The 72089-nt window shown below is 41.3% G+C and overlaps 1 non-coding gene and 1 pseudogene across 1 annotated transcript; both read left to right on the top strand.

Annotated features, from left to right (window-relative positions):
• Positions 1 to 12720: 12720 nt before the first annotated feature.
• Positions 12721 to 39803, top strand: LOC103720583 (cationic amino acid transporter 1 pseudogene; annotated as a pseudogene).
• A 24715-nt stretch (positions 39804 to 64518) lies between these two features.
• LOC149751337 (small nucleolar RNA R71) lies at positions 64519 to 64627 on the top strand. Its single transcript, XR_016398411.1, has one exon. It is a non-coding gene; the product is annotated as a small nucleolar RNA R71 (small nucleolar RNA).
• Positions 64628 to 72089: the final 7462 nt, after the last annotated feature.

Genomic DNA, 72089 nt, shown 5'->3' with positions numbered 1-72089 from the left:
CTTTCATTTAGAATTATATAAGCCTTCAAATCATACAATCAATTGTTTGGCTTATATGTCTTTAATGAATTTGCTTTCTTAGAATTTCAGATTCTCCCCCTCAACATGTGCATTCAATTTTGTTTGAACTTTGTTCAAGTTTTCTTAATTTTCTTTTAATATTGTAAACTTGAACTTAAGTTCTTAATTATAGAAGGAAAAATCTGACGATTTGTTCTTGAATATGATTTAACTAATCTCCGAATATTTCTTGAATAGATTCTGGAGATTACTCCTTGAGGAGCTCCAACGGAGGAATAATGAACCTCGAGGTATCGAATCCACCAAGAACAAATCACATTTTGCTTAAAAATTTTATTGTTTAGTGACTCCCTTTACTTGCAATTTATATCATATGTTCTCCCCTTTTTTGTCATCGTAGCAAAAAGGCGAAGTATCAAAGAGTCAAAAACATACAAGAGGCATAGTTAATGAGACAAAAAGATATGCTTTTCATTCATTGTAAGCTTGAATACATAAAAGATGTTCAGAAAGTACATATTACTCAAAGCACAAAAGGCACAAAATACACAATTTCTTAGAAAAGACTTTTCAATTCATTGCAAGTATTACACAATTGAGTACAATGATTGAAAGTCCAAAAGGACTTCATATGATTTTTAAGAAAATACAAGTCTAGGAAGGTGGACGTCTAGAGGAAGATGAAGCTCCCAAATTTTGTCGCTAACACTCCAGAAGCAAACGGACTCCATCGGAGATATTTTCCAGTTGCGCAATAATCTCTGAAGTAGTCCTATTGTGGGTTTGGGTCAGCTGGTTTACACTTTCAATATTTGCGTCAAGCTTATTGATGACAGCGTTTGCTACCCTTTCAGCTCCTTGATTTAGGCTCAGCAGCTCAGATCTTACTGACTCTTGCATCTGTTTCGTTTCTTCCTTAATTTTTGAGAATCTCATATATTGACCCTGAATAAGACTTCTCAGACTGGATAGTTCCTCCTTGACTTCAGCAATCATCACTGACACTGCTACAGTGGAGGGGATCAGATTAGTGGAGGGTGTACTAGTGGTACTCCTAAGTTCTCTCAAAATGTCATCCCTTAGAGCTCTAAGTTGCTCACCACTAAGCCTAACCTCAAGGGGCTACTGAGATGGTGGCACAGTGGATGAGGGTCCAACAGTGGATGAAGGGCCAACAGTGGATGGGAAGGTGGAGGGATCTACGGAGGTATTCGGTTCAGGTTCAGAAGTGGAAGAGTGAGGAGCAGTGGGGTCAGATGGTATGGAGAAAAAAGTTTTTCTAACCCAGCTACCCTCCACCTTATGGAATCACATTCAGTGGAGAGTCCCCTCGCCCATATGGTTAGTGTAGCGAAGTGAACGAGAGGGTTCCCCTTCAAGGATAGGGACCTCAAACTCTCTAAAGATCAAGGTAAAGATCATACCATAGGGAAGACTCAGTCTAGGTTTGTCCAAGGGTTCACAAATATAACTGTAAATGAGTTTGGAAAAGTTGAGAGGGACGTCATGTAGGATATTGAACATGATAGCTAGGTCTCTCTCAGAAATAAAGTCAAACCTACCCGTTTTAGGAAAGAAGGTGCGAGAGATAATACTCAGTAGGAGGCGCATCTCAACAGAGAGCTGATTTGCAAAGACCTCCTCAATGGGGGACTGGGGTGCTCTCCCTAGAATGGTCGTAAGGGCCTCAGATCTATTAGAGAGGTGAGTGGGAGCTATACCCTCGCGAGAAAGGTGGAGGACTCGTGCAATGAGGTCCTCCGAGATATAGATAGGGACATTGGCTACACTCCCTTGCATACCGCCGCCATCCCATGTGACGGTGCCATAGAATTTCTGGACCAACCCTGGGTATGTGGGAAGATCAAGGGAACAAAAGTACTCTAGACCTTGAGCCCTAAGATGATGCCCTAAGGTGAACCCTTCTCGGGAGAGGAAGTCAAAATCGACTTTTCTTCCGGTAGAGACAACTCTCCCAGCGCACGAGCACGAGGGAACCGACCGAGGTGGGGAGGAAATCGATGGTGGTGATCTCACGGGTTCATTCCTCGCCTTGGACCATCTCTCGGCGCCGCTCGCAACAAGAGGCCTCTTCCGTTGAGGTACAGTGGCTTTCCTAGGCATCCTAACCTACTAAAAGAAGGAGAGACGTGAATTGGGAGAGAAATCGAAGGAAAAATGAAGGGAGGAGGCGGAGACGACCGGAGGAGACGACTCGAGGGTTTTGGAACAGTGGCGGCCAAAAAGAAAGATTTGGAAAAAGTCATTTCGTTTAGGGTTAAAAGACGGATTTTCGACCTCGAGTCGACTCCTGAAAATTCGCGAGTCGACTCTTAGAATCATCCGAGTTGACTCGAACTCTGGCACATAACCAAAATCTCAGTTATTACCGTGCCAAAAGAGAGAGATATGGTAATCTTTAGAGCTTAAGGAATGATTTGATGATCATAGACGTGGAATACTATATCAAATGTAAATTAATGATCAAAATCAATGAATGAGAGAAAAGAATCAAAGAAATGGATCAATCACTCCTAACCTTCTTCTAAGAGTACAAAATCGATCTTCACTCAAGGGTTTTGTGAAGATATCAGCAAGTTGATCATCAGTACAAACAAATTCAAGCATCACATCACCATTTAACACATGATCTCTTATGAAGTGATGTCTTATCTCAATGTGTTTAGTTCTTGAGTGTTGAATTAAATTTTTAGTTAGATTTATGGCACTTGTATTATCACAGTTTATGGAAATCTTATCTTGCTTAATGCCATAATCTTCAAGTTGTTGCTTGATCCACAAAATTTGAGCACAACAACTTCCGGCAGCAACATATTCGGCCTCCGCCGTAGATAGTGCAACCGAGTTTTGTTTCTTACTAAACCATGAGATTAAGTTTTCTCCTAAGAACTGACATGACCCGCTGGTACTTTTTCTATCAAGTTTACAACCAGCAAAGTCAGAGTCAGTGTACCCTATTAAGTTTATGCTTGATTCTTTAGAGTACCATAACCCTATATCTTTTGTTCCTATTAAATACTTAAAAATTCTTTTAACTGCAATTAGGTGTGATTCCTTAGGATTAGATTGATATATAGCACACATGCATACACTAAACATGATATCAGGTCTACTTGTTGTAAGATATAATAATGATCCAATCATACCTCTATACAGCTTTTGATCTACTGACTTACTTGGTTCATCTTTGTCTAGTTTGCATGATGAGCTCATGGGGGTGCCAATTGACTTGTTTCCATCCATATCAAATTTCTTTAGCATTTTCTTGATGTACTTAGCTTGATTGATGAAAATCCCTTCCGTAGATTGTTTGATTTGAAGTCCGAGGAAGTAGTTCAACTCTTCCATCATGCTCATCTCAAATTCACTCTGCATTAATTTAGCAAACTCTTCGCAAAGATGATTGTTAGTAACACCGAAAATAATATCATCTACATAAATCTGTACTATTAACATATCTTTATTTTTCTTTTTCAAAAACAAGGTTGTATCAACATTTTCTCTAGAAAATTTATGATCTAATAGAAATTTGCTAAGTCTTTCATATTATGCTCTAGAAGCTTGTTTTAGATCGTAAAGTGCTTTATTTAATTTGTAAACATGGTTAGGGTATTGATGATTTTCAAAATCAGGAGGTTGTTATACATAAATCTCCTCATTAATATACTCATTTAAGAAAGCACTCTTTACATCCATTTGAAATAATTTGAAATCTTTAAAACATGCAAATGCTAGTAACAGTCTAATTGCTTCGAGTCTAGCTACAGGAGCAAAGGTCTCATCAAAATCTATACCTTCTTCTTGATTATAGCCCGTTGCTACTAGTCTAGCCTTGTTCCTAACCACAACTCCATTCTCATCAAGCTTATTTTTGTACAACCATTTAGTTCCAATTATTGAGTATTCAGAGGGTCTTTCAACTAAGTTCCATACATTGTTTCTTGTAAATTGGTTAAGTTCCCCTTGCATAGAGTTTATCCAACTTACATCATTTTCAGCTTCTTCAATATTTTTAGGTTCTAAATGTGATACAAATGCAAGATGATTATTTAAGTTCCTAAGAGAGGCTCTAGTTCTAACAGGTTGAGATTGATCATCTAAGATTAACTCTTTAGGATGACCGTGAGCATACCTCCAAGCCTTTGTAAGCCCATGTTCAGCAATTACCTCTTGGCTTGTTGAAGTCTCTTCAATTTGCTTCGGTTCATCCTCTTGCAAGGTCATGTCATTCATCTTTGCTTCAAGTATCCCTGCATCATCATCAAAAGCTACTCCCTTGCTAGAGAAAGCACCATTAGTCTCATCAAAAATAACATTAATAGATTCTTCAATAACAAGTGTTCTTTTGTTGAAGACTCTATATACCCTACTTGATGTAGAGTATACCAAAAAGATACCTTAATCAGATTTGGAATCAAATTTGTCTAAGTTATCTTTATCATTATTATGAATGAAACACCTACAACCAAAAATATGAAAGTAGTTTACTTTGGATTTTTTATCTCTCCAAAGTTCTGGTGTTTTCTTTATGATTGGTCTCAACAAAACTCTATTTAGAATATAACATGATATGTTAATAGCTTCAACCCAAAAGTACTTTGGGAGATCAGTTTCACACAACATGGTTCTAGCCATTTCTTCTAAGGTTCTATTCTTTCTTTCTACCACTCCATTTTGTTGTGGAGTCCTAGATGCAGAAAAATTATGAGTTATTCCTTTTTTACTACAAAACTTTTCAAAGAGATGGTTTTCAAATTCTGTTCCATGATCACTCTTAACAGTTATAACTGAAGTATCTTTTACATTAGTTACTTCTTTATAGAATTTCTTAAACACTGAGAATGCTTCATCTTTATGAGCTAAAAACATGACCCACGTGTATCTAGAAAAATCATCTACTATGACGAGACCATACTTCTTTCCACCAAGGCTTGTGGTCCTAGTTGGTCCAAAGAGGTCCATGTGAAGTAGCTCGAGAGGTCTAGTAGTAGAAACATAGTTTATAGACTTAAAAGAACTTCTAGATTGTTTGCCAAATTGACATGCTCTACAAATTTTATTTTTCTCAAATTTTAGCTTTGGCAAACCAATCACAGAATCTCTTTTAATTAATTTAGACAGCGTATCCAGCTTGCGTGACCTAATTTACGATGCCTTAACCAACTTGCCTCATTAAGCTTAGTATCATTAACTATTAAGCAGCGGCTGTTTTTAGCAAGATCATCAAGATCTACTACATAAACATTGCCACATCTTAGTCCTTTGAAAACTAAGCTATTGTCATTTGAATTGGTTATGATGCATAAAGATGACTTAAACAAAACATCAAAACCTCTATCACATAATTGACTAACACTAAGTAAATTATGCTTGAGACCATCTACAAATCGAACATTATCAATAAGGGTTGAAGGTGTGATTTGTATTTTACCGATACCAATGATGTGACCTTAGTTATTGTCTCCAAAAGTCACTGCACCTCCTTTCTTAGGTTCTAGGGTGCAGAATTGCTCCTTGTCACCCGTCATGTATCTTGAGCAGCCACTATCCAAGTACCAACAGTGTTTATTGAGCTTGGCTGCAAGACACTCCTACACAAGAAAATCATACAGTCTTAGGTACCCAAGTTTTCTTGGATCCTTCAAGGTTAACTATGTTAGTTCCTTTTGGAACCCAAATCTTTTTAATCTTTCTTTTAGCTTCTGTTACATCTTTAGAACCCAAGGTTAGCTTCTGTTCCTTTTGGAACCTAAGAAAATCATACATTAGCTTTATGTCCTATTCTATCACAACAAAAACAGGTTACATCTTTAGCTTTACTTTCACCGACTTTTACAAAGAAGTTTTTAAGAAATTCTATTTGTTCTTAGGCTTATACCCTAACCCGGCTTTATTAGACACAGCTCTTTGACTATTAAGAATCATTTCTAGTTTTTCAGAGCTATAAGTAAACTTCTCAACAATAGGTTTATATTTTTCAAGTTCTTTTATTAAGTTCAGTTTTTCTATTTTTAGTAAGTTTAAATCTTTTGTAAAGTTATCTTTTAGAATTTGATTGGTATTTTTTAAAACAAAGATTTCCTTTGTTAATCCTTCCTTTTCTTTAATTAAGGTTTCTATTTTTAGTTTCAGTATTTTATTGTTAGTTTCAAGCTCTAGGTTTTTCTTAGTTCGATTTTCTTTGTTCTTAGCTAGCTTTAATTCTTTGTTTCTAATGGTTAGTGCTCTATATTCATCCATTAACTCATTAAAAGTATCATATAATTCTTCAAAAGTAAAATCTAAAGGGTTTTTAGTGCTTACCTCGTCCTCGTTGGCCATGAGGCAGAAATTGGCCTTCTCCTCTTGTTCCTCTTCCGATGATGATGATGACTCATCAGAGTCAGTCCAAGTGGTGACAAGAGCTTTCTTCTTCTTGTGCTTGTTGACCTTCTTCAGCAAGGGATAGTCGGCTCTGAAATGACCGAGCTTTTTGCATTCATAGCATCTGATTTCCTCACTTTCCTTTTTCTTACCTTTATCCTTATTGAAAGAACTCGAAGGAAATCTCTTCTTATGGAAGGGCTTCTTCCTATTGATGAATCTTCTGAATTTTCACACAAGGAGAGCCTCTTCTTTATCTTCCTCATTGTCTTCTTCTTCACTACTGCTACTGCAAGAATGATCTTTGTTAGAAGAGGTAGACTTGAGGGCAATTACCTTTTTCTTATGAGAGGATTCTTCTTCGCTGTATTGTTTCATTGTGAGCTCATGCGTCATTAGAGATCCAAAAAGCTCCTCGAGTGGCAGCATGTTCAAGTCTTTTGCTTCTTGGATTGCCGTGACCTTGGCTTCCCATGACCTTGGTAAAGAGCGAAGAATCTTCCTGACAAGATCACTGTTAGTATAACTTTTGCCAAGGCTTTTTAAACCGTTGACAATATCAGTAAATCTGGTGAACAAGCAAGTAATGGTTTCATTAGATTCCACTTTAAATAACTCATATTTATGAACCAGCAAGTTGATTTTGGATTCTTTGACTTGATTTGTACCCTCGTGGGTAACCTCAAGCCTATCCCATATTTCTTTGGCAGAATTACAGGTGAAGATCCTATTGAATTCATTAGAGTTCAAGGCACAGTAAAGAACATTCATTGCTTTGGCATTTAGTTGTGCCTTCCTTCTATTGTTATCATCCCAATCTTTTTCAAGCTTGCGTATAGCAATGTTATCAACATAGATAGAAGAAATATATAGTCCATTAACTATGATGCTCCAAACATCATAATCTTGGGCTTGAATAAATATTTTCATTCTAGCCTTTCAATAGGTATAGTTAGCTCCATTGAACAATGGAGGCCTATTGGTGGATTGCCCCTCGCTAAGAAAAGATCCAAAAGAGATTGTTATCTTAATCTTTTACTCTTTTTAAAGATTGAAATACCAATCGATATGAGAGCACCTGCTCTGATACCACTTGTTGCCCAAGAAGACAACCCAAGAGGGGGGGTGAATTGGGTTTTAATTAATTATTGACCAATTAAAAATAAGGTGAGTGATTAACTAAGTCTACTGCAAGTGAATTAGTTAGATCACTAGATGCAATGAGTGAAGAGAGAAAAAGAAACACGGTCCAATACAAACACAGAAAGTTTTATAGTGGTTCGGAGTCAACCCTTGCTCCTACGTCCACTCTCCAAGCCGCACTTGGGAGTTCACTATAATCCCTAGGATTACAGCCGGTTGTTTTGCAAGCTCACAACCTAACTTGTTGTTTTCACGAGGTCACAACGAACTCGGTCGGTTTTGATAGGCTCACCGACTAGAACCACTCAATTATTTTTTCGGATTCACAATCAAACCTAGTTGATTTTTTTCGGTTCACCAACCACAACCTTACACCATTGGTTTTATCTTTGGCTCACCAACAAACCTATCAACCCTTGATTCAATCTCCTGATTGAATCAAGTATACAAAATAAGAGTTTAAAGTTCACAAGAAGAAGCTTCTAAAAAGCAAATATGAAACAATATAAACGAGATTGAGTTAGAAGCCCTCAAACAGATTTGAGATGAGAAAGTAGGGGCTTCTCGATTTCTGAGTCTCCTCTTGAATGAACCGAAGGATGGAGAACAGTAGGTAGAGCCTTGAATGCGAAGGAAGACTGTTAGGTTTGAGTTGAATGCTCTTCTTCCTTCTTTTACTTGGATTCACACTTTGAAAGCTCTTGGTGGTTGAAAACCTTTAATACTCAAATTGAATAACTCTCTTATTGTCTACTACTGCTCACTCTAGCTATTTAAGTGATTTCTATTGAAAAATAGCCGTTAGAGAGTGATTTGGAGCCGTTCTGACCCGTCTGCACAATCTGACAATATATCCGTTGGGATCGGAGTCGACTCATGCGATCTGTAGTCGACTCGTCTGTTATTGAAGTCGACTCGTGCTTTACTGGAGATGACTCTCCCACTATTCCAGATTTGAATTAAAGTGCATGCCTCGTTCTGGGGTCGACTCGGACCAAACTGAAGTCGACTCGCCAACAGCTGGAGACGACTCGGGCACTTAAAGGTCGGCTCGTTCTCAGGATTCTAGAAATCCAACTTTCTGTTTATCTTTCTCGAATCGACTCGAGTTTACTTGGAGTCGACTCGGCTGACTTGAGAGGTGACTCGAGATCTTCGGAAGACGTCTCATTCTCAGAGACCGAAAAATTGATTCTCTGTCTTTTGAACTGATCTGCCTCGGAGTCGACTCGGGCCTTGTTGGAGTCGACTCGGCTAACTTGGGGGTCGACTCTGAAACACTTAAAGTCGACTCGTTCAAAGGATCTCCGAAACTGAGTTTCTGCCTTTCATACTGCTTTCCTTTGGGAGTCGACTCGGCTGATGTGGGAGACGACTCGAAGTCTTCGCGAGTCGGCTCGCTGACAGAGTCTCAAAAACTAACATTCTATCTTTTTGTCAGCTTTGCCATGGAGTCGACTCGGGACCATCTGGAGTCGACTCGTCAAGCATCAGAGTCGACTCGCAACCTTGTGGAGTCGACTCGTTAATAGGGTCCAAAATTCATCGTTCTGTCTTTCTATTTGTTCTCAGTCGGAGTCGACTCGAAGAGTTCCGGAGTCGACTCGAGCTTGTGCCAGAAACTCCAAGTGTGCAGGAGTCGACTCACAAGGTTCAGAAGTTGACTCGTGATGCAGACTTTGGTTCAATTATAGTTCAATACTTAACTAAAATACTCTGAACCAAAACTCAAGGCACTTAGATAGAATTTAATAAAGATTTTTCTGAAACACTAGATTGAATTCATTAGAACAACATAAGATATACTCAAATGCTTTGAGCTCATCAAAATTAATTATGGATTTACTCAATCACTCCACACTTAAGAGGTCTATATATACCTACTAATCTCTTGCTTTGATTAGGGCTCAAAAAACCTTGACCCGGTTCATAAGACAGCCTCGCGTGAAAATCGTGCTCGAGTTGACTCCCGTAATTTTGCGAGTCGACTTGCCAACAGTCCACAAAAAATGCTTCTCTGTCTGCCTGTGGGAGTCAACTCCTGCAGGTCTCGAGTCAACTCCAACACTGTGGGAGTCGACTTCTGCAGATTTGGAGTCGACTCCAAAAACTGTGCCAAATCTGCCTGTGTGCCAAAGTCGACTCCAAGTATGCTGGAGTCGACTCCTGACCCTGCTAAAGATTTTTTCTTCCTAATTCAACTCTTTCCGGCTTGTCTTTTCTTGATCCTCCACCACCATAGTGCACATGGGGGTCTTGAAAAGGGGAATGGATTGGGCTCCACAACCCAACACTAGACATATAGGCCCTCAATGGGCAATGTTTCAAGGGACCTAGTCTTTCCTCTAAGGGTGGCTACATGGCATTGCCTAGCTACTACCTGGTCACATCTAACTTCTTTGACTCTGTTTTCGGTCGGAAACCACATCAAGAGGTAGTAAGTCGACTCTACAACTTGCATTGTATTCAAGCCGGGTTGACCAAGAATGGCATTATACACCGATGAGACCTTCACAACTAGAAAATCAAGCATAACGGTCACTTGTCGAGGTTCCTGACCAGTAGTGATCGGGAGGATAATTACTCCCTTGACAAGTACGAGATCCCCTAAAAAATCAATCAAAGGGAAGTTGATTCTTCTTAGCCGATTTGACGGCAAGTTCATTCTTTAGAAAGCATCGTAAAATAAAATGTCTTCCAAACTTCCATCATCAATTAGAATTTTTCTTACATCATAATCATCTACTATTAGTGAGATTACAATTGCATCATCATGGGAGGTCTACACTCCCTCCAGATCAGCATTCTAGAAGTACCTCCCCAGTCCTTAGCTTCTTGGAGCTGTATGTCTTACTTGGGCAGCTTGAGCATAAGTTCTTCGAGCTGATAGCCCTATCCTCCAGCCGTGGGTCCACGGGAGATGGTGTTGATCACTGCAATTGTTGGTCTGTTTTTTTCTCGTCTCTCCAAGGCGTGCCTATCCTGACTAGCATCTTCTCCTTAATGCCAGTTCTCCACATATCAACTAAGGTTCCCTTGTCGGATGAGAGCTTTTATTTCATCTCTTAGCTATATACATTCCTCGGTATCATATTAATTGTCCTTGTAGAACCGATACTGCTTCCTTGGGTTCCTACTTGAGCAGAAACCTCAGGACTTCTAGATTGTCGGTGGAGGAGGACTTGTCGTTGATGGCCTAGAGGGGAAAGTAGATGGTGACTCCTAGGAAGAGAGCCATGATAAACTCTAAAGGAGGGTTCTCCTTCGTGCGCCTCTCCAAACTGAGAATCTAATCCCCTAGAGTTACCGATTAGGGCCGACCCAGTTGGGACTAGGATCAAGCTCGAGCCTGGGTTGGCTAGGTTTGGATCGAGCTCAAGCCTATAGTTTGAAAAAAAGTTTGGGTCTAAGCTTAGTCCGAAGTCCGAAAAAAAAAATTGGCCCATGCTCGGGTAGGGGTGTGGCCTAGCCCAGCTCAGTCTAGTTCCTTCTTAGATAGGATTGTGGAGGTGAACATTATGATGCCTTGCAATTATAATAGGATTACATAACTGTTGCTAAGGAATATATTAGGGTTTACCATATAATGCAATTTTTTTTTTTTTTGATAGAGAATGTAGGGATGGCAACAAGTTGATTATGTGTCAGGTAGGCTATTATCCGTATCCATCCTATACTCGCTTTGGGGAGGGTAAAGTTGGACGAAATGGGTAGAGTTAGAAGGGACGAGTTGGATGGAAGGGTCGGATAAAGCTGTAAAAACTGTTTTTAAATAAAAAAGAATATTAAAATAAAACTTGGTGCTTCAGATAATATTAAACCAAATAAGAGTTGAAGACATGGAACATAAGATACCAAATTTTCAACAATAATAGAAATATGACCAACAAAAATATTATTCTTTAATAAGTTAAATGTCCCTTAAACTAAAAAAAGTAATTAAACTAGAAAAATGAACAACAAAACATGGCAAGTTACCTTTTGTATGTTCAATCTTTCCCATGTTTATGATACCAAGTTAAAAAGGTAAGAAGGGGGATTTTGAAGTGTATATAAATCTAAGTCGGGCTCGGAGTAGATTTTATCATTACCCATATCTACTTTGGATCTACTGCATGTCTGGTCAAACTTATTCTATTAAATTTGGGTCAAGTTGGATACCCGATGAGGTGGAGTAAGTGCCACTCCTAAAGAAAAGAGACCATGATATACTACAAGCTCAGATTTTGCAATAGTAAAATACAGCTTGTCTCAGGATATGGTTTGCAGGGCTAGCTTTTTATTGCAAATGGGTTTTTTTTTTCCTTTGATAAATATTGGGGATTCGGATTCGTGCATTTGGATCGTAGCATGATTACGTTCCGTGCATATGGGCAAAACTAGGGTTATAAAACCCACCCAAAGCCATTGGATAATAGTGCCATCACATCATCGCATCATGCCCACTAAATAATGGAAGTAGTGGCCACTCTTTGGGGGGTTATCCTTTACTACAGAATGCATCTGTTCTCGTGCCAGCAGATGTTTGTCCCATGGTCATCTTTTATTCTCCCATACTTGCATACCATATGTGATCATTCAAAGCAGTCTTAGTTAATATATTTGTCAATGCAGTCATTCCTATAATAGGCATCGAAATAGCTTTTCATGTTTCTCTGACAGGGAAAACTCATCGAAACAGGCACTTCCCTCTATATGGGAGTTATTGGCCCGCTACACCTCTTTATAAATGCCCCTCACCTCTCTCGCTTCCAATATCACTCCCCCTTATAAGCGCCTCCTTTCGACAGCCAGAGATTCTACAGGCAAACTAGCATTTATTTTGCAGCCAAATTTGATTTCTGCTTAGATTTTGTCACATTTAATTCCTCTTAGGAAGGCTAAAATAAGATTAGAACGTGTAATTTCTTAATTTTTATTTTCTGATCTCTTTTGTTCACTGATAATAGAAATGGAGAGTGGAGGCGAGGGTGGCAAAGGAGGGGTGGTGAAGAAGCCCAGAGGCTGCTACTCATGCAGCAAAACAGACTTCCTCCCAGAGGAGTCCTTTCAGAGTTGGGCCAACTATGGCCGGGCTCTCCGAGAGACCAGAAAGCGGCTCGGGGACCGGATCACCGCCCGGTCGCTGGACCGGACGGAGCTCAACGAGGTGAGTTGAGGAGCGGGCACGAGATGAGGAGGAACCTCTCCTGGTGGGACCTCATGTGGTTCGGCGTCAGTTGTGTCGTCGGTGCCGGCATCTTTGTCCTCACCGGCCAGGAGGCCCATGATGCCGCCGGGCCACCTGTGGTGCTCTCCTATGTTGTCTCTGGTGTTGCTGCCATGCTGTCGGTTCTATGTTACACCGAGTTTGCTGTGGAAATCCCAGTAGCAGGTTTGCTTCTGAAAAACTTGGGCCAGTTTGGCGTAAATATATATTGTCCTTTTTGTGTTGAATACCACATGGAGATATATGTTGAATTAACGTTTGTGCAGAACTTATGCTTTTCCTTGCTTTTCTTTTTAATCTATTTTGAAACGAGTTCTTCTTTGCAACCAAAAGATTTCATAATTAAGCAATTTGAAAACAAAAGGCTGTTTATACTAGTTCCATTTTTCGTCTTTGATTATTGAAAACGAAAGCAGAAAACAAAGCAATACCAAGCCGGCTCTTTAAAAAGGTTTAGGAAATCTTAGAGAAGATAAGCTCTTGAAGATGGCAATATTCTTTGCCTGTTATTGACAATTACGGCTAATTCATGTTTCCATTAACTTTTGGTAACACTCGTCGCTTGTGTTTTGTCTGTCTTTCTTCATAGTTAAGCTTCGTTTTGCACACAATTTAAGAATTTAATATGGACTTATCATCAAGATGAGGGGGCTGAGAATAAAGCTTTCGGTCAACATGTCCTTGACACTAGCATAGGTCGTCAACTGAGGGACTGTGAGCTAATTTGGCTAGGTTAGATTTAGAGGTTTGATTTCATTCCTACTCCAAACAATAATAAAAATATAAAATATTATAATTATTAGTATAAATTAATTCTTCATAATATAACATAATATTAAATTATTTAACATATATTATGATACAGTGTAATATAATATTATATTTATAGTATAATACAATAATAAAGGGATATCCTGCAGATTTTCATTACTATAAAGGGATATTTTATTACAGGTATTTTTAGTCCAAAAAGAAAAAAATATTATAACTCAAAACAACTTTCCGACGGGGCTTTAAAGTGCTTTTCCATAAAAACTTCAAAATGGAGCTTCTTCCGAAAAGTCATTTTTACCTCTTTCTGGCAAACCAAAATAGCTTTTCGAAATTTTTAACAAACACTCCCATTTTATCTAAAAGTGTTTTTGGATAGCGAAAAAGTACATTTTGGCCTTCCAAAAACTTCAAGAAACGAGCTTAGTAGCTAAATATTTGTCAGAAAGCCACTCACATTACAGGATAATATAGTATTCTCGACGTTTTTTGGAGCCTATCCCGACGCTAAAAAGCATTGCTAAAATATCTTCTGACGCTTCTAAAAGCGTCGTAAAAGCGTCATCTATTCAAGAGTGGGAAAAACTTTTGCCGACGCTTTTCCAAAGCATCGCTAGAGGGGGATCTGCCGAAGTTTTCCAAAGCGTCGCTGGAAGAGAGGATCTACCGACGCTTTAAAGCACGTCACTACTGCTTTTTTAGCCAAAAAAAATATCATTTGCGGTCTGCATATTCTCTTCTGTGGAGTGATTGATTAAACCTCTATTTGATTTTGATGAGCTCAAAGCATTTGAGTATATCTTATGTTATACTAATGAATTCAATCTAGTATTTCAGGCATATATTTGTATATTTTCAATTAAGTGCCTCAAGCTTTGGTTCAAAATAAGTTGGACAAGTATTGAACCCTATTTGAACCAAAGGCTGATTCTCGAGTGGACTCCGGAAGATTACGAGTCGACTCCAAATGGTTCAGAGTTTCTGGCACGAGCTCGAGTCGACTCCGATACTCTACGAGTCGACTCCGACTGAGAACAGAAAGAAAGACAGAAAGATGGTTTTCAGACCCTGTCAGCGAGCCGACTCCAAAAGACTTCGAGTCGACTCCGATGCTTGACGAGTCGACTCCCGACGGTTCCGAGTCGACTCCAAAGGGTAACAGACAGAAAAACAGAACGATGGTTTTTAGACCTTATTACCGAGTCGACTCCAGAAGGTTACGAGTTGACTCCGATATTTGGCGAGTTGACTCCCAGTTATGTCCGAGTCGACTCCCAGAGGAAAGCAAGTCCAAAAGGCAGAGAACCATTTTCGGAGACCCTGTGAAAGAGTGGACTCCAAGTGTTCCAGAGTCGACTCCCAAGTCAGCCGAGTCGACCCCAACAAAGTGCGAGTCGACTCCGAGGCAGCTCAGATCAACAGACAGAGGATCGGTTTTTCGGGCTCTGAGAACCGAGTCGACTCCAAGAGGATCCGAGTCGACTCGATAGAGAAATGCAAAAAAATAGATCTCTGAAATCCTGAGAACGAGCCGTCTCCAAAATGCCGAGTCATCTCCAGATCTTGGCGAGTCGACTCCAGGCTTGGACCGAGTCGACTCCAGGTTGGGACGGCACTTTAATTAAAATTCTGAACAGTGGACGAATCATCTCCAGTAAAGCATGAGTCGACTCCAGCAACAGCCGAGTCGACTCCAAATCGAGCGAGTCGACTCCAACCCCAACGGATACATTGTCAGGAGGTGCAGACTGTGCAGAACGGCTACAAATCAGTGTCTAACGGCTATTTTTCAAAAGGGACTGTTTAAATAGCCAGAGTAAACAGTAGTAGACAACAAAAAAAGTTACTCCATCTGTGCATTAAGGCATTTCCAACTATCAAGAGTCCATTGAAAGAAAAGACAAGCAAAAGAAGGAAGAAACGTATTCAATTCATTCCTAGAAGTTTTTCCTTCGCATTCAAGGCTCTTCTTCTGACATCAAATCTTCAGTGCACTCAAAGAGAAGACTCAGAGTTCGAGAAGCCCTTTCTTCCTCTTTCGAAATCTGTTTGAGGGCTTCTAACTTTACTCTATTCATATTGTTTCATATTTGCTTTTTAAGAAGCTTTCCTTGTATCTTTTCCTAAACTATTTTTCTTACTTGGTTCAATCAGGGGATTGAATCAAGGGTTGTAAGGTTTGTTGGTAAGCCAAAAGGAAAACCAACAGTGTAAGGTTGTGGTTGGTGAACCGGGAAAACCAACTGGATTTGATTGTAATCTCGGAAAAATAATCGGATAGTTCTAGTCGGTGAGCCTATGAAAACCGACCGAGTTTGTTGTGATCTCGCAAAAACAACAAGTTGGGTTGTGAACTTGTAAAACAACCGGCTGTAATCCTAGGAATTATAGTGAACTCCCAAGTGCGGCTTGGGAAGTGGACGTAGGAGCAAGAGTTGGCTCCGAACCACTATAAAGTCTCTTGAGTTTGTATTGATTAATTGTCTCTTCCCCTCTCTCCATTCACTACATTTAGTAATCTATTTAACCTGCTTGCAATAGATTTAATTAATTACTATTAAGTTTTTAATTTGTCAATAATTAATTAAAACCCAATTCACCCCCCCCTCTTGGGTTGTCTCCTTGGGCAACAAGTGGTATCAGAGCAGGTGCTCTTATATCGATTGATGTTCCAATCCCCAAAAGAGGAAAAGATTAAAATGACAACCCCTTTTGGATCTTCCCTTAGTGAGGGGCAATCCACTAATAGGCCTCCATTGTTCAATGGAACTAACTACACCTATTGGAAGGCTAGGATGAGGATATTTATCCAAGCCCAAGACTATGATGTTTGGAGCATCATAGTTAATGGACCATATACTCTTTCTATCTTGTAGATAACATCGCCATACCCAAACTAGAAAAAAATTGGGATGATAACGATAGAAGGAAGGCGCAACTAAATGCCAAAGTAATGAATGTACTTTATTGTGCCTTGGATCCTAATGAATTCAATAGAATCTCTACTTGCAATTCTGCAAAAGAGATATAGGATAGACTTGAAGTGACCCACGAGGGCACAAATCAAGTCAAAAAATTTAAAATAAACATGCTAGTTCATAAATATGAACTATTTAAAATGGAGTCTAATGAAACCATCTCTTGCATGTTTACTCGATTTACTGATATTGTCAACGGACTAAAAAGCCTTGGCAAAAGTTATACTAACAGTGATCTTGTCAGGAAAATTCTTCGCTCTTTACCAAGGTCATAGGAAGCCAAAGTCACGGCAATCCAAGAAGCAAGGGACTTGAACAAGCTGCCACTCGAGGAGCTTCTTGGATCCCTAATGACGCATGAGCTTACAATGAAATAACACAGCGAAAAAGAATCCTCTCATAAGAAAAAGGTAATGGCCCTCAAATCTACTTCTTCTAACAAGGATCTATCTTGCAGTAGCAGCAGCGAAGAAGAAGACAATGAGGGAGATGAAGATAAGGCTCTTCTCGTGCAAAAGTTCAGAAGATTCATCAACCGGAAGAAGTCCTTTCATCAAAAGAGAGGTTCCTCAAGTTCCTACAACAAGGATAAAGGTAAGAAAAGGAAAAGTGATGGAATCGGATGCTATGAATGCAAGAAGCCAGAACATTTCAGAGTCGACTGTTCCTTGCTGAAGAAGGGCAGCAAATACAAGAAGAAGAAAGCTCTTGTCTCCACTTTGACAGACTCCGATCAATCATCATCATCATCGGATGAGGAACAAGAGAAAAAGGCCAATTTTTGCTTTATGGCAAATGAAAATGAGGTAACATCTGAAACTCATTTAGATTTTACTTTTGAAGAATTGTATGATGCCTTTAATGAGCTAATGGATGAGTATAAATCAATAAATCTTAAAAACAAAGATTTGAGGCTAACTAATCAATCCTACAGTTATAAAAATGACAATCTGATTATGGAAAAGGATTCAATTGTTAAGGAGAACTTAGAACTTAAAACAAGCAACCAATTACTAACTCAAAAGAACTGTACCCTAATTAAAGACAAAGAAAGACTAACTAAAGAAATTTCAGAACTTAAAAATAATAATCAAACTCTAAAAGATAACCTTACAAAAGATTTAAGCTTACTAAAAATAGAAAAACTGAACTTAACAAAAGAACTTGAAAAATATAAACCTATTGTTGAGAAGTTCACTTATAGCTCTGAAAAATTAGAAATGATTCTTAATAATCAAAGAGCTGTGTTTAATAGAGCTGGTTTAGGGTATAAGCCAAAGAATAAGCAAAAATTTCTTAAAATTTTTTTTGTAAAAGTCGGAGCAAGTAAAACTAAAAAGGTAACTTGTTTCTGTTGTAGAAAAGTAGGACATAAAACTAATGTGTGTGACCATAGAAAAATAAAAGCTAAAAGAAAAATTAAAAAGGTTTGGGTTCCAAAAGGAACCAACAAAGCTAACCTTGAAGGACCCAAGAAAACTTGGGTACCTAAGACTATATGATTTTCTTGTGTAGGAGTGTCTTGCAGCCAAGCTCAATAAAAACTGTTGGTACTTGGATAGTGGCTGCTCAAGACATATGACGGGTGACAAGGAGCAATTCTTCACCCTAGAACCTAAGAAAGGAGGTGTGGTGACTTTTGGAGATGATAACCAAGGTCACATCATGGGTATTGGTATAAAAAAACACACCTTCAACCTTAATTGATAATGTTCGGTTTGTAGATGGTCTTAAGCACAATTTACTTAGCATTAGTCAACTATGTGATAAAGATTTTGATGTATTGTTTAAGCCATCTATGTGCATCATAACCAACTCAACTAACAATAGTTTAGTTTTCAAAAGACTAAGACGTGGCAATGTTTATGTAGTAGATCTTGATGATCTTGCTAAAAACAGCCACTGCTTAGTAGCTAATGATACTAAGCTTAATGAGGCAAGTTGGTTATGGCATCGTAAATTAGGTCATGCAAGCATGGACACGTTATCTAAATTAGTTAAAAGAGATTCCGTGATTGGTTTGCCAAAGCTAAAATTTGGAAAAAATAAAATCTATAAAGCATGTCAATTTGGCAAACAATCTAGAAGCTCTTTAAAGTCCATAAATTGTGTCTCTACAACTAGACCCCTTGAGCTACTTCACATGGACCTTTTTGGACCAACTAGGACCACAAGCCTTGGTGGAAACAAGTATGGACTTGTCATAGTTGATGATTTTTATAGATACACTTGGGTCATGTTTTTAGCTCATAAGGATGAAGCATTTTCTGTTTTTAAGAAATTCCACAAGAAAGTAACAAATACAAAAAATAATTCAGTTATAGCAATTAGGAGTAATCATGGAACGGAATTTGAAAATTATCTATGTGATGAATTCTGTAGTAAAAAGGGGATAACTCATAAGTTCTCTGCACCTAGGACACCACAACAAAATGAAGTTGTGGAAAGAAAGAATAGAACCCTAGAGAAAATGGCTAGGACCATGTTGTTGGGGTATGTGGAGACCATTGGTGATGAAGAGAATTGGAGGAGAATCAATTCTGCATAATTCTGTCTGGCGGACTGTCGAAGTCGACTCGAGCTACAGTCGAGTCGACTCGGGAACAGTCGAGTCGACTCGGGAACAGTCGAGTCGACCCGGAAGGAGAAAGGCCAGAAGACCGAGAAAAACCATGTTTCTGTCTGGACTGTCAGAGTCGACTCGAGCTACAGTCGAGTCGACTCGAAGCATTGTCGAGACGACTCGAGCTACAGTCGAGTCGACTCGAAGCATCGTCGAGTCGACTCGAGCTACAGTCGAGTCGACCCGAGATCGTGCCAGTTTTGTCCAAACGTGCCAGAGTCGACTCGAACCACAGCCGAGTCGACTCGGGCTCGCGGAAAATCGTACGGACGATTTTCCTTTGGTGTTTTTGGTAGCGTTTCGACGGCTATGATCATCTGAAGGTCTTGAGACTATATATAGGACTCATGAGAGCCCTAGGAGTAGAGATATTCAAGGATATTTTGAGAGAGACTCTTGTTTTGTGCGGCTAGGGTTCTAGAGAAGAAGAGGATTGGGATCCTACTTCTTGTGCAAAGGGAATTCTGTGTGAATCTCTTGTAGAGCGATCGCGTGTGATCGTTCGGGTGTGTGCTATCTCTGTAATCTGTTCATCCTAATTGAGATTTGGAGCGGTGAAGGACGTAGGCTACTTGTAGCCGAACCTCGTTACATCTTTGTGTTTGCTTTGCTATTTTCTTCCTATTTCTTCTTCCTTTGGTTTGATAATCCGCTGCGGTGCTCAAGTGTTTTACCCTATTGATACCACGGGATAATCTTTTGCCCTTCGTAGCGAAAGCGAAGCGGTGATCCTTGAGTCCGGTGTCGAGGGAGCGAGAGAGTGCTTATCCGTTTGCTTCTCTCTTTGCTTGTCCGATGTTGGTGGTTGTACCGGTGTGAGTGGGTTCCGGTGCAGGGCGCCGCCAACAAGTGGTATCAGAGCTATTGGTATTCTGCAATGGCGGATGAAGGGAAGTTGTGAATTGAGAAGTTCAATGGCACGAACTTCGGATTTTGGAAGATGCAAATAGAGGATTACCTTTACCAGAAGGATCTCTATTTACCTCTTGGAGGTAGAGCGAAGAAACCAGAGAAGATGTCCGATGAACACTGGGAGGTCCTCGATCGGAAGACGCTCGGCACCATAAGATTGTCACTTGCATCCCAAGTGGCATTCAACATCAAAAACGAGAAGACGACGATGGAGTTGATGGCAACATTGTCGCGGATGTACGAGAAACCCTCAGCATCAAATAAGGTATTTCTCATGAAGAGGTTGTTTAATCTTCGTATGAAAAATGGCGGCAGCGTAGCAGAATACCTCAACGAGTTCAATGGACTCACGGCCCAGTTGGAGTCAGTGGAGATTAGTTTTGACGATGAGATTCGGGCATTGCTAATCCTCTCTGGACTGCCTGATAGCTGGGAGGGCCTGGTGATGGCGGTGAGCAACTCTTCGGCGACGGGGAAGTTGATCTTTGATGACGTTGTGGGAGTGCTTCTAAGTGAAGAAGCAAGAAGGAAATCTTCTGGAACTACGGAGTCGTCTGGAAGTGCACTAAACATCTCTAACCGGGGAAGATAAAAGAAAGACGGTCGATTTCGAAGCGACTCGAAGTCGAGATCCAGCAGGTCTCGAGCACCTCAGAACAAGGGAGCGAAGTGCTGGAACTGCGGGAAGATGGGGCACTTTAGGAGGGACTGCAAATCTCCTAAAGGGAAGCAAGGCGACCACACCGAAGGAGTCAGCAAGGATCTGGCAAATCTTGCTGAAAACGGTGACATGGATGCCCTCGTTCTATCTTTATCTACCGGTGATGAGTCTTGGGTGATAGACTCGGGCGCGTCTTTCCATGCTACATCCCAACGGAAGCTTCTTGGAGGATATGAGAAGGGAGACTTCGGCAAAGTCTACTTAGGGGATGGAGAGCCTTTCACCATACAAGGAAGGGGAAGCGCGGAAGTGAAGTTGATTTCTGGATCTTCACTTGAGCTTGAGGACGTACGGCACGTGCCTCAACTGTAGAGGAATCTGATTTCTGTTGGACAGTTGGCGAGCCAGGGGTACAAGACTATTTTCACAGCTGATCAGTGGAAGATATCCAGGGGTTTGTTGATGGTGGCTAGTGGCAAGAAGGTTGGGATACTTTATATCGCCAACGGCACGGAGAACTCTATTGGAGTTGCTGCAGCAGATGTGGACGCCAAGTTATGGCATTGCAGACTTGGGCACATGAGTTATCAGGGACTGGAGGTGATGCACCAGTTGGAAAAGCTGCAGGGTCTCAGGAGTGTTGAGATGGACTTCTGTGAGGATTGTATTCTCGGAAAGCAGAAGCGTGTTTCATTCAACAAAGAAGGTAAACCTCGGAAGCAAGAAAAGCTAGATCTCGTGCACACGGACGTGTGGGGGCCTGCACCGGTTTCTTCCATTGGTGGATCTCAGTACTATGTTACTTTTATTGATGATGCTACCAGGAAGCTTTGGGTGTTCTTCTTGAAGCACAAGTCAGAGGTATTTGGGGTCTTCAGGAGATGGCAGGCAATGGTAGAACTCGAGACAGGAAGGAGGTTAAAATGCCTGAGATCAGACAACGGTGGTGAGTATTGTAGCAGGGAGTTTGAGGACTACTGTGCAGAGGCTGGGATCGTCAGGCAGAGGACAGTTCCAGGGACACCACAACAAAATGGAGTTGCTGAAAGGATGAACAGAACAATTAATGAGCGTGCCAGGAGTATGAGGATACATGCTAGATTGCCACAGCAGTTTTGGGCGGAAGCAGTTAACACTGCTGCCTACTTGATCAACAGAGGGCCATCAAAGAAACTTGAATTTGGAATTCCTGAGGAAGCATGGACAGCGAAGAAGATTGATTTGGCGCACTTACGAGTATTCGGTTGTACCAGTTATGTCCATGTTGATTCAAGTCAAAGAAGCAAACTAGACGCCAAATCAAAGAAGTGCATTTTCGTTGGATACGGAAGTCAGCAGTTTGGGTATCGGTTTTGGGATCCCGAACACAGGAAGATCATTCGTAGTAATGATGTGGTATTTAATGAGAAAATGCAGCAGAGCACTGAATCAGAAACAAAACCTGTTGAGCCGTGTTTTGTGGATCCTGAAGAGGAGTCTACAAATTCTGATCAGAAGACTCAGTCAGAGCAAGAACCTGAAGTATTGGCACCCTCTCCACAACTAAGAAGGTCCACTCGTAGTACTCATGGGAAGCCTCCTCAAAGGTATGATGGGACTCTTAGTTATTTGCTGCTCACAGATAATGGCGAACCCGAATGCTTCACGGAGGCATTGGAGGTTGATACCAGGAAGGAGTGGGAGTTGGCCATGGATGATGAGATGGAGTCATTGGAGCAGAATCAAACGTGGGATTTGGTGGATCTGCCCAAGGGGAAGAAAGCACTGTCAAACAAATGGGTTTACAGGCTGAAGGAAGAGCAGGATGGAAAGAAGCGATACAAGGCCAGGCTGGTTGTAAAAGGATTTCAGCAGAGAGCAGGTATCGACTTCACGGAGATCTTTTCTCCTGTAGTCAAGATGAGTTCTATTCGGGCGGTGCTGAGCATGGTGGCAGTAGAGAATCTTCACTTAGAGCAGCTTGATGTGAAGACAGCTTTTCTTCACGGAGATCTCGATGAGGAGATATATATGCAGCAGCCGGAGGGATACATTGCAGCTGGCACGGGTGACTTGGTTTGCAAATTGAAGAAAAGCCTCTATGGTTTGAAACAGGCGCCCAGGCAATGGTATCTCAAGTTCGATAGTTACATGCTTGAGATAGGATACAGGAGATGTCAGGAGGATCACTGTTGCTACTTCCGGGACTTCGGTACATCTTACATTATCTTGCTATTATATGTTGATGACATGTTAGTTGCAGGAGCTAGCATGCATGAGATTGCAAAATTGAAGCTGAAGCTGCCAAGAAAATTTGCAATGAAGGATCTAGGAGCAGCGAAACAGATCCTTGGGATGCGATCAGCAGAGATAGGTCTAAACATATCCTCAGACTATCTCAGGCGGAGTACATCAGCCGAGTACTCAAGAGATTCTGCATGGAGGGTGCCAAACCTGTTGGCACACCACTAGGTGCCCACTTAAAGCTTTCAAAAGGACAAAGTCCGAAGACGCGGGTGGAGGAGCTCAATATGTCAAAAATCCCGTATGCATCGGCGGTGGGGAGCTTGATGTACGCTATGGTCTGTACGAGACCTGACATTGCTCAAGCAGTGGGAGTTGTGAGTCGCTTTATGAGCTGCCCAGGCTTGGAGCATTGGCGTGCGGTCAAATGGATACTGAGGTATCTGAGAGGCACGGAGCACATGTCATTGTGCTATGGAGGTTCTGAGATCCGGTTACAGGGCTTTGTGGACTCAGACATGGCAGGGGACTTGGACGGCAGGAGGAGCACGACAGGGTACTTGTTCACCTTGGGCAGTGGAGCCGTCAGTTGGATTTCCAGGTTGCAACCAGTTGTTGCATTGTCGACTACGGAGGCGGAGTATGTGGCAGCCACAGAGGCGTGCAAGGAACTAATATGGCTTCAGGGCTTGATGAAGGAGCTTGGGAAGGAGCAGAAGGATTGCATGTTATATTCAGATAGTCAAAGTGCAATTCATCTGGCAAAAAATTCAGCTTTCCATTCAAGGACGAAGCATATTGACATATGGTACCACTTCGTGAGGTCATTGCTCGAGCAGGGACTCGTCAAGTTGGAGAAGATTCATACAAGTCAGAATCCTACAGATATGTTGACGAAGGTCGTCACGGTGGAGAAGCTGAGGAGTTGTTCAGCTTCTGCTGGTCTTCATGCTTGAAGACGTTGAGGAGGCATCGTACCTATCTCATTAGGATGATTCAGTTTCAGTGGGAGCACAGAGGAAAGCCAAGTAACAAGAGGATATACCCAAGGTCTCCAAGTGGGAGATTGTTGGGGTATGTGGAGACCATTGGTGATGAAGAGAATTGGAGGAGAATCAATTCTGCATAATTCTGTCTGGCGGACTGTCGGAGTCGACTCGAGCTACAGTCGAGTCGACTCGGGAACAGTCGAGTCGACTCAGGAACAGTCGAGTCGACCCGGAAGGAGAAAGGCCAGAAGACCGAGAAAAACCATGTTTCTGTCTGGACTGTCAGAGTCGACTCGAGCTACAGTCGAGTCGACTCGAAGCATTGTCGAGACGACTCGAGCTACAGTCGAGTCGACTCGAAGCATCGTCGAGTCGACTCGAGCTACAGTCGAGTCGACCCGAGATCGTGCCAGTTTTGTCCAGACGTGCCAGAGTCGACTCGAACCACAGCCGAGTCGACTCGGGCTCGCGGAAAATCGTACGGACGATTTTCCTTTGGTGTTTTTTGGTGGCGTTTCAACGGCTATGATCATCTGAAGGTCTTGAGACTATATATAGGACTCATGAGAGCCCTAGGAGTAGAGATATTCAAGGATATTTTGAGAGAGACTCTTGTTTTGTGCGGCTAGGGTTCTAGAGAAGAAGAGGATTGGGATCCTACTTCTTGTGCAAAGGGAATTCTGTGTGAATCTCTTGTAGAGCGATCGCGTGTGATCGTTCGGGTGTGTGCTATCTCTGTAATCTGTTCATCCTAATTGAGATTTGGAGCGGTGGAGGACGTAGACTACTTGTAGCCGAACCTCGTTACATCTTTGTGTTTGCTTTGCTATTTTCTTCCTATTTCTTCTTCCTTTGGTTTGATAATCCGCTGCGGTGCTCAAGTGTTTTACCCTATTGATACCACGGGGTAATCTTTTGCCCTTCGTAGCGGAAGCGAAGCGGTGATCCTTGAGTCCGGTGTCGAGGGAGCGAGAGAGTGCTTATCCGTTTGCTTCTCTCTTTGCTTGTCCGACGTTGGTGGTTGTACCGGTGTGAGTGGGTTCCGGTGCAGGGCGCTGCCAACACATGTTGTGTGAAAGTGACCTCCCAAAGTATTTTTGGGGAGAAGCCATTAACACATCATGTCATATAATAAATAGAGTTCTATTAAGACCAATTATAAAAAAAACATCTTACGAACTTTGGAGAGATAGAAAGCTCAAAGTAAGCTACTTTCATGTGTTTGGCTGTAGGTGTTTCATTCATAATAATGGCAAAGATAACTTAGGTAAATTTGATTCCAAATCTGATGAAGGTATCTTCTTGGAATATTCTACATCGAGTAAGGCTTATAGAGTCTTCAACAAAAGAACCCTTGTTATTGAAGAATCCATTCATGTTGTTTTTGATGAGTCTAATGATGCTTCCTCCAGCAAGAGAGTAGTATTTGATGATGATACAGGAATAATTGAAGAAAAGATGGATCACATGACTCTACAAGAGGATGAACTCAAGCAAGTTGAAGAAACTTCAACAAGCCAAGAGGTAATTGCCGAACATGGGCTTACAAAAGCTTGAAGGTATGCTCACGGTCACCCTAAAGAGTTAATCTTAGATGATCCATCTCAATCTGTTAGAACTAGAGCCTCTCTCAGAAACTTAAATAATCATCTTGCATTTATTTCACATTTAGAACCTAAAAATATTGAAGAAGCTGAAAGTGATGTAAATTGGATAAATGTTATGCAAGAGAAACTTAACCAATTTACAAGAAATAAAGTATGGAACTTAGTTGAAAGACCCACTGAATACTCAATAATAGAAACTAAATAGATATACAAAAATAAACTTGATGAAAATGGAGTTGTGGTTAGGAACAAGGCTAGACTAGTAGCAAAGGGCTATAATCAAGAAGATGGTATAGACTTTGATGAGACTTTTGCTCCTGTGGCTAGACTTGAGACAATTAGATTGTTACTAGCATTTGCATGTTATAAAGATTTTAAATTATTTTAAATGGATGTAAAAAGTGCCTTCTTGAATGGGTATATTAATGAGGAGGTTTATGTAGAACAACTACCTGGTTTTGAGAATCATCAATACCCCAATCATGTTTATAAACTAAATAAAGCTCTTTATGGTCTAAAACAAGCTCCTAGAGCATGGTATGAAAGACTTAGCAAATTTCTATTAAACCATGAATTTTCTAGAGAAAATGTTGATACAACCCTATTTTTGAAAAAGAAAAACAAAAATATGTTAGTAGTGCAGATTTATGTAGATGATATTATTTTCGGTGCTACTAACAATTGTCTTTGCGAAGAGTTTGCTGAATTAATGCAGAGTGAATTTGAGATGAGCATGATGGAAGAATTGAACTACTTCCTCAACTTCAAATCAAACAATCCAAGAAAGGGATTTTCATCAATCAAGCTAAATACATCAAGGAAATGCTAAAGAAGTTTGATATGGATGGAAACAAGTCAATTGGCACTCCCATGAGCTCATCATGCAAACTAGACAAAGATGAATCAGGTAAATCAGTAAATCAAAAGCTGTATAGAGGTATGATAGGATTATTATTATATCTTACAGCAGGTAGACCTGATATCATGTTTAGTGTATGCATATGTGCTAGATATCAATTTAATCCTAAGGAATCACACCTAATTGCAGTTAAGAGAATTTTTAAATATCTAATAGGAACAAAAAACATAGGTCTATGGTACTCTAAAGAATCAAGCATAAACTTAATAGGGTACACTGATTCTGACTTCGCTGGATGTAAACTTGATAGAAAAAGCATCAGCGGGTCATGTCAATTCTTAGAAGAGAACTTAATCTCATAGTTTAGCAAGAAACAAAACTCAGTTGCACTATCCACGGCGGAAGCCGAATATGTTGCTGCCGGGAGTTGTTGTGCTCAAATTTTATGGATCAAGCAACAACTTGAAAATTATGGCATTAAACAAGATAAGATTCCTATAAATTGCGATAATACAAGTGCCATAAATCTAACTAAAAATCCAATTCAACACTCAAGAACTAAATATATTGAGATAAGACATCACTTCATAAAAGATCATGTGTTAAATGGTGATGTGATGCTTGAATTTGTTTGTACTGATGATCAACTTGCTGATATCCTCACAAAATCTTTGAGTGAAGATCGATTTTGTATCCTTAGAAGAGGGTTAGGAGTGATTGATCCATTTTTGTGATACTCTCCTATAATTCATTGATTTTGATGATTAGCTTAAGTTAGATATAGGATTTCTCGTCTATGGTCACCAAACCATTCATTAAGTTCAAAAAAAATTTCCATATCTATCTCCTCTGGCACGAAATTAACTGAGTTTTTGGTTATGTGCCAGAGTTCGAGTCGACTCGAATAGATTTTAGAGTCGGCTCGTGGGCGAGTCGACTCGCACATGTTTAGGAGTCGACTCGAGGTCAAGTCGACTCGCGCATGTTTAGGAGTCGACTCGAGGTCGGAAATCCGACTTTTAACCCTAACTGAAATATCCTTTTCTCCACTTCTATTCTCAGCCGCCACTATTCAAAAACTTAGAGTCGTCTCCTACATCGTCCCCGACCCTTTTTCTCGTCATTTCTTCCTTGTTTTCTTCCATCCTTCGAGTCCATCCTTCCGTATTAGGTCGAAAATGCCTAGAAAAGCAGTTGTCCCGAGCCGGAAGAGACCTCTCTCCGCGAGCGGCACCGAGAGACGGTCCAAGGCAAGAAACGAACCCGTGAGGCTACCACCTCCGGTTCCTTCTCCGCCGAGGACGGTTCCCTCGCAACCGTGCGCCGGAGGGTTGTCTCTACCGGAAGACGAGTCAACTTTGACTTCCTCTCCTGGGAAGGGTTCAACCTCGGGCATCACCTTAGAGCCCAAAACTTAGAATATTTTTGTTCTCTTGACCTCCCTACCTACCCAGGGTCAGTTAGAAAATTTTATGGGACCGTCACAAGGGGTGGCGGTGGAGTCCAAGGGGTAGTAGCCAATGTCCCCATTCTTATTTCAGAAGATCTCATTGCTAGGGTCCTCCAATTGTCTCGCGATGAGATCGCTCCCACACATCCCACAGACAGGACAGAGGCCCTTACGGCCATTTTAGGGAGACCACCCCAATCCCCCATAGAGGAGGTGTCTGCAAATCAGCTTTCGGCTGAAATGCGACTCCTCCTGAGCATCATATCTAGGACCCTTTTTTCTAAGACTGGTCGGTTTGACTTTGTCTCAGAAAAGGACCTAGCATTGATGTTCTACATTCTACATGACATTTCCCTAAACTTTCCAAAGCTAATCTATAGGTATCTCTGTGAACCCTTAGATAAGCCTAGGCTAAGTCTTCCCTACGGAATGCTATTTACACTTATCTTTAGAAAATTAGAGGTCCCTATCCTTGAGGGAGAACCCACACGCTCCCTCAAGTACACTGATCATATGGGTGAGGGGACTCTTCACAGAATGGGCTTCCATAAAGTAGAGGGTGTCTGGGTTAGGAAAACATCTTCATCCACACTATCTGACCCTACTACTCACCATTCACCTAGCCCTGACCATGACCAGGACCACTACATAGCTCCTCCCACTTTTCTATCCACTTCTGGTCCCTCATTCCAAACTGAACCATCCACTTCAGCTGGGCCATCTACAGCTCCACCACCTCAGCAGCCCCTAGAGGTCAGGATCAGCCTTGAGCAGCTCCGGAAGCTGAGAGATGAGATTGTAAGAGAGCTGCGAGGTCCACCTAGTGCTCCTTCCACTGATGTCATCCCCTCCACAACAGCCGTATCGATGATGATTGCAGAGGTTAGAGAGGAGATGTCTCACATGAGGACCTTGGTCCAGGGTCAGTATTTGAGCCTTCAAGCCATTAAGGAAGACACGAGACAGATGCGAGACAGCATCAGAGAGGAGCTTGGAAGGCAAAGTCAAGGTGTGGAAAGGCTTGCCAATGCCTTAATCTTCAAGCTTGACACTATTCAGGAGAATATGATCCAGCTAACTAAGATACAATCTAAGGCCACCTCGGAGATCATCACACAACTAGGGAACGTATCTGAGGGGATAAGCTTGGTCATGCGACATACTAGACTGAGTATGGGAGCCACATCCTCCACTACTAGACGACCCTAGTGTATTTTTTATTTTATGATGTACAGTCCCTTGAGAACTTTTCTGATATGTATTCATTTTTGTACTTACTATAATGAATAGAGATCTTTCTTCAAAAATCTATGCAATTTGACTTATTATCTCTTTATGTTTTATGTGCTTTTTGATATGATGGCAAAAAGGGGGAGAAAAATGTAAAGGGATACAAACAAAAGAAACATTCTTAAGCAAAGGGGTATAAACAAAAGAAACATTTTTAAGCAAAAATGTAATTTGTTCTTAGTTGATTCAATACCTCGAAGCTGATTATTTCTCTGTTGGGGCTCCTCAAGGAGTAATCTTCAGAATCTATTCAAAAAATATTCGGAGATTAGTTGAATCATATTAAAGAACAAATTGTCAGATTTTTCCCTCTTTAATCAAAAGAAATTTAATAAAAAAATCTGAACAAAGTTCGAACAAAAGAGAATGCAAATATTGAGGGGGAGAATCAAAATTATAAGCAATTTAAATTGAAAGAATATAAGCCAAACAATTGAGTGTATGCTTTGAAGACTTATTTAATTCCAAATGAAAGGGGGAGCCTTAATTTCAAAGTTTACTAACTCATAACCTTCAATTTTGGATACACTAAATGACTAGATATTTTAATTCATTTTGAAACCTTACTACAAGTCAATTCATGTCTGAGCAATTCACTTTACAAATACTCAATTTTTGTCATCATCAAAAAGGAGGAGATTGTGGAGTGATTGATTAAACCTCTATTTGATTTTGATGAGCTCAAAGCATTTGAGTATATCTTATGTTATACTAATGAATTCAATCTAGTATTTCAGGCATATATTTGTATATTTTCAATTTAGTGCCTCAAACTTTGGTTCAAAATAAGTTGGACAAGTATTGAACCCTATTTGAACCAAAGGCTGATTCTCGAGTCGACTCCGGAAGATTACGAGTCGACTCCAAATGGTTCAGAGTTTCTGGCACGAGCTCGAGTCGACTCCGATACTCTACGAGTCGACTCCGACTGAGAACAGAAAAAAAGACAGAAAGATGGTTTTCAGACCCTGTCAGCGAGCGGACTCCAAAAGGCTTCGAGTCGACTCCGATGCTTGACGAGTCGACTTCCGACGGTTCCGAGTCGACTCCAAAGGGTAACAGACAGAAAGACAGAACGATGATTTTTAGACCCTATTACCGAGTCGACTCCAGAAGGTTACGAGTCGACTCTGATATTTGGCGAGTCGACTTCCAGTTATGTCCGAGTCGACTCCCAGAGGAAAGCAAGTCCAAAAGGCAGAGAACCATTTTCGGAGACCCTGTGAACGAGTCGACTCCAAGTGTTCGAGAGTCGACTCCCAATTCAGCCGAGTCAACCCCAACAAAGTGCGAGTCGACTCCGAGGCAGCTCAGATCAATAGACAGAGGATCGGTTTTTCGGGCTCTGAGAGCCGAGTCGACTCCAAGAGGATCCGAGTCGACTCGAGAGAGAAATGCAGAAAAATAGATCTCTGGAATCCTGAGAACGAGCCGTCTCCAAAATGCCGAGTCATCTCCAGATATTGGCGAGTCGACTCCAAGCTTGGATCAAGTCGACTCCAGGTTGGGATGGCACTTTAATTCAAATCCTGAACAGTGGGCGAGTCGTCTCCGGTAAAGCATGAATCGACTCCAGCAACAGCCGAGTCGACTCCAGTTCGAGCGAGTCGACTCCAGCAACAGCCGAGTCGACTCCAGATCGAGCGAGTCGACTCCAACCTGTTGTCGGCGCCCACGCCGGAACCCACTCACACCGGCGCCGCCACCGACGTCGGACAAGCAAGAGAGAAACAAACGGATAAGCACTCTCTCGCTCCCTCGACTCCGGACTCAAGGATCACCTCTTTGCTCCGCCTACGAAGGGCAAAAGATTACCCCGTGGTATCAGTAGGGTAAAACACTTGAGCACCGCAACGGATTATCAAAGATCAAAGGAAGGAGAAGGAAGAAAATAGCAAAGCAAACACAAAGATGTAACGAGGTTCGGCTACAAATAGCCTACGTCCTCCACCGCTCCAAATCTCAATTAGGATGAACTGATTACAGAGATAGCACACACCCGAACGATCGCAAGCGATCGATCTACAAGAGATTCACACAGAATTCCCTTTGCACAAGAAGTAGGATCCCAATCCTCTTCTTCTCTAGAACCCTAGCCTCACAAAACAAGAGTCTCTCTCAAATATACGGCTAATTCTATAACCCTAGGGCTCTCATGAGTCCTATATATAGTCTCAAGACCTTCAGATGATCATAGCCGTCGAAACGCCGACAAAACACCAAAAGAAAACTCATCCGTATGATTTCCCGCGAGCCCGAGTCGACTCGGCTGAAGTCCGAGTCGACTCTGGCACGTCTGGACAACTTCCAGTATAACTGGCACGATCTCGAGTCGACTCGACTGTGGCTCGAGTCGACTCGACGATGCTCCGAGTCGTCTCGACTGTAGCTCGAGTCGACTCTGACAGTCCAGACAGAAATATGGTTTTTGCGGCTTTTCTCCTCTCGGGTCGACTCGACAGACCTCGAGTCGACTCGACTGTTCCCGAGTCGACTCGACTGTAGCTCGAGTCGACTCCGACAGTCCGCCAGACTGAACTATGCAGAATTAATTCTCCTTCAATTCTCTTCATCATCAAAGGTCTCCACATACCCCAACAATCTCCCACTTGGAGACCTTGGGTATATCCTCTTGTTACTTGGTTCTCCTCTATGCTCCCACTGAAAATTGGATCATCCTAGTGAAATCGGTACGATGCCTCCTCAACGTCTTCAAGCATGAAGACCAGCAGAAGCTGAACAACTCCTCAGCTTCTCCACCGTGACGACCTTCGTCAACATATCTGCAGGATTCTGATTTGTATGAATTTTCTCCAACTTGACGAGTCCCTGCTCGAGCAATGACCTCACGAAGTGGTACCGTATGTCAATATGCTTCGTCCTTGAATGGAAAGCTGAATTCTTTGCCAGATGAATTGCACTTTGACTATCTGAATATAACATGCAATCCTTCTGTTCCTTCCCAACCTCCTTCATCAAGCCTTGAAGCCATATTAGTTCTTTGCACGCCTCTGTGGCTGCCACATACTCCGCCTCCGTGGTCGACAATGCAACAACTGGTTGCAACCTGGAAATCCAACTGACGGCTCCACTGCCCAAGGTGAACAAGTACCCTGTCGTGCTCCTCCTGCCGTCCAAGTCTCCTGCCATGTCTGAGTCCACATAGCCCTGTAACCGGATCTCAGAACCTCCATAGCACAATGACATGTGCTCAGTGCCCTTCAGATACCTCAGTATCTATTTGACCGTGCGCCAATGCTCCAAGCCTGGGCAGCTCATGAAGCGACTCACAACTCCCACTACTTGAGCAATGTCTGGTCTCGTACACACCATAGCGTACATCAAGCTCTCCACTGCCGATGCATACGGGATTTTTGACATATTGAGCTCCTCCACCCGCGTCTTCGGACTTTGCCCTTTTGAAAGCTTAAAATGGGCACCCAGCGGTGTGCCAACAGGTTTGGCACCCTCCATGCAGAATCTCCTGAGTACTCGGCTGATGTACTCCGCCTGAGATAGTCTGAGGATATGTTTAGACCTATCTCTGCTGATCCGCATCCCAAGGATCTGTTTTGCTGCTCCTAGATCCTTCATTGCAAATTTTCTTGACAGCTTCAGCTTCAATTTTGCAATCTCATGCATGCTAGCTCCTGCAACTAACATGTCATCAACATACAATAGCAAGATAATGTAAGATGTACCGAAGTCACGGAAGTAGCAACAGTGATCCTCCTGACATCTCCTGTATCCTATCTCAAGCATGTAACTATCGAACTTGAGATACCATTGTCTGGGTGCCTGTTTCAAACCATAGAGGCTTTTCTTTAGTTTGCAGACTAAGTCACCCGTGCCAGCTGCAATGTATCCCTCCGGCTGCTGCATATATATTTCCTCATCGAGATCTCCGTGGAGAAAGGCCGTCTTCACATCAAGCTGCTCTAAGTGAAGATCCTCTACTGCCACCATGCTCAGCACCGCTCGAATAGAACTCATCTTGACTACAGGAGAAAAGATCTCTGTGAAGTCGATACCTGCTCTCTGCTGAAATCCTTTTACAACCAGCCTGGCCTTGTACCGCTTCTTCCCACCCTGCTCTTCCTTCAGCCTGTAAACCCATTTGTTTGACAGTGCTTTCTTTCCCTTGGGCAGATCCACCAAATCCCACGTTTGATTCTGCTCCAATGACTCCATCTCATCATCCATGGCCAACTCCCACTCCTTCCTGGTATCAACCTCCAATGCCTCCATGAAGCATTCAGGTTCGCCATTATCTGTGAGCAACAAATAACTAAGAGTCCCATCATACCTTTGAGGAGGCTTCCCATGAGTACTACGAGTGGACCTTCTTAGTTGTGGAGGGGATGCCACTGCTCCAGGTTCTTGCTCTGACTGAGTCTTCTGACCAGAATTTGTAGACTCCTCTTCAGGATCCACAAAACACGGCTCAACAGGTTTTGTTTCTGATTCATAGCTCTGCTGTATTTTCTCGTTGAATACCACATCATTACTACGAATGATCTTCCTGTGTTCGGGATCCCAAAGCCGATACCCAAACTGTTGACCTCTGTATCCAACGAAAATACACTTCTTTGATTTGGCGTCTAGTTTGCTTCTTTGACTGGAATCAACATGGACATAACCGGTACAACCGAATACTCGTAAGTGCGCCAAATCAATCTTCTTCGCTGTCCATGCTTCCTCAGGAATCCCAAATTTAAGTTTCTTTGATGGCCCTCTGTTGATCAAGTAGGCAGCAGTGTTAACTGCTTCCGTCCAAAACTGCTGTGGCAATCCAGCATGTATCCTCATACTCCTGGCACGCTCATTAATTGTTCTGTTCATCCTTTCAGCAACTCCGTTTTGTTGTGGTGTCCCTGGAACTGTCCTTTGCCTGACGATCCCAGCATCTGCACAGTAGTCCTCAAACTCCCTGCTACAATACTCACCACCGTTGTCCGATCTCAGGCATTTCAACCTCTTTCCTGTCTCGAGTTCTACCATCGCCTGCCATCTCCTGAATACCCCAAATACCTCTGATTTGTGCTTCAAGAAGAACACCCAAAGCTTCCTGGTAGCATCATCAATAAAAGTAACATAGTACTGAGATCCACCAATGGAAGAAACTGGTGCAGGCCCCCACACGTCCGTGTGCACGAGATCTAGCTTTTCTTGCTTCCGAGGTTTACCTTCTTTGTTGAATGAAACACGCTTCTGCTTTCCGAGAACACAATCCTCACAGAAGTCCATCTCAACACTCCTGAGACCCTGCAGCTTTCCCAACTGGTGCATCACCTCCAGTCCCTGATAACTCATGTGCCCAAGTCTACAATGCCATAAATTGGTGTCCACATCTGCTGCAGCAACTCCAATAGAGTTCTCCGTGCCGTTGGCGACATAAAGTGTCCCAACCTTCTTGCCACTAGCCACCGTCAACGAACCCCTGGATATCTTCCACTTATCAGCTGTGAAAGTAGTGTTGTATCCCTGGCTCGCCAACTGTCCAACAGAAATCAGATTCCTCTGCAGTTGAGGCACGTGCCGTACGTCCTCAAGCTCAAGTGAAGATCCAGAAATCAACTTCACTTCCGCGCTTCCCCTTCCTTGTATGGTGCAAGGCTCTCCATCCCCTAGGTAGACTTTGCCGAAGTCTCCCTTCTCATATCCTCCAAGAAGCTTCCGTTGGGATGTAGCATGGAAAGACGCGCCCGAGTCTATCACCCAAGACTCGTCACAGGTAGATAAAGATAGAACGAGGGCATCCATATCACCGTCTTCAGCAAGATTTGCCAGATCCTTGCTGACTCCTTCGGTGTGGTCGCCTTGCTTCCCTTTAGGAGATTTGCAGTCCCTCCTAAAGTGCCCCGTCTTCCTGCAGTTCCAGCACTTCACTCCCTTGTTCTGAGGTGCTCGAGACCTGCTGGATCTCGACTTCGAGTTGCTTCGAGATCGACCGTCCTTCTTTTGTCTTCCCCGGTCAGAGGTGTTTAATACACTTCCAGACGACTCCGCAGCTCCAGAAGATTTCCTTCTTGCTTCTTCACTCAGAAGTACTCCCACAACGTCATCAAAGATCAACTTCCCCGTCGCCGAAGAGTTGCTCACTGCCATCACCAGGCCCTCCCAGCTATCAGGCAATCCGGAGAGGATTAGCAATGCCCGAATCTCATCGTCAAAACTAATCTCCACTGACTCCAACTGGGCCGTGAGTCCATTGAATTCGTTGAGGTATTCTGCTATGCTGCCGCCATTTTTCATACGAAGATTAAACAACCTCTTCATGAGAAATACCTTGTTTGATGCTGAGGGTTTCTCGTACATCCGCGACAATGTTGCCATCAACTCCATCGTCGTCTTCTCGTTTTTGATGTTGAATGCCACTTGGGATGCAAGTGACAATCTAATGGTGCCGAGCGTCTTCCGATCGAGGACCTCCCAGTCTACATCGGACATCTTCTCAGGTTTCTTTGCTCTACCTCCAAGAGGTAAATAGAGATCCTTCTGGTAAAGGTAATCTTCTATTTGCATCTTCCAGAACCCGAAGTTCGTTCCATTGAACTTCTCAATTCGCACCTTTCCTTCATCCGCCATCGCAGAAAACCAATAGCTCTGATACCACTTGTTGTCGGTGCCCACGCCGGAACCCACTCACACCGGCGCCGCCACCGACGTCGGACAAGCAAGAGAGAAACAAACGGATAAGCACTCTCTCGCTCCCTCGACTCCGGACTCAAGGATCACCTCTTCGCTCCGCCTACGAAGGGCAAAAGATTACCCCGTGGTATCAGTAGGGTAAAACACTTGAGCACCGTAACGGATTATCAAAGATCAAAGGAAGGAGAAGGAAGAAAATAGCAAAGCAAACACAAAGATGTAACGAGGTTCGGCTACAAATAGCCTACGTCCTCCACCGCTCCAAATCTCAATTAGGATGAACTGATTACAGAGATAGCACACACCCGAACGATCGCAAGCGATCGATCTACAAGAGATTCACACAGAATTTTCTTTGCACAAGAAGTAGGATCCCAATCCTCTTCTTCTCTAGAACCCTAGCCTCACAAAACAAGAGTCTCTCTCAAATATACGGCTAATTCTATAACCCTAGGGCTCTCATGAGTCCTATATATAGTCTCAAGACCTTCAGATGATCATAGCCGTCGAAACGCCGACAAAACACCAAAAGAAAACTCATCCGTATGATTTCCCGCGAGCCCGAGTCGACTCGGCTGAAGTCCGAGTCGACTCTGGCACGTCTGGACAACTTCCAGTATAACTGACACGATCTCGAGTCGACTCGACTGTGGCTCGAGTCGACTCGACGATGCTCCGAGTCGTCTCGACTGTAGCTCGAGTCGACTCTGACAGTCCAGACAGAAACATGGTTTTTGCGGCTTTTCTCCTCTCGGGTCGACTCGACAGACCTCGAGTCGACTCGATTGTTCCCGAGTCGACTCGACTGTAGCTCGAGTCGACTCCGACAGTCCGCCAGACTGAACTATGCAGAATTAATTCTCCTTCAATTCTCTTCATCATCAAAGGTCTCCACATACCCCAACACAACCCCAACGGATACATTGTCAGGAGGTGCAGACGGTGCAGAACGGCTACAAATTAGTATCTAACGGCTATTTTTCAAAAGGGACTGTTTAAATAGCCAGAGTAAACAGTAGTAGACAACAAAAATAGTTACTCCATCTATGCATTAAGGCATTTCCAACTACCATGAGTCCATTGAGAGAAAAGACAAGCAAAAGAAGGAAGAAACGTATTCAATTTATTCCTAGAAGTTTTTCCTTCGCATTCAAGGCTCTTCTTCTGACATCAAATTTTCAGTGCACTCAAAAAGGAGACTCAGAGTTCGAGAAGCCCTTTCTTCCTCTTCCGAAATCTGTTTGAGGGCTTCTAACTTTATTCATATTGTTTCATATTTGCTTTTTAAGAAGCTTTCCTTGTATCTTTTTCCAAACTATTTTTTTTACTTGGTTCAATCAGGGGATTGAATCAAGGGTTGTAAGGTTTGTTGGTGAGCCAAAGGAAAAACCAATAGTGTAAGGTTGTGGTTGGTGAACCGGGAAAAACCAACTGGGTTTGATTGTAATTCCGGAAAAACAATCGGATGGTTCTAGTCGGTGAGCCTGTGAAAACCGACCGAGTTCGTTGTGATCTCGCAAAAACAACAAGTTGGGTTGTGAACTTGTAAAACAACCGGCTGTAATCCTAGGAATTATAGTGAACTCCCAAGTGCGGCTTGGGGAGTGGACGTAGGAGCAAGAGTTGGCTCCGAACTACTATAAAGTCTCTTGAGTTTGTATTGATTAATTGTCTCTTCCCCTCTCTCCATTCACTACATTTAGTAATCTATTTAACCTGCTTGCAATAGATTTAATTAATTACTCATTAAGTTTTAAATTTGTCAATAATTAATTAAAACCCAATTCACCCCCCCCTCTTGGGTTGTCTCCTTGGGCAACATCTTCCATCACTAATGTTGATGGAGTACAAACAACCGGAACCATAGTGCTGACGGAGCACAAAGAGAAATACAAACAACCTCCCCGATCGGTATCATCATTCCATCCGTGCGGAGTGGTTAGGTTTGGCTATATAAACAATTCTTTCTTTTTCAGATCCGCCGATGTGGGACTAAAATGAGGTATTTTTTTGGCTTCCGACGACGCTTTCAACGACGCTTAAAAGCGTCGTTTTTTAACAACGCTAAATAGTGTCGTTAAAAGTGTCGTCAATTATATATTAACTTTGACGACGCTTTTAAGCGTCGTCGTTAGCCGACGCTTTTAAAAAATGTCGGCAAATGTTGGCGGGAAAAAATTTTTGCCGATGCTTGGAATAAGCGTTGGCAAATAAGAGTCGGAAATTTTCTTTTTTTGTCTAGTGTCAACTAGTTATCAAGCAAGGTGCATGGTGCAAAATAGCTTAGCAAGTTTTCTGAGTGATTTTTGTGAGTTTAGCATAGTAATGCTCGACTCCAAATCATACAAAAAAAAATAGATTTTTTTGGTACAAATAAAAAAATGGTTTGGTAACTCAAAAATATCACTCCGGAAGTCACTTAGCTGTATTCTCATTGATCGTGTTGAATTGGTATATATTGTGAAGTGTCATACAACTCGTAATGCCTCACAATATTCTCCCATGAAGCCGTGCCCCCAAATGTCACACAACTTTGTCCAAGCGTCACGTACCAAAAGTTTGGGGTTATCAAAAGAAAAATATAGATATAGTGGATATACAAATGACGTTGTAGTTGCTAATTATTATTCTTTGGCTATATCAGGTGGTTCCTTCGCGTACCTCCGGGTGGAGCTCGGCGACTTTATTGCTTTCATCGCCGCCGGCAACATTCTCCTCGAGTACATCATCAGCTGCGCCGCCGTCGCCGCGCCTGGACCTCCTACTTCGCCACCCTCCTCAACCACCAGCCGGACGACTTCCGCATCCACATCCCAGCACTCTCCCCGGACTACAACCGCCTCGATCCCATCGCCGTCGCCGTCGCCGTCACCGCCACCGTCGGCCTCGCTGCCATCCTCAGCACCAAGGCCGCCTCCCGCTTCAACTACGTCGCCTGCATCATCCATCTCACCGTCGTCGTCTTCATCGTCGTCGCCGGGCTCACCAAGGCCGACCCGAAGAACCTCTCCGACTTCGCCCCTTTCGGCGCCCGCGGCCTCTTCTCCGCCTCGGCCGTTCTCTTCTTCGCCTACGTGGGCTTCGACGCGGTGTCCACCATGGCCGAGGAGACCAAGAACCTCGCCCGCGACATCCCGCTAGGCCTCATCGGCGCCATGACCATCACCACCGTCTGCTACTGCCTCCTCGCCCTCACCCTCTGCCTCATGCAGCACTACTCCCGCATCGACGTCGACGCGGCCTTCTCGGTCGCATTCCAGGCCGTCGGCATGGACTGGGCCAAGTATGTCGTCGCCTTCGGCGCGCTGAAGAGCATGACCACCTCCCTCCTCGTCCTGGCCGTTGGGCAGGCCCGCTACCTCACCCACATTGCCCGCACCCACATGGCACCGCCGTGCCTCGCCCACGTCAACGGCTCGACCGGCACCCCCATCGACGCCACCATCGTCATGCTCGCCGCCACCGCCGTCATCGCCCTCTTCACCATCCTCCGCATCCTCTCCAACCTCATCTCCATCTCCACTCTCTTCATCTTCATGCTCATCGCCGTCGCCCTCCTCGTCCGCCGCTACTATGTCAGCGGCGAGACCTTCACCGCTGACCGCAACAAGCTCATTATCTGCATTTTTCTCATCTTGGGCTCGTTGATCGGGATAGCCGCCTACTGGGCGGCTGGCGGTGAGGGGTGGGTGGGGTACGCAGTGTCGGTGCCGGTATGGCTCTTAACAACGGTGTACTTATGGCTAGGAGTGCCGCAGGCGAGAATGCCGAAGCTGTGGGGGGTGCCGATGATGCCGTGGCTGCCGTCGGCATCCATCGCCATCGATGTTTTCCTGCTTGGGTCCATCGACAGAGCATCGTTCGTGAGATTTGGCTTATGGACGGCCTCGCTGCTTGTCTACTATTTCTTCATTGGGCTTCATGCGTCTTATGACACCGCCAAGGCCTCCAACTCCGGCGAAGCTCCAGTGGAGATGGCGGAAGATGACAATGGTGTCTAGTGGGCGGCCGCTAATCAGTATGGGCTTTGGGTGATGGGATTAGTGGTGGGGACTTCATCTAAGGAACTTAACGAAAAAAAATCTGCAAATTACAAATAAAAAAAAAATGGGACTAAATATACCGCTTAAAGTATTTTTTTTAAAATAAATATTATTTATTATCCTTCGGAAACAAAGTCATCAGTATATTTTTTACACTTTAGAATACACTCAAAAAAAAAAAAAAAAAAGCACAGAACACCTCCACACTTCTCAAACAAAAATTTAACAATGAAGTAAATAATAATAATAATAATAGTAGTAGTAGTAGTAATAGGAGCAGCAGTAGCAGCAATAGTAGTAGTAGTAATAATAATAATAATAATAATATAGTAATAATAATAATAAGGTACTATTGTGCAAAAAAAAATTTTTTTTTTTTGCTAATCCATCGTTAGATTGCATAATGGTCACTTTGAAATCTATACAGGTAGATGAGTGAAGAAGTTTAGAGTGCTTAGAGATCTATATAGGAAGGTGTAATCCAATGATCGATGTCATGAAAAAAATATCAATCATTTATTTGCATGAAAGATACGATCCAAACCTCCATGAAAAGAGATGAGATAGTGCGAAGAGAGAAAGTACATGAAGAGAAGGAAAAAGGTTATTAGTATCTTCTAGAGTGCAAAGTATATAGGAGCGGAATGAAGTCTTGATTAACAGAATAAAGTGGTCATGGTTACAAACTGCCTTCCAATAGATTAGAAGAGTAAACAAAGTGTTTCTTGCTTAAAGAAACTAAATGGTTAAATTTCAAACATAAAACCACCTCCGTTGATGGATAAGAAGAGTAAGGAGTTATTTTGAAAATAAAATTCTAAGAATGAGAGGGAAAGGTGAGCAGAGCAGCTTGTCTTGAGTCCAAAAGGTTACATTGTATTATAGATGTGGTTTACAATTCCATTACTACTGCACAGATTTATGTTGGATCCATATCTTCAAAAGCAGAGAAGTTTACCATTGTTTGGTGGTGTCAAAAATCTAAAGTAGAAGCTAGTCTGGCAGCTATAACTCTAGCTATTATATTACAGAATTTTTAAGCGTATACCTTCTTAAATATTTAAAATTACATGACTATCCTCATAAAGTTATTATTTACATGTATATCTTCATAAAACATTTATTTTACATTTGTATCTTTTTCTCCTTTTCTTTGTTTGCATATATACCCATGCTATCAATGCTGTTAAGAAATAAGTGGTTTCAAATTAAAATGAGTAAAATACTCTCAACTGATAGACATGCAAAAAAAAAATTATAAGGATATACATACAAATAGCAATTTTGTAATGGTATTCATATATTTTTACATATTTAGAAGGTTAATATGTTCAAAAAATATATTAAAAAAAGATCAAAGCCCAGTCGAGACTTGCAAAGTTTTTTACGACTCAGTTGAACCGATAGGTCAAAAGAAAATTGGCCAATCCTAAAGATAACGTCAGGCAATTCTGTTCCCCATCACAAAACATTATAATGACTCTTAAACATAATTGTAAGATTAGTATCAGTTAGAAGATATTCTTCATCTTTTCTCCTAATGAAAGTTATAAGATCTCGTCTAACATTTTCCAGAAAACATATCAATAGTTACCATCTCGTTGAAGGATAGGAGAGTTCGGCACCTTAATAGATAATGAGATGGACCACAAGAGATGCTTGAGCTGTTTCAGGTTTCACCAAGCATATGTTGAACATGGCTTTGCCTGCTGTGATATTACCATCTCCCACAACCAGGAGCGGCCTAATGTATTTGAGGGCCTAAGGCAAACTCACTAAATTGAGCCTTTTTCTTTTTTGTTTTGTTTTTGAAGCATTTTCTGTAGTGGGCCGGCCCAAGAAGAACTCACTAATGGAGTTTTTTTCTTTCTGTTTTGTCTTTGAGGCTTTTTTTGTGATAGGCCTTCTTAATTTGGGTCGGAACTTTAGGCGACCATTTTAGTTGCCTAAGGATTGGGCCGGCTCTGCCTACAGCAGATTCTTTAGTTGTTAAGCATGTGCGAGGCATAAGCTTTGAGTCCTGGGACAACGCTATTCCCTAAGTTTGAGATGCATGCACGGGAATTTCCTTTTGGCTACCATATCCACCATCCACTGTGCACCTGAAAAGCCATACCTTCTGTGGGTACGGTGGAACAAACATGGCATCACATCCCAAGAAAGGCAATGCTCGAATGCGATGCTGTTGCTTTAGGCGCAAAGCTGGCAGCAGATACGAATCCTAGTAGCTAGGCTTGAAATGCACGACATCAAAATGATGACCGCGCCCGCGCCTAATGGTACATGTTCTTATACTTCTGTGGGGGAACATACAAGATGTATAAAATGCGAGTTCCCATTATCTGATGGTGGATGAACCGTAACAACCGGACTACTAATAGTTGATTCACTTGAATAAAATCAAAACGAAGCTATCACTTCCCATGGCTAGAAGATTTGCTACCAATTGGATCTCTATGATGCGGCTTTTGCAATGCAAAGTATGGTATCTGTAAGATTTTATTTATAATGTAGGCTGCCATTGATTGAGTATTTTATACTATTTGTGAAAAATGGGTTGAAAGTGATTCAAATAGATTGACTGGTAAAACCCAAATAAAGTTGTGATCCTAAAATTTTGGGCTATGGTCCATCTCAGTGTTTTTTTAGTATATATATATATATATATATATATATATATATATATATATATGGGAATGTGGTATAGAGGTATAGGGCCTAGTTCTTGGTTATTTGAGTACTTTAATGGGAGGGCCCTATAACTGTTTATTTATTTTGGCCCAGTCCCTTCTTCCATTCAAAATCCTACTTTGACTCAAAATTATATATATATGAGTTAGTGGGTTGTCTGCCGTTTTGCATGACAACATAAATTAAGGAGAGGGAGAAAAAGAGCCAGTTCTAGAGTTTATTCTACACATGAGGATTGCTCTTAAAGAAAAATTGTATCGAAATAGCTGGACTAAATGGTATATGATTAAATTTTTTTTATTATTTTTGAACTAAATTCTATGGTGTTTAAAGTTTTAGTATAATAATTCAGAAATTCTAACATAATGATCCAGAAATTTTAATAGTATCATATAGTCAGCCATCATGTCATCCTATTTAAAGAAGGATAGCTCTCGTTAATCTCCACAATGTATCGCAATAAAAATGAGAGCTCTCCGTCTTCGAAATGGATAATGTAATGGTTATTTAGCACCGTGGAGGATCCAAAATCAATTTGCTAAAGTAAAATGGAACACAGGGGCGCATGAAAAATTCCTCCCATTGCATCGTACCATGAAAAGAAATTATATAATCCATAAGAGTTGGTGTGATACATCACTGATGGCTAAATAATGAATCGTCCGACCAACCACCATGGGTCTAAAGAGCTAGCATTAATGCTAGCTGAGTGAAAATGCACGGTGATACATGGTTCAGGCATTGCACGACCGGATTCCTGCATGAGGCCGAGAGTGGGAGGATCATCTCCACCTGCGGCCCGCAACATGCCACTCGATTGAAAGCCGAGCTCAGTAGTGTAGATCCAACCAACTACATTTTAAAAGGTAATACACTTTTTTGGTTTAAGAAATATACGGAAGTAACATGTTTTATTTCTGAAATATCTAAAATATCTATGTAGTTGTCGAGTTTCGATTTTAAAAGCCGAGCTCAGCAGTGTAGATCCAACCAACTACATGTTAAAAGGTAACGCACTTTTTTGATTTAATGAATATACGGGAGTAACATGTTTTATTTCTGAAGTATCTAAAATATCTATGTAGCTGTCGAGTTTCCAGATTTCAAAAGCCGAGCTCAGTAGTGTAGATCCAACCAACTACATATTAAAAGGTAATGCACTTTTTTGGTTTAAGGAATATACGGGAGTAACATGTTTTATTTCTGAAGTATCTAAAATATTTATGTAGCTGTCGAGCAGGCCGGCCCGAGCCCTAGGCGACCGAGGCGGTCGCTTAAGGCCCCGAGCCAATGGAAGACCTCCGGGAGGCTTACCAAAATGAAGCAAAGGCTCCATATAAAACGAGAACAGGAGCTGGCAACGAGTCTTCCCCCTTGATGGAAGGGAGGTGGAGAGTTTCCTCGCGTGCAGAGGGGCAATTTGGGAAGTTGGGGACAATAGTTTTGTTTTGGGTGGAGAGAAAGAGAGAGGAGGGATTTGGTTGGCTTCATACACGTCTGAAGCCACTCTTATCTTTCATCCCTTCTCTTTTTTGGTTTTGGTCTTGGTTTTTCCTTCCCTCACATTACTCCTGAACCAGCTGGGCCATCAGCAAGAAAGATAGGGGGATTGGAGATGGACTTCTTGGAGGGTAGAGAAAGAAAGGGGGGGGGGGGGGGGGGGGTGATGGGACTTTTATTAATTAGATAGAGTGAATTTTCCATAATGCCCCTACTTTCTCTTATAGAGAGGTTCCTTTTTGGACAAATTCTTTCCTTGGACATAAAGTGCCATGGGATAACCTTTTCCTACTCTGCTCTTTCTTGACATGGTAAACAGTATTGTCAAGCATTATCTCAGTTAGTTAATCAGTTTTATGAGCCCTTAAGCATAATTACTTTTTCGTGTTTCCATTCAAAAATTATACTAAGCTGAAATTTTTTTTATCTATCTTTGTTGCATATATGTATTTTTGTTGAAATAATGTACTTGATGACCATCTATTTTCATTTTTCTTAAAAATATTTTATACTTATTAAATTTTTTTATTATTAAAAAAAAAGATCTCATTTACTCCGTCTTAGACTTCCAAATATATTGGGCCGCCCCTACTGTCGAGTTTCCAAATTTCAAAAACCGAGCTCAGTAGTGTAATTGATCCAACCAACTACATGTTAAAAGGTAATGCACTTTTTTGGTTTAAGGAGTATACGGGAGTAACATGTTTTAGTCAAAAGTCATTTAATCACAGTTTTCCATAGAAAATATTTGTTATTCCTAAAGTTGTCCGAAATGTGCATGTTAGCTTATAGTAAAATATTACGGACTCTGTTCTCCAAAAAAAAAAAAAACCCTTCAACCCCATATATTTTTTTATTGAGAGATCTGCAGTAGCAACTCATTAAGAAAGTACCTTGTATTCTCTAAATCAATTTCATCTCCTTAGATATCACCCAACAAATATTTACCTTCTTTTGCGATGGCAACCGGGGATCGCGCAATCGCCATTTAAAGTAAAAAATTGTGGTGCTCCAACAGTTGCCCCTGCAAAAAAATAAAGATTTAACTATTTTTTCTCCCCAAAGATACGACCCGAACACCACTGAGGCTAGTTATGAAAGGAGAGCTTCTATGCTCGTTCCATAATCAAAGTCAACAACTTACATTTCATCACTCTGAGCCCCCTTTTTTACACGGTTATTATATGATATTGATCAAAATGCTTTTTCAAATTGTTATTTTTACATATTTTGTTCGAAGTGATTTGAGGGGGCAATTTCGGTATGGCCAAATTGTTTAGGGATACCCCACCCCATAATCCATTAAAATAATAGATCAATTACAATACTGGTGGGCTTACCAGGGATGTACTGCATAAGGCCAACCGAGGACAAATATTGTTTGGCACTGTACCACTTGCTTGCAAGCAAGATGAGTTGAACCGTCCTGGATAAAAGTTAATCACTTGCGGCCATTGATCTAAATAAGGGCCTATTTGGATGTTTCAAGAGGATTGGATTACAAATTCTGTAAAATTTGTGGATTGGGCCACCTATTTAAATATATTCTTATATCAACTAAATACCACTTAGCACAAATGCTATAGAAAGAAAAAAAAGGACCTCCATCCATTCTGTAGCCCAGAGGCTGGGATCTGGGCTAAGTTTGGACAAATTTTTAGAAAACACAAGTTAAATGGACCAACAGGTTTGATTCTAATAAGATTTTCAGTCTAATCCCGTAAGAATATCCAAAAAGGCCTTAAGTGAGATAAATAACAAATATAAGCATATTTCTAATGAATTGCAGTATCTGTCTTTTTACAATACCATTATTTGGAACAACTAATACTCAAATTTCATGGCCTATAGGGTTATCCATTAAAATAATACTCAAATTGTTATTTTTACATATTTTGTTCAAAGTGATTTGAGGGGGCAATTTCGGTATGGCCAAATTGTTTAGGGATACCCCACCCCATAATCCATTAAAATAATAGATCAATTACAATACTGGTGGGCTTACCAGGGATGTACTGCATAAGGCCAACCGAGGACAAATATTGTTTGGCACTGTACCACTTGCTTGCAAGCAAGATGAGTTGAACCGTCCTGGATAAAAGTTAATCACTTGCGGCCATTGATCTAAATAAGGGCCTATTTGGATGCTTTAAGAGGATTGGATTACAAATTCTGTAAAATTTGTGGATTGGGCCACCTATTTAAATATATTCTTATATCAACTAAATACCATGATGCAAAAATAAAACTGTTCTCCCAAGTGCAGGAGAATCGCACAAGTAATATAACTCGGGAGTCCGAGGTCGATTCCTCAGGGAACGAAATATGGATTATTAGCGTAATTTCAGATGTAATTTTTAGTTGATCTTTAGAAATTAAAAGCAGAGAATAATATGTGATTAAACAACGTTCAAGAATATAGAGATGGCTAGGGATCCGGAATCCTCCTTAACAATATTACTTTCAATAAATAAACTCGGCGATTCTTGATTAAGGATTAATATGATAAAATAGTTCTAATCATGGAGTATACAATCTTAGAACATGAATTCAACATCCAAGTATTTATCGTGCCGATTACGTCTACGATAAATCAAGCATCAAAACAATCCATGCATCAATATATATATAAACCATACAAGATCTATCTTATAGATGAGTAAGCAAGAATCAAAATCATACCAATGGATATTAAACAATTAGAATACAAGTTTAGAGTATACTTGATGAAAGCAACATGCCAAGGGTTCATCCATCACCCTTTGCCAAAGGAATTAGGCTCTCATTACAAACATCACCTCTTCCCTATTTTTTTTTCTTTTTTTTTCTTTTCGGAAACAGGGCATACCCTGTTTCCTTCTTCTCTTTTCTTTCCCCTGCCGCCGCCCAACTCCTCCCTTCAATCGCAGAGGCTCCTCTGTTTTCCCGATGAGAACCCCCTCTCCCTCTCAGCCGACTACCTTTTATAATCAACTCTCTCCCTCCATGGATCTTCGGAATGCGCTGGGATCAATGCTTTAGAGGCAAACGGCTGGATCTTGGGCGCGTGAGGCTGAAGCGTTGGAGGAGCTGATCTCGGCCGGATCCGGCGCTGAGAACGGACGCGATGGAGGAGGCGGAATGGCTGGGATGCTCGGGACTTGATACGGGAGCTGGGATCACGGGCTCGGGGCTGATCGCGGACTGCTGGGAGGTCGCCGAGATGCGGATTGAGGCTTGTGAACGGCTGGGAGGCGCTGATCGCTGTGGAGGAGCGCGATCTGGAGGACGCCCGAAAGGGAGCTGATCACGGACGGCTGGGAGGTTTCACGGGCTTGGGCGGATGCTTGGGAGGTGATCGCGGAGATGCTCAGGTTGTGAGGCTGAGAAGGAGGAGAACGCGGACGAGACGGATGCCGGAGGTGATCGCGGACGTGGACGTCGTGCGGATGCTGGGGATCCGGAAGCTTGGATGCGGGCGTTGATCGTTGGTGAGGTGGAATCTGGGAGAATCGCCAAAGACGCTGGCTCACGGATGCAGGGGATGAAACTTGGACTCGCGGAGGGTTGAATTGCGAATGCTGGGATGAGCGAACGAACGGGATGTCTGGATGGCTGAAATATGGCATGCTCTCCACCGTGCCAAGCATCTGCTGATCATTCTCTAGGCCATAGGTTGATGATGTGTAGTTCTAGGATGATCTTTCCTTAGATGTTTCATTGCTCGTTCCCTCTGGATGGTCGCCAAGTGTTGCTCCAGTGTGATTAGGCTTGGCTGCTACTTGTGGTTGTGGGCTTGATAAATGATAGGTTCGACCACGCCATAGTGAGATTGGGTGCGTACGTCTTGGGGCCATGCATCTTTCTGAACCCAATTGTACCAAATGTGCATTTTATCTCTAGTTTATGATAACCTGCACCCCTCAAAAAAATATAATATTAATGCAACACTTTTATCATTATTTATTAGCAGTAATACTAATTTAAGTGATGTGTAAATCGCACTTTTGTGCTCTCATCACACCCCCCAACTAGCTTATTGCTAGTCTCTAGCAATTAACGAGCAAACGATAAAATGAGGGCACAAAAAAATGTTGTCTATCCTATGATTTTTTTTTTTTTTTTTTAATTGAAGCTGAAGATACAAAACTAAGATACGTACCCATTTTCGCAGGGCATTACGATTGCACTTAGCACGTGCAACAAGCCGTTAAACCCCTAGGTTACCCTAGTGGACGAGTGTTGTCTCGTGAGGGTTTTCAGGGATGTTACCCACAAACATCATGAATGATATGACATGCGGTCCTAAATTCTAAGCTAATACCCATGTAATTAATATATATTTTCAAGCATGGCAACTATCAAAGCAAGGGAAAATATGAAAGTGTAGTGTGCATAAAATAATATGACTTTCTCAGAGTACTAATACCTCCACCACAACATGGTACCGCTTGAATTTTAGGTACACTACTCAAGTTCGCAAGTGTTTACTACAGTTTATTAGAACCTGATCTATCAAATTTTTAGAATATCACATGTTGTCTACATTCGTCAAGAATGGTTCGTATGTAAAGAAAGAGCTATCAATCCCAACTAAATATCCAAAGTACACAAAGGTCCAATACAATGGAGTCAAACCAGCCATTACCACATGTCACTGGGTTCAGCCCGACCAACCCTATTCATGCTTTTTTTTTTCTTTTTTTTTTTTAGCATAAATATTGGAAACACATATGGTGATTACAATAGTCCAACCCCCTTAGGCTCTAGCAAGGTCCATGTAGCGAGTTTTCGGCCAATGACTCTTGATCCAGTTGGCTCAAGGCATTAGGTGAAAACACCCCTCGGGCTTAATTACTCGAACCAAACTACACCACGAGGTTAGACTTGTCATCTCCTCATTTATTTATTTATTTATTTATTTATTTTTAATTTTTTTTTCAAAATAGAGAAGGTAAACTGAACCATATAACGTGACTGCATCGTGACTATAGGTCAACCAAGGTCGGAACATAAGGCACTTAGGTGATCTAGCCAGGGTATTCAACCTCTATCTTTATGTGAAAACCAAATCATGAACCTTATAGTACGGACAAGGATACTCGTACTTCTTTTACAGATACGGCTTAATAAAAATGCATTAAACAAATATGAACTCCTGAGGCCTTCCTATAATCATTAAGTACATGTGCGGGGATCTAATAATAGGTCTCTGATCAGTCATAATATGCATGTGTTCCTTGCCGTAATAGTTGCACAAACTCAATATGAAAATACATGTGCATTTGCTTAGAAAAGAATGCAATTTTTTTTTTTTTTTTAATCTCAAAATACTTCCCTCCCCCCAACTTAAACATTGCATTGTCCTCAATGTAATAGATACAAGAAAGCTATAATGAAAGACAGTAGAGAAAATAATATTGAAGAGAAGAGGAATACCTTGAGCTGTTGATATCCAGAAAATAAAACCTACAAAACTAGAAAAATAATCCTAACTAATATACACGTACCTTTGCCTTCATGCTCAGTCATAAGAAGGCTCCCCCAAGAAAAAGGAGTCCTCTTCATCTGCAAAATTCTCAAGAAAAGGTTTTAACCTGTGTCCATTTACCTTAAAAATTTTATCATCCCGTGGATTCTCAATTTCAACCGCCCCATGTGGAAAAACAGTTTTTATAATGTAAGGACCTGTCCATCTCGATCGCAACTTACCAGGAAACAGATGTAAGCGGGAATCATATAAAAGAACTTTTTGCAAAGGTTCAAAAGATTTTTTTAAAATTGATTTATCATGTAAGATCTTCATTCGTTCTTTGCAAATTTTAGCATTATCATAAGCATCTCTGCGAATCTCATTAAGCTCGTTCAATTGTAATTTTCTGGCTAGACCGGCATCTTGTAAATCAAAATTCAATTTTCTAATTGCCCAATACGATTTATGTTCTATTTCTACAGGCAAATGACACGCTTTTCCGTAGACTAGCCGGTAGGGTGACATGCCAAGAATGGTTTTGTATGCAGTCCGATAGGCCCATAATGCATCTGATAGTTTTAAGGACCAATCTTTTCGTGATGGATTTACCGTTTTTTCTAAAATACGCTTGATTTCCCTATTGGCTAATTCTACTTGGCCACTAGTTTGCGGGTGATATGGGGTAGCAACTCTGTGGGTGACACCATACTTTTTTAATAATGTCTCAAAAGGCTTATTACAAAAGTGTTTTCCACCATCACTGATTATAACCTTAGGCATCCTAAATCGTGAAAAAATATTTTCTTTTAAAAACTTCAGGACAGGTTTGTGATCATTGGTCCTACAAGCGACAGCTTCTATCCATTTGGACACATACTCGACCCCAACTAAAATGTACTCATATCCAAAAGATGGTGGGAATGGCCCCATAAAATCGATGCCCCAACAATCGAAAATTTCGATAATAGTAATGGGTTGAAGAGGCATCATTTGCCTACGAGTTAGACTTCCAATACGTTGACATGGATCACATGTCCTGCAGAACTCGTGGGCATCTTTGAACATAGTAGGCCAATAGAAACCACATTGCAAGACCTTTGCAACAGTTTTCTTAGAGGCAAAGTGTCCACCGCAAGCATCAGTGTGGCAGAAAGAAAGTACGCTTTGTATATCATGATCCGGTATGCATCGTCTAAGGATTTGATCGTTGCAATATTTAAATAAATAGGGATCGTCATAGTAATAATTTTTTACTTCGCGCAAGAAAATTTTTCTATCTTTCGACCCCCAATGCTCCGGCATCCGGCTTGTAACAAGAAAATTTACAATATCTGCATACCATGGTATACTAGAAAGTGCAAACAACTGCTCTTCAGGGAATGAGTCCTTGATGGAAAACTGTGGCACTGAATCATGAAAAACTAATCGTGATAAATGGTCAGCAACCACATTCTCTACTCCTTTTTTATCTTTGATAGTGATGTCAAATTCTTGGAGTAGAAGTATCCATCGTATTAAGCGTGGTTTGGCCTCTTTCTTATCCAACAAATATTTTAGTACCGCATGGTCCGTGAAGATAACAATAGGAGCACCAAGGATATAAGAGCGAAATTTATCTAAGGCAAATACTACTGCAAGCAATTCCTTCTCGGTGGTGGTGTAATTCATTTGAGCATCGTTTAAGGTTTTGCTTGCATAGTAAATGACATATGGCTTATTATCCTTGCGTTGTCCTAGGACAGCTCCTATTGCATAGTCGCTAGCGTCGCACATAATCTCGAAAGGTAATGACCAATCGGGTGGTCGCACGATGGGTGCAGTGCTAAGCATAGACTTCAACTTTTCGAATGCCTCCTGACAGGTTTCAGTCCAATTGAACGGTGTATCAAGGGATAGGAGGTTACATAATGGTCGAGCTATGACACTAAAGTCCTTAATGAACCTCCTATAGAATCCGGCATGACCCAAAAATGATCTGACATCTCTAACTGTCTTGGGTGCAGGTAGCTTAGCAGTTAAATCAGTCTTAGCTCTATCTACTTCCATGCCCTTCGATGAAACAATATGTCCTAAGACAATTCCTTTTGGCACCATGAAGTGGCATTTCTCCCAATTCAATATCAAATTCTTTTCTATACATCGAGCTAAGACTGCTTGTAAATGTGACAAGCAATCATCAAATGAGTCACCAAAAATGGAGAAGTCATCCATGAACACTTCCAAAAATTTTTCGTTCATGTCTTCAAAAATGTTGAGCATGCATCTTTGAAATGTTGCGGGTGCATTACACAACCCAAATGGCATTCGTCGGAAAGCAAATGTGCCAAAAGGACAAGTGAAGGTGGTCTTCTCTTGATCTTCTGGTGAAATTTCAATTTGATAATATCCCGAATAGCCATCAAGAAAACAATAGAAAGCATGCCCTGCAACTCTCTCCAATACTTGGTCTAGGAAGGGTAGAGGAAAGTGATCCTTTCGTGTGACCAAATTAAGCTTTCGGTAGTCAACACACATGCGCCAACTCGTCGGGACACGAGTTGGAACTAGTTCACCTTGTTCATTTTCTACTACCGTCAAACCCGACTTCTTAGGAACAACTTGAGTAGGGCTTACCCACTTGCTATCGGAAATTGGGTAAATAATACCCACATCAAGCAACTTGAGGACTTCTGCCTTAACCACATCTCTCATCGTAGGATTTAACCTTCGTTGCATTTGCCTTTTGGTTTTGGCATTGTCCTCCAAATATATCCGGTGCGTGCAAATTAAGGGGCTAATTCCCTTCAAATCGGCAATAGACCACCCTAAGGCTCCTTTATGATTCTTTAAAACATCAATTAATTTTCTTTCTTGGGTATGATCAAGTCCAGACGAGATGATTACAGGAAAAGTATCTTCGGGTCCAAGAAAAGCATACTTAAGTTCCTTTGGTAAGGGTTTCAATTCGAGCTTGGGTGCTTGCTCATGGGATGGTTCTATTTTCACCTCTCGAGGTGGCAACTGTTCAAATTTTTCTACTTTTGGTCTCCACCCATTGATCATCATGGCGTTCGAAAAATTCATACTAGGTTTGACCAACAAATCATCTTTATTGGTGCCATTAGAACACCAATCAATTAAACTATCGCCGGATGGATCGTTAAATGCTTCAGCTAACAAATATTCCTCCGCGATAGTTTCAACCCAATCAACCTCTTTACTCTCTTCGAAATCATTGGGTTGTTTACACACATTAAAAATATTCATTTCTAAGGTCATGTTACCAAAAGAAAGCTTCATGACGCCATTCCTACAATTAATTAATGCATTAGAAGTCGCAAGGAATGGACGTCCTAAAATGACCGGAATCTGAGATTGTGAGTTCGAAGCCGGATGTGTGTCCAATACAATAAAATCGACAGGAAAGTAGAACTTGTCTACTTGGACTAATACATCCTCGATAATCCCCCTTGAAATTTTAACTGATCTGTCAGCTAATTGCAAAGTGACGGAGGTTGGCTTCAACTCACCTAAACCAAGTTGCTCATAGACAGAATATGGCAACAAATTCACACTCGCCCCTAAATCTAACAATGCTCGCTCTATCCTAAAGTCGCCTATGATGCATGAGATGGTTGGGCAACCTGGATCTTTATACTTAGGGAGAATGTTGTGCTGCAAAATAGCACTAACATTTTCAGTTAAGAATGCCTTCTTCTTAACATTTAATCGACGCTTGACAGTACACAAGTCCTTCAAAAATTTGGCATATGAAGGTACTTGTTTGATTGCATCAAGAAGAGGTATGTTGATTTTTACTTGCTTAAAAAGCTCAAGAATTTCAGAATTAGGTTCGAGCTTTTGCAATGGCTTTAATCGTTGTGGAAAAGGTGGAGAAAAAGGGCATTCAACTTTCTCGGTAGAAGTTGGGACCTCAACTTCATCTTTGTCCCTTTCATCAACTTTAGGAGCATCAGAATTAGAAGTGACTTGCGGTCTCAATTGGACGGTTTGATCAATGACTTTCCCATTACGCAAAGTCATGATACTCTTTGCATGTTCTGTATGCGAACTAGAAGGAGCCGTATTATTACTACCGTGCACTTGTGGGTTAGGTTGGGGTTGAGCTGGAAGCTTACCCTTCTCTTGGGTACTTAGGACGGTAGTCAACATTGATAATTGGTTCCTTATGTCTTCAAAATTTCGAGAATTTTGAGCATTGATACTAGCTTGACCTTGTAGAAAAGTTTGTATGGATTGCAAGGTATCCTCGATATTTGGCTTTTGAGAAGGTGATGGTGCAAAAGTAGGATGTGCAGGTGGAGGAGCTGAATGGTGTGACTGTTGAGGATGATCATTTCTCCACCTAAAGTTTGGATGATTCTTCCAACCAGGGTTATAGGTATTCGAGTATGGATCGTTATAAGGCTTTTGGTAGGAGTTCATAGCATTTGCTTGATCGTGCAAGACTTCTTTGAATGCTGGTATGGTGGGACAATCTGTAGTAGTATGACCCGACATATCGCAGATACCACAACACTCATTTCTAAGCTCTATAGTCTTGACAGGCTCAACCTGTTGGGAACCCGCCCATGCCGCTGATATTTCAAAAATTTTTCAGATGGCAGCGGAATCGGCATGCACGGGTTCGACGTTCATCGCATGAACGTTGTTTCGAGACCTTTCGTAATTAGGTAAGAATTAAAACTTTTAAAACTATTAGGAAGATCAAATCTTCACCTTGCGCGGGTAGATGATCACCGCAAATCTGAATTCGTGGTTTTGGAAGAGGGTTCGCTTGAAGCCGTTCAAACGTCCGGCCTCTACGGGTATCCACACGAAGCAGGATCCGATCCAAGCTTTCTATCTCACCGGGGTGCTAGCTCCCTTGCAGAGATGGCTTTGATGGCTGATGTCCTCTCTTTCAATCAACTCTTGATTGCACTTGAGAGGAGGAAGAAGAAGGATGAAGAAGAGGAAGAAGATCAAATCCCTTCGCAGCTTTCTCCTCTTCACACGCGCTGAAGCCAAGGAAGAAGACCAAGAGGAGGGAGACGCCTCCTCTTCTTTTCCCTTGCTGATGGCGGCTGAACCAAGGGAGGGAGAGGGTGGCCACGTGATGGAGAGGAGGGGGATTCCTATATTCATTAGGTCAGCCCCCAAGAGTCCTCCTTTTATAACATCTAGGGCTCCTACAAGTTAGGAGCCCTTGATGTATTACCAAGAGGGGCGCCGGCCCCTCTTGTTGCCGCACCAAGAGATCCAAGGAGGAGGGGCGTGAGCCCCTCCCTCTCATGTTGCCCTAATCCTCATCTAATGAGGATTGGGAGGCCCTAATGTGGTTTAGCCTTAATCCAATTAGGCTTAGCCCAAGGGTGAACCAATTTGGATCCAATCTAGGCTAGTCCTAATCCAATTAGGACTTGAATGAACCATGACTCAATTGAACTCTTCAATCCTAATCCAATTAGGAGTCATGTTGATTCATTAGATTAATAATTAATTTAGACTTAAGGAATCCTAATCCAATTAGGATGTATTTAATTTTAGTCCTAATCCAATTAGGACTCTATTTGAATCCGAAGTCCTAATCCAATTAGGATTTCTAGGAATCCTACTCCAAGTAGGAATCCAATTTTAATTCAAAATTTCTAATCTCATTAGGATTGTAGGAATCCTATTCCAAGTAGGAATTCCAGTCCTACTCCAACTAGGATTCCCAGTCCTAATCCAATTAGGACTCTAGGTATCCTACTCGAAGTAGGACTCTTGTTTCAAGTCCAATTAATTAATTCCCTTTGTTCCTTCTTCAACTTCTTATCAATCAAATTGATTACTTGTGATTCCTAATCACGATTTCAACCATCGGATCGGTCAATACTTCTAGTGTGTGTGACCCCATAGGTTCTATTCTGACTGGTAGTGAGATATATTGTGATCTCTATCTCAATATCATTGAAAACTCCTTTCAATGGGTTGGAACGATTCCAACTCAACTCATTAGGGTTTATCGATCATCAAGATAATCCCTATGAGTCCCACCATCCACCAGTGACACCTAGCAGCATGTAGTGGCTACCCAGCAGAATGGAATGATGAACCTCTAGGTGCAGTTAACGTGTGATACAATCCTACTATCGTGGATCCCTACAGGACGGAGGTCATGGACAACTCGTCAAACCCCATCGTCTGTCATATGTCAAGATTTATTCGACTTGAGTTCGATAGTGGAAAACTCCTTTTCCACTTTATATTACTGCCCTGGCCAAGGTCTTAGAACTCAGTCTAACAAATCACATAGGATCACTCCTCTTCTATCAAGGTCGATAGATTCCTTATAGGTGCATACCCTACTCCTACAGTGAACCTACTGCAGCCAATCTACACTGCATGGACCCATATGGCTAGAGACCATGTATGTGTGCAGTCAAACTACAATAACCTCACTGTGAGTAGCCGAAGCACCGCAGGTCAAAGGACCAGTCACACTACTGCAACATCAAGCAAGTCACTGACGAGTGGATAGACATCCAAGTGACTTCTTGTCTTGGTCACGCTCAGTACCCTTGTTCTCTAACAAGCACCTGCACTATCACTTCAGTGTCCCTACACTGTGGACTCAAGTCTCGTCCATCCAGAAGGAAAGTGATCTGTGCACTGATCGGATCGATCACCGTCCTCGTGATGATCCATTGATCAGGAGCATTTAGAAATTAATCACCAATGATACATGGCTCAAATTCTCAACTCTTGAGAATATGTATCATCATCTTATTAATTCCTTGGACGATTCATAGACACATAAATAATATGAATGAAAAAGATGCCTTTTATTTATTCAATAATAAACAGTCAAGTACAAAATTATGTCCCTAGAATCAACAATGTGTCAGCCAAATTGGCTTCTAGGGCATACATCTAACAATCTCCCACTTGCACTAAAGCCAATTGGTCATATATCTTAGGCCCATCTTCTCAAGGTGGGCTTCAGTCTTTTGCTGACTCAGCTGCTTAGTGAACGGGTCTGCCACGTTATCCGCGGAGTCTACTCTCTGCACCTCTACATATTTCTTCTCAACATAGTCGCGTATGAGATGGAAGCGCCGCTCTATATGCTTAGACTTCTGATGAGACCTTGGCTCCTTAGCAAGGGCTATGGCGCCATTATTATCGCAGTAAAGTGTTATGGCATCTAATGACATTACACCTAACTCTGCAATTAACTTTTAATCAGAAGGTTTTCACTGCACCCTTAGATACGGCTTAACATTCAGCTTCTAAGGTAGAATCTATAATGATCGGTTTTTTGGAACTCTTCCAATTTACTGAACCACAATTGCACATATTCTGATGTAGACTTTCTATCATCAATATGTGTGCATCCTTCTACCTTCAACTCTGATCTTCTCCCAAAGACCAAGAACATGTCCTTAGTTCTTCTCAAGTACTTAAGACTGTTCTTCACAGCTATCCAATGCTTCTTGCCTGGATCCGACTGATATCTGCTTGTGACACTCACAGCAAGAGCTATATCAGGTTGTGTACACAGCATGGCATACATGAGGCTTCCTATTGCCGATGCATAGGGAATCTTGCTCATGTGTTGAATCTCTTCAGATGTGTTGGGGCACATCTTCTTGGAGAGATGAATTCCATGTCTTAGGGGTAAGAGACCCCTCTTGGAGTTTTTCATGCTGAACCTCTTCAGCACCTCCTCTATGTACATCTTCTGTGAAAGGCCAAGCATCCTTTTAGATCTATCTCTATAGACCTTTATTCCCAAAATATAGGATGCTTCCCCAAGGTCTTTCATGGAGAATTCTTTTGACAACCAGACCTTAACCGAGGTTAGCATGGGAATATCATTCCCTATCAGGAGAATGTCATCTACGTACAGTACGAGAAAAACGACAGCACTCCCACTAACCTTTTTGTAAATACACGGTTCCTCTTCGTTTTTGATGAAATCAAACGTTTTGATTGCGTCATCGAAACGAGTGTTCTAACTCCGAGAGGCTTGCTTTAGTCCATAGATGGACCTTTGCAGCTTGCAGACCTTGTGATCTCCATCACTGGAAGTGAAACCTAAAGGCTGTTCCATTTAGATATCTTCATCAAGATATTCATTCAGAAAAGCAGTTTTCACATCTATCTGCCAGATTTCATAATCATGAAATGCTGCAATGGCAAGCAATGTTCGGATGGATTTCAGCATGGCTACAGGTGAAAAGGTCTCCTGATAGTCAATGCCTTCGCGTTGACTATACCCTTTCGCCACAAGCCTTGCCTTATAGGTCTCTACCTCTCCATCCGAACCTATCTTCCTTTTGTAGATCCATTTGCATCCAATAGGTACAATACCTTCTGGTGGGTCTACTAAGGTCCAGACTTGGTTGGAACGCATGGAGTCTAACTCTGACTTCATTGCTTCCAGCCATTTCTCGGAATCGATATCAGATATCGCCTCGTTGTAGGTTTTGAGATCCTGTATGTGATCCCTATCTCCCACTAGGAACATTTCCTCGGTATCCTCTTCTAGTATACCTAAGTATCTATCGGGAGGATGGGAGACCCTACTAGATCTACGAGGTGGTCGAGGGACATCGTGTACTGGCTCTGTATGAATGGGTTCAATAGGATCCATGACTCGTTGCTTTTCAGAGACTTTCTCTTCAAGCTCAATTTTCCTCCCACTGCCTCTATCAAGGATAAACTGATTTTCCAAGAAGATGGCATGACGGCTCACAAACACATTGTGATCCTCTGAGACGTAAAAATTGTATCCTAATGACTCTTTAGGATATCCTATAAAACGAGCGCTTATGGTCCTAGCCTCTAACTTGTCCGCCTGTAGTCTCTTGACGTGGGCCGGACATCCCCAAATCTTGAGATGACTCAGACTTGGTCTCTTACCATGCCATATCTCATACGGTGTGGTAGGAACGGATTTAGAGGGAACTCTATTCAATAAATAAATCGCTGTGAGTAAGGCATCTCCCCAAAGGAGCATAGGTAAATCAGTGAAGATCATCATGGACCTGACCATGTCCAACAGGGTCCGATTCCTCCTCTCTGACACCCCGTTGAGTTGAGGTGTACCCGGAGGTGTCCATTGTGAGACTATGCCGTTTTCTTTGAGATAGTCCCGGAATTTCCCACTAAGGTATTCTCCTCCTCGATCTGATCGAAGAGCCTTAAGAGGTTTTTCAGTTTGTTTTTCTACTTCATTCTTGAACTCTTTGAACTTTTCAAAAGATTCAGACTTGTGTCTCATAAGATACACATACCCATACTGTGAATAATCATCGGTAAAGGTAATGAAGTAAGAATAACGTCCCCTGGCTAGCACATCGAATGGGCCACATACATCTGTATGTATTAGGGTAAGTATTTCAGTGGTCCTCTCCCCATGTCCTACAAAGGGCAGTCTTGCCATTTTTCCTTGAAGACAGGACTCGCAAACTGGATATGACTCGGAAGTCAATGAGCCTAAAAGCCCATCTTTATCCATTTTGTTCATTCTGTCCTCTCCAATATGGCCAAGCCTGAGGTGCCACAAATATCTTTGGTTTATCTCATCTCTGGAACTTTTGGATCCTTTGGCACTCACATCTTGCTCGGTAACATTCACAGATACATCCATATGTAAATGATAGAGACTGTCAATCATGAAACCACGTGCGACTATTTTATTTCTCAAATAGATAGAACAGCAGTCTTTGTCAAATGTAAAAACATGACCTTCCTGTGCTAGATATGAAACAGAAATCAAATTTCTGCTAGCAACAGGTACATAATAGCAGTCTCTAAGTATTAAACTAAATCCAGACGGTAGTCGCAGATGGTAGGTGCCCACAGCCACAGCAGCAACTTTTGCCCCGTTGCCAACCCGAAGGGTTACCGCACCTTCCGCCAGCCTTCTACTTTCCTTTAGACCCTGCATGGTAGTGCACAAATGAGCACTAGAACCAGAATCTATAACCCAACTAGAAGTAGAAGAAACCGTTAGATTAGTTTCAATTATGAGCAAGTCTATACCTTCTGAAGGTGTGTCACCTTTCTTGTTCTTCAGGTTCTCGAGGTATGAAGGACAGTTTCTCTTCCAGTGGCCTTCGACATTGCAGTGGAAACATTTTCCTTTGTCGTTAGCCTTTTTCTTTTGAACTTCCTTCTTTGGCTTCTTGTCTTTCTTCTGCTTCTTAGCAGGCTTCTTTTTCTTCCAAGTAGACTTTCTCTTGGAACCAGAAGTCAACTCAGCAGCAAGGACATTGCCCCTTGAACCTTTCAAGGCTCCCTCAGCAGTTACCAACATGTTGATTAGTTCAGTCTTAGTGCATTCAATCTTATTCATGTGGTAGTTTACTATAAACTGACCAAATGAATCAGGAAGTGACTGTAGGATCAAATCCACTTGTAATTCCTTGTGCATGTCCATACCGAGCTTCTCAAGCTCCTCTAGGTCCTTGATCATGGTCAGACCGTGATCATGGACAGACTGCCCCTCGCGCATCTTCGCTTTGAAAAGCCTCTTGGACACTTCAAAACGAGCTGTGCGACTCTGCTCACCATACAACTCTTGCAGGTGTGCCAGTATGTCCCTAGCAGTCTTCATATTTTCATGCTGGCATTGGAGTTCATTAGACATGGATGCCATCATATAGCATTTTACTCTAATGTCATCATCCAACCACTTTTTATGCATCTCACGCTGAACATCAGTAGGACGTGTTGGTAGTGTGGGGATATCTGAATCGAGTATATAGCCTATTTTCTCACAGTCCAAAACAATTTTGAGATTTCTAAGCCAGTCTTTGTAATTGGTTCCGGTCAGTCGGTTGGTCTCAAGAATACGGGTCAAAGGGTTTGAAGCCGACATTGTATCTGCAGAGAGTAAAGATTCTAGTTAGACTTTTGTACTTGATCCTAATCTGTTCTAAGGTCTTTTAGAACAAATGTAACTCCCACTATTTTCTCGAATCCCTCACACTCCCCTGGTAGGGAAACGGAAATCCTACACGACTAGGGTTTCTAGTGGGTACTGCGGTCCCACCAATTTACATGCCACCTCACCTAACAGTTATTGGTGACACATAGATGGATGAGTGTACAACTCTTGTACAATGCTTCTCAAGCATGTTGCAGTGTAACTTGGTCTCTAAGCCATGAAGACCTCACCTAACAGTTATTGGTCCCATTTCTTAGTTAAGTCAGACCCACCGTATAACCGTAGGAATAAAGTCGTCATTGGGTCCTCACCTAACAGTTATTGGTGCCCAACCCCACCTTTACCCTACAACATCTCATGTCTATAGAGAGGTCCAGCCCCCCGATGCAACTTGACCACTGTGTCCAGCCGAGACAAATCAACATCAGAAAGGCCTTAGCAGCTCTACTACAGTGGAAGACCTATTGACTTAATATTGGTTAATCAGGTCTTAGTGTTTGCAACTTGAGCCCTTCATAAGAGGTAATCGAACAATTGGCCAGGTAAGCAGGTGGGAGGCTCCCCTTACTCAGAGAGTAAGGTCCTAATTAAGTAACCACCTTTCATGCTTTCCTAGACACCAATTAGATCAATTAATCTAATATGACTTGCTCATGTCGGTTCACTCTCGACTTGATTGAGAAGGTTTTGATTTAGGTCTCAATTGGGTTTGCTACATCACATGTAAACCTATCTACCCGACTCTCATTCACATCACATGCAAACGGCTCATCACAGGCAGTTATAATCGCAGCATCAAATTAAAGCTAAACTTTAAATAGGTGATGATCATGGATTCTAATTAGGTCGTATTACAAGCACATGCACATCAATCGATCAAGTGGTCTTCAACTCTTGAATTGGTTCTAAGCCTCCTTGATTCGATCCTTGATCAACTCTTGATCCCATCGCCATCAACCGCTTAGATCACCTTTCATCTCATGCCTTTGCTTCAACTTGATCGTTGATGTACATCACATCACAGAAATACAACCAGATGTAAAATAAAAATAAAAATAAATTACATCTCCTTTTAGGAGGCACGCAGGCCTCTCAAAACATCAAATAAGATGCATGCAAGCATCTGAAAAATTACATGACATCGCAGATCACATCGCAGGTCATTACATTTGATACCAAAAAGGGTTTGAATCCTATGATCATCACCGTATGCAACAATTATAATTTTCAGATCTGAAAACTAACTGATTATATCATGACATAGGTCGCTGATCATGCTAATCATGATTCTAAACTTTGTAATCCCATTAACAATGCAATTAGAATCATCTTTTTATCACATAAAAATCAGCATGCAAAAATCAGCACCCCTGAAAAATCTGCATGCAGAATTTTTCAGCATGCATGATCATTCAATTTTCAGATCTAATAAGCCTTTAGATATTTAATTCTTACCTTAATCTACGAAGCCTAGGCTCTGATACCACTGTTGGGAACCCGCCCATGCCGCTGATATTTCAAAAATTTTTCAGATGGCAGCGGAATCGGCATGCACGGGTTCGACGTTCATCGCATGAACGTTGTTTCGAGACCTTTCGTAATTAGGTAAGAATTAAAACTTTTAAAACTATTAGGAAGATCAAATCTTCACCTTGCGCAGGTAGATGATCACCGCAAATCTGAATTCGTGGTTTTGGAAGAGGGTTCGCTTGAAGCCGTTCAAACGTCCGGCCTCTACGGGTATCCACACGAAGCAGGATCCGATCCAAGCTTTCTATCTCACCGGGGTGCTAGCTCCCTTGCAGAGATGGCTTTGATGGCTGATGTCCTCTCTTTCAATCAACTCTTGATTGCACTTGAGAGGAGGAAGAAGAAGGATGAAGAAGAGGAAGAAGATCAAATCCCTTCGCAGCTTTCTCCTCTTCACACGCGCTGAAGCCAAGGAAGAAGACCAAGAGGAGGGAGACGCCTCCTCTTCTTTTCCCTTGCTGATGGCGGCTGAACCAAGGGAGGGAGAGGGTGGCCACGTGATGGAGAGGAGGGGGATTCCTATATTCATTAGGTCAGCCCCCAAGAGTCCTCCTTTTATAACATCTAGGGCTCCTACAAGTTAGGAGCCCTTGATGTATTACCAAGAGGGGCGCCGGCCCCTCTTGTTGCCGCACCAAGAGATCCAAGGAGGAGGGGCGTGAGCCCCTCCCTCTCATGTTGCCCTAATCCTCATCTAATGAGGATTGGGAGGCCCTAATGTGGTTTAGCCTTAATCCAATTAGGCTTAGCCCAAGGGTGAACCAATTTGGATCCAATCTAGGCTAGTCCTAATCCAATTAGGACTTGAATGAACCATGACTCAATTGAACTCTTCAATCCTAATCCAATTAGGAGTCATGTTGATTCATTAGATTAATAATTAATTTAGACTTAAGGAATCCTAATTCAATTAGGATGTATTTAATTTTAGTCCTAATCCAATTAGGACTCTATTTGAATCCGAAGTCCTAATCCAATTAGGATTTCTAGGAATCCTACTCCAAGTAGGAATCCAATTTTAATTCAAAATTTCTAATCTCATTAGGATTGTAGGAATCCTATTCCAAGTAGGAATTTCAGTCCTACTCCAACTAGGATTCCCAGTCCTAATCCAATTAGGACTTTAGGTATCCTACTCGAAGTAGGACTCTTGTTTCAAGTCCAATCAATTAATTCCCTTTGTTCCTTCTTCAACTTCTTATCAATCAAATTGATTACTTGTGATTCCTAATCACGATTTCAACCATCGGATCGGTCAATACTTCTAGTGTGTGTGACCCCATAGGTTCTATTCTGACTGGTAGTGAGATATATTGTGATCTCTATCTCAATATCATTGAAAACTCCTTTCAATGGGTTGGAACGATTCCAACTCAACTCATTAGGGTTTATCGATCATCAAGATAATCCCTATGAGTCCCACCATCCACCAGTGACACCTAGCAGCATGTAGTGGCTACCCAGCAGAATGGAATGATGAACCTCTAGGTGCAGTTAACGTGTGATACAATCCTACTATCGTGGATCCCTACAGGACGGAGGTCATGGACAACTCGTCAAACCCCATCGTCTGTCATATGTCAAGATTTATTCGACTTGAGTTCGATAGTGGAAAACTCCTTTTCCACTTTATATTACTGCCCTGGCCAAGGTCTTAGAACTCAGTCTAACAAATCACATAGGATCACTCCTCTTCTATCAAGGTCGATAGATTCCTTATAGGTGCATACCCTACTCCTACAGTGAACCTACTGCAGCCAATCTACACTGCATGGACCCATATGGCTAGAGACCATGTATGTGTGCAGTCAAACTACAATAACCTCACTGTGAGTAGCCGAAGCACCGCAGGTCAAAGGACCAGTCACACTACTGCAACATCAAGCAAGTCACTGACGAGTGGATAGACATCCAAGTGACTTCTTGTCTTGGTCACGCTCAGTACCCCTGTTCTCTAACAAGCACCTGCACTATCACTTCAGTGTCCCTACACTGTGGACTCAAGTCTCGTCCATCTAGAAGGAAAGTGATCTGTGCACTGATCGGATCGATCACCGTCCTCGTGATGATCCATTGATCAGGAGCATTTAGAAATTAATCACCAATGATACATGGCTCAAATTCTCAACTCTTGAGAATATGTATCATCATCTTATTAATTCCTTGGACGATTCATAGACACATAAATAATATGAATGAAAAAGATGCCTTTTATTTATTCAATAATAAACAGTCAAGTACAAAATTATGTCCCTAGAATCAACAATGTGTCAGCCAAATTGGCTTCTAGGGCATACATCTAACACAACCTTCCTAAGCTCAATTTCTTCTATCTTCCTAGTGAGGGCTGCCATTTTAGCGTGAAGATCATCCTCAGTTCTGAGGTTGTAAAGGCCTCCCTGTACAGAGCTAGTAGGCTTAGGCAAAGACTTGTTATTTCTATCCCCGTTATCCCAAAGTTGGGCAGTCTCAGCAAGGGAATCCAAATACTCCCATGCCTCATCAAGTTGTTTTTCTAAGAATCTACCATTGCACATGGTCTCTACAAACTGTTTCAACTGTGGAGATAAACCTTCATAAAAGAAGCTAATGGTTCTCCAAGTTTCGAATCCGTGATGAGGGCATGAGAGAAGAAGGTCTTTAAATCTTTCCCAACATTCATAAAATATTTCATTATCTTTTTGTTGGAAATTGCTGATATGTCTTTTCAAAAAGTTGGTCCTTTGTGTGGGGAAGAACTTCTTTAAAAATTCTCTCTGCATATCTTGCCAATTTCTTATTGATCTAGGTCGCAAAGAGTTTAGCCATGTTTTGGCCTTATCCTTTAGAGAGAAAGGAAACAATGTCAACTTGAGGACATCCTCGGTGACATTTGGCACTCTAAATGTAATGCTCAATTCTTCAAAATCCTTTAAATGAAGATACGGACTCTCGGACTCTAACCCGTGAAACTTGGGCAGCAATTGGATTACTCCTGGTTTGATGTCAAAATGTCCTACATTATCAGGAAAAATTATGCATGAAGGCTGACTAGTCCTAGCCGGTTGTAGGTATTGTCTTAAGAGTCATAACATGGGGTTCTCGTTCTCGATTGTGGTGACTCCCCGCATCTTCATTTAGATCAGCCATCTCACAAGGTGTGAGATATTGCGAAGGAATTTCAGAGGTATGTCCTAAGGGATGATCTAAAGTTGTACGACTTAATCGACCGGTGTCGTCCCTATTCCACTTTAACATGCAAAATAATTCCCTCTCTTTTTTTTCTTTTTTTTCTTTTTTTTTTTAAAAAAAAATAAATATAAGTACCAACTAAAGATACCCTAAAATAAAAATCTATTTACAATCAAACATGCAACAAAACATTACACCTCAATTTCTAATGTTTTTCTTAAATTTCTAGACAGCTCCTAACTGGTTTGAAGAGGGCACCTAAGCCTCCAATCCGGTCTAATGAACCTAGTTGACCAGGTAAGCTCCCAGGTAAGTGGAGGGGTCACGATGCGTTCGCAAAGGTCCCACTTAAAACCCACTTGCCTCGAACAGATGAACTGTCTCCCTTATAGAGACAAAGCTTGCCTAGACATCAACTAAGCCACAGAGCGAAATTGGTGCAACTTTCGGTGGTCTTCGTCCTATTGAGCTCGAATGTCCTTAGGGGCCAACGTCTAGTTGATTTTAGTTAAGCTTAGGATATTTATGCACTGGGGTGATTTTTGGGCTAAGGACGAGTGATGAAATCCCGACCTTATCTTTTTAAATGGGTTCTGCCCTTAAAATATTTTATGCTGATGCCTTATACTATATGCAACAATCAAGAGATTTTTTTTTTAATGTTTTATGATATGACATTAAATTTCATTGAATAGGTGATCAAGCAAATTATTTATTTATTTTTTAAAAATTTATGAGTTGAAGTCTGAAATTTGAAATTTAAAATTTGAAATTTTAGGTTTTCCCTCTTTTTTTTTATTTTTTTGAATAATCACCCTTGATCTTTTCTTAAAGTTTTTTTTTTTTCTTTTCAATTTTTAATTAGCAACAAGGGTTAATGAGATATGATAACAATAAAATTCTGATTCTAAAAAAATAAATGCAGAAAATTCAAAACAGAAATCAGCAAGATTTTATATTAATCTAATGGTCTTAAAAGTCTCAGAATGTCAATCAGACCGTTCAGATTATTCAACAATGTGTCGTGCACTATCTGACCAAATTTGAGTCAAATCAGACGGCTAATTTCTATGATATCAGAGTTTGATGCAAACTGTGCGGGGAATTAAAAATAGTAGTAAAGATGCAATTTTTTTTTTTTTCAAAAGAAAAATACTAACTACTAAGGTAAAAAATTAAATCTAAAATTATGCTAATAACTCAGCCGTTCCCCGGCAACGGCGCCAAAAACTTGATGCAAAAATAAAACTGTTCTCCCAAGTGCAGGAGAATCGCACAAGTAATATAACTCGGAAGTCCGAGGTCGATTCCTCAGGGAACGAAATATGGATTATTAGCGTAATTTCAGATGTAATTTTTAGTTGATCTTTAGAAATTAAAAGCAGAGAATAATATGTGATTAAACAACGTTCAAGATATAGAGATGGCTAGGGATCCGGAATCCTCCTTAACAATATTACTTTCAATAAATAAACTTACCACTTAGCACAAATGCTATAGAAAGAAAAAAAAGACCTCCATCCATTCTGTAGCCCAGAGGCTGGGATCTAGGCTAAGTTTGGACAAACTTTTAGAAAACACAAGTTAAATGGACCAACAGGTTTGATTCTAATAAGATTTTCAGTCTAATCCCGTAAGAATATCCAAAAAGGCCTTAAGTGAGATAAATAACAAATATAAGCGTATTTCTAATGAATTGCAGTATCTGTCTTTTTACAATACCATTATTTGGAACAACTAATACTCAAATTTCATGGCCTATAGGGTTATCCCGAAATGTCAGCACGTAGAGATACACTTAAAGGATATTCAGTCTTTTAGTTTAGCAAATAACCTAGGAGGAAATTGCTCTAGGTTGAGAAAAAGATAGAGGTTAGGGAGAAGAAGAGTGATTTTGATATATGTAATATGTTTATTTGATTACTACTCCTTTTTTTTGAATTAAGATATAATTGTACTACTATGTACTTGTATATTTTATTGTTATTTTATAATGCTATGTTAATATGCATATGTTTATTCAGTTGTTATATATATGTATATATTATTTAGCTGTTATATAGCCCTTGCATATGTGGTGCAGGTGTTGTCCAAGAGAACCCAAGAGCTAAAGGAAAAAATTCAAATTTTGCAAAAAAAAAAAAAAAAAACAGCTATACAAATATAACAACTTAGTATCTCATTCAAAAAGGCTAGTCAAAATGTATTATTTAGATCTTTTGACCTTATATAAATATCCAAAATCTTTCAAATAAATAAATGATGTAAAAATAAATACATGCTTGCATGGTTTTTGACATGCTCCTTTCATTTAAGTCCTAGTATTATCACCAGGCTAAGGTTCCAAATTTTATCAAATCCAATCATAAATATTATAATCAATCCATGGTCAACCATAATGTGCCCAAGCTGCAGTGCCCCCTAATCCACGTAATATCTTTGTCAAACATTTGAAGAGGATGTAATTTTTGACGAGGATGTAACTTTTTGACCAAAGTCTGCAGGATTTGAACTTGAAATAAAGGAGAAGTGACACATTTGAGGCTTGAATAGTGTTACTCCATCAAGAAATATAGCTTTTGTGAAATGAAACTAGAGAATGAGACAAACATCAGAATGATTCACCTGTCTAGGTTAGATTTTTCTTGCTGCTCTTGATGGTGAGGAGGAGAACCTTGCAGTTACTAAGAGGCACTCACAAATATCGATTCCTCCAAATGGATTGAGGCTATAGAGTCTAAAATAGATTTCGTGAAGGCTAATTACGTCTGGATACCTATTGATGAGTAAAACCTTATGTATACAAATGAATTTCAAAAGAAAAAACGAGAAATATCCCTTAAGATCATATTTAAAATTAAAATTTTTTTGTCAAACAATTTTGATATGAAGAATCTAAGTGAAGCTAATATATTCCTAGGGATGAAGCTAATCAAATCCCTAAAAGAGAAAGCTCTCTCCCTTGCTCATTCTATTAGGAATATGATTGAAAATTTTGGTTGCTCTAATCGAAAATCTATAATCACATCATATGATCCTAGTGTCCACCTTAAAAAGAACTTAGGCTAGCCTATTGATCAAATTAGATATTCTTAGATCATTGAATATCTTTTGTACATGGCAAACAAGATAAGACCTGATATTGTCTATGTTATAAGGAGATTGAGTAGATATATTCAGAATCTTAATCAATCTCATTGGACTACTCAAGAAAAAATATTCTAATACTTTAAGGGAACTCTTACTCTTTCTCTTTTGTACATTGGATATACTATGATGGTGGAGGGTTACAGGGATGCAAACTGGATTAGTGATTCTTTAGATCTTAAATCAACCACCGATTATCTATTTCTTCTCAACGATGTTGCTATAGCTTAGAGATCTTCCAAGCAAACTATCGTATATCAGAGCACCATGAAGACTAGGTTAATTGCTTTGGATACTACCTATGTAGAGGCAAAGTGGATTAAAAATCTCATACCAAAGCTATCTTTTCCAAAGCTAGTTCTAGCCATGTCAGTTTGTTGTAGTCAAAAGATGTAATTGACGGATCAAAAGAGGACCAATAAAAGGATAGATTGAAATATCCAGCTTCGTCAAAATATATAAGACAACATAAAAAATAACATATTTTTTGAAATATATCAAGTCAGAAAAACCTCGTAGACCAATTAATTCAAGGGTTTATCTAGAGTGGAGTCCTATATCATCGAGAGGGATGAGGCTTCAGCCCACTATTTGTTCACCATCCATAGATATCCAACCTCTATGACGAGATTTCGTGAAAAATATTCAATATGGTAGAAATGAAGCTAATTGTGTGATCATGCTAGAGCACAATTTTCAAAGTATATCTCCTCTCATCTCTATAGTGAGTGTTCATACCAATGATAAAGTAAACTAGAAAGGTGGAGTTACACTCTTAATAGGTCTAAGATAGGAAGTCTGTAAGATATTATGTCACAAATATCTTTAAAGGACTCACCCCATCCAAAGGCTATGGCTAGGAGTTTGGGCTAACCCTAACAAATTCTCATAAAAGTTCAAGCTATTAAGTGCAATACCTTTAATATGTAGTCTAAGATAAGGACCTAGTTCAAAATCTAAACCACTATAGTTCCTTTAGATGGATATAATCAAAATTAAATGAGATTCAAGTCAAGTAAATACCTCACCCATTGCATTATAAAAGTTGCCCAGATTCTCCTCTTTTATGATTTATTTACTTTAAAAATTTAAATCTTTTGTAGAGGATTGTTGCAAATTTTAGTTTCCTAAAAATATTTAAATTTGTAAGTAGAGGTTTTAATTAATTTTTTTTTTGGAAAGATGCAATAAAATCTCATTCTAACTAGTCCCACATTGTATACTTAAATGCAAGAACACTTGCATTTATTGATGTCCAGTAGTTCTAAGCCCAATTGGGCTTTGGAGATGATGGGCGGGTGATACGCTCAACCTAGGCTTGATGTGGCTTAGTCATGCCGTGCAAGTGTACATGGTGTGGCAAGGTGAGACATGACATGGCGTGGCATGTGTGCAAGCAAGTGTGGCATGTGCCACATGCACACGCACATAGCTAGCACATGTTGCCACACATCCTGTCCAATTAAAATTTGAAATTTGATTTCAATCTATAATGTAAGTGTTGCAAATCAAGTTTAATTTGTGGAGTTTGGAATCATGATATAAGCATTATAATTTTATTTGATTTGAATATGAAACTGAAATTTAAAATCACTATTTCTTGGTTGACCTATCAACAATCTAGCTGGTAGCTAAAAGTAAGCACCATGTAGGTTAAGCTTGACAGAATTAGAGATGGTAAGAATGACATGACTCTTCCTAAAATTAGGTTGAGTTCGATTGTGAAATCACACAAAGGGTGGAGACGTAGGACAAACAAATATAATTCGGCCAGAATGTAGATGAGAAGGCTACAAGATAAAGTTTTGGTCTTAAAAATGGCTGATAAAGGATCGAGATAATTATATATTGCAGGCTGAATGAGGGGAGACAACCACCATAAGCTATGTCAAGATAAGTTAAAGATAGATATGACATAACTATCGGTCTGGTAGTTACAAAATAATCATACTTATATACGTGTGTAGTGGGAAGATGGTTGCCAGTAATTACCAAAACCATCAGGAGTGGACACCAGATGTAAAAAGTAACCATCGAAATGGAAAATTATTATGTTTGAGGCATTTATTATTATGTATTAGTATAAATAATGGAATTATACTCTCTTAAATGGATCTTTTGAAAATCTATCCAATCAATTTATCTTTATCTTTATATCGATCTTAATCTTTTATCCTAGGAATATATGTTACTTAGAATTTCTACTATAGACCCAATGCTATACCCCTATTGTAGCCTAGTGATATACCCTTCTACCAGAGTTTAGTGCTACACCTCTATCCAGTTTTATCTTCTTCAAATGGTGGTGTGATGGTGGTAAAAATCATTGAAGGTTAAGGCATCTGGACCCGCGCTACTCTCTATGCTTCCTTCAATGCACATCTTTCCAACTAGCCTAACACCAATAGCATGTCTATGCACACATCGTGGCCTTGCCCAAGAAAGCATGGCGGCACACCCTCTACCCCAACCAAATGAGTTTTCTGAGATCCTGAGTTTTCTAATTCGCTCAGAATGAGACGAAATAGGTAACAACACCTTCACACCATAACATATAAGTTACATATCATAATATGTATATATTGTCAGGCCATTATGAGACACAAGCACTAGCTAGCCCTTAAGGCCTTTATTAAGAAAGCCATAGAGATCTTTACGGGCCTTTCTGATGATTACTTAGATCGAGCCTATAAAAAAGCTCTAGATCCTAGGTCTCTAGTATAATACATCGAACCTAAAATATGATCTTATGCTACTACTCTAAGTCCGAGAGATAGCCCGTAATATTCAGGCCCAATCCTAAGTGGGCCCAATACTTTTGGGCCCATTATATGAGTATTTGAGCCAGGTCACTAAATGGGCCAACTTGGGCCCATAGTTGGCAGCCCATTTGAGGGCTGCCCCCTCATGCTACAAGATGAAGTGACGGGCCTCAGCTGGCCAGTAGGGAGAAGGCCAGCTGTTGGGCCCCCATTCATGAAGAAGGGGAGGGTGCCACCTCAACCCTCTTCTCTCTTATTATACCGCTTAAGCCTAGGTATTTAAATACCCATTAGACCTCCCACGCTAACCTCTTCTTCCTGAGAAACCCGTGGAGCCTTGAGCTAAAGGAGCTGAACCTCTAGAGCCCTGAGAAGTTGGGAGAAGGGATTGCTGATCACTGCAGCCATCCGGAAATAAGACCTTGTGTTTTTCTACTTTTTTTTGGCTCTCTTCCCCCCCCCCCCCCCCCCTCAAAACTTTAAGTGAAATTACTGGGAGAGAGGAAGAAACAAGGGAAGGCACCGTCGGTCCTCAATGAAATCACCTTTGAGGGCCGGGGAGTCCCTCTGTGGAAGCTTCTCCCCTTTGTTTCAATGGTGAAACAGAGGGAACGAGATTCAGACAAAGAGGAGAAAAGGAAGGAAAAGAAAGGAGAAGAAGAGAGAAAATGGCCAACCGGGTTCCACCCTGAGCCAGGCCCAAGCTCGGTGGTAGACTACGGATCGGCCTGAGCATGACCTAGGGCCCGACCTAGGCCCAGTTGGGCCGAGCCCAACCAGGCCCGCCCCAAGCCCAGTTGTAGAATTGGGCCGAGCCCAACCAGGCCCGGCCCAGGCCAAGTTGTAGAACTGGGTCAAGCCCAACCAGGCCCGACCCAGGTCCAGTGGCCAATCTGGGCCGAGCCCATCTGGGCACCGCAGGCTCAGTGGCGGTTGCCCTAGGGCACCCTGACGCAGCCGCAGGGCTGTCAGGCCCTAGCCGAGTCCCACCTCCCTTCGGTGAGGAGGTGGTGGCGCCACCACAGAAGAAGGAGGAGGAAAAAAAAAAGAAAATAAAGAAAGTAAAAGAGGAAAAGAAGGGAGGATCATAACTGGGTC

The sequence above is a fragment of the Phoenix dactylifera genome, chromosome 14 (genome assembly GCF_051530095.1).
Source record: "Phoenix dactylifera cultivar Ajwa chromosome 14, Ajwa_hap1_PhDact_Kaust_v1.1, whole genome shotgun sequence".
Taxonomy (NCBI): Eukaryota; Viridiplantae; Streptophyta; class Magnoliopsida; order Arecales; family Arecaceae; genus Phoenix; species Phoenix dactylifera.
This window is presented reverse-complemented; position numbering and strand designations above follow the sequence as displayed.